General features: G+C 42.2%; 1 protein-coding gene across 7 annotated transcripts; it reads right to left on the minus strand.

Annotated features, from left to right (window-relative positions):
• Positions 1-11348: 11348 nt before the first annotated feature.
• On the minus strand, positions 11349-48208 carry myt1b (myelin transcription factor 1b). 7 transcript variants are annotated; one of them, XM_076740050.1, is made up of 23 exons: positions 48154-48202; positions 42176-42282; positions 36761-36815; positions 34684-34714; positions 33512-33574; positions 31366-31766; positions 29331-30530; positions 27584-27718; positions 26360-26450; positions 26018-26134; positions 22791-23005; positions 22339-22526; positions 19834-20091; positions 19038-19192; positions 18625-18687; positions 18171-18239; positions 17617-17679; positions 17234-17314; positions 16395-16616; positions 16001-16092; positions 14884-14987; positions 13731-13874; positions 11349-13531 (listed from the first exon to the last, which is right to left on the minus strand). In XM_076740050.1, the coding sequence occupies exons 2-23, from the start codon at positions 42176-42178 to the stop codon at positions 13388-13390; spliced, it is 3894 nt and encodes a 1297-aa protein (XP_076596165.1). In that variant the 5' UTR covers positions 42179-42282; positions 48154-48202; the 3' UTR covers positions 11349-13387. The 7 variants fall into 7 exon arrangements, with proteins under 7 accessions (XP_076596165.1, XP_076596166.1, XP_076596164.1 ...); XM_076740051.1 differs by having other exon boundaries at positions 11349-13528; positions 47846-48174; XM_076740049.1 differs by having other exon boundaries at positions 47846-48174.
• Between the last annotated feature and the right edge of the window lie 23881 nt (positions 48209-72089).

Here is a 72089-nt window from a genome sequence, read left to right on the forward strand (position 1 = left end):
CATTTGAAAACAAAAAGTCCCAAAATCTAAAGAATTGATCTGCTATGTTAAATATAGACACAGGGTAATTGTCTAAAACTCATCATTAAACTAAATATTGGTCACAGAAATGCAGTCAGTATCGAGCTGTGATGATCAGTTTTCCTTTAGTTTCTATTTTGCTGTCTTTCTTTACTTGATTTGTAAAAGCACTTTGAGTATACCCACTTCTTTAGGCGCCACTGCCTGCGTGTTAGTGAAATGCCTCAGCTCTCAGAATATGAGTGAAGATCTCGTGTGTCTAAAGACTTTTTCAGTGACATTCCAGTCAAAACTTTTGTGTCTGCTGTAATCACCCATTTCAACAGTTACATTCCAGCGATTATCACCTCTTTCATTACAGCCTTTGTCTGTGAGAGTGATTCTTGTTTGTGATGGACCACATTTTAATCTGCTAAATATTCATCAGATGTTCTTTCAGCCATCTCTGTCCAAAATATTAGAGAAAGTCAAAATAGTGCTTGATAAATAAAAGTACCCATAAATAATATCTTTAATGGATCTGAGTGTTCTGTTGTTGATTAAAAAGAACAATATTAGACTGTGTAAGTGGCCGATATTTGATAAAGAGAGACTAGGACCTTGCCAGTACCTTCGGTCATCTTAACTTGACAAATTGTACAATAAATGATTTCAGTTGAAATTTCTATGTTGAAATTTCAACTGAAATTTCTATGTAAACCCTGTCACTTCCCAAGGAAAGTGTGGGTTTGTTTGCAGCTTCATTGTGCCCAGCTGATTCCACTTGTTACAGTTTACACCTGAAGTTTACAGTTCAGGGAGATAATAACGAAAGACATGAGAGAAGAAAGCAAAATCAGAAGGGTGAACTAAATATGCAAAAGTAATTTTACATGTCAGTGTTAATAACACTGGGCGTTTATCCTTTGCTGGACGGGTCGCTTCCCCGTCTACAGCAGAGCCAGCACTGCTCCTTATTTCAGCAGCCCCCACAGCGGTTACATCGCTTACTCTGTACCCATATTTACCCATAATGCTTTCCGTTTCTGGCAGTAATGTGTGTTGCACCTGACATACCAGCTTTCTGGAGCACTTTATTTTTTCAGAATTAAAACTTTAAATAAGGCAACGGATCAACAAACTACACAAATATAGAAAAATATACAAGGTTTGGTGAACATCTGAAGCTATAATTTGATTAGAATTTAAACAAAGCCAATACATTTTTCAAAAGAGTCATCAGATTTAGAATAAATCATTCACTTTAAATGTTAACGTCAAAAGAAAACTGAAGGTTTTTTTGGCTGAAATGCATCCATCTCAGAGCAGTACTCACGTCGAAGCTGTTCACAGCAGACAGCCTTCAGCTCATTCTCAGCTATCTGCAGGTGTGTGGTGTTCCTGCTTCAGTCTGTGGGACTGTGGACATTTTAGTTTGAAGCATAAGTTTTCCATCGTACAGCCTGTACAACATTATTTCTTTGCTTGTTAAAAGACACAAAATAAACAAGCTGTTTTCAGCCTCTCAAAGGCTGGTCTGCTAATACACACTGACACTCCAACGAGCAATCAATCACATTCCAGCCGTCACTCCTTCAATGTCAGACTTATTGCCTTTTGTCCCACATAATAACAAAGGTCATTTACATCAGTGATCCTCATCAGATGCATCAACACACTACCTGGACTGAGTGCTCTGGGCAAAAACAAGTTTAGAACCTTCCACGTCGACCAAGCCAGCTGTTTTCATTTGTCTTTGATTGAAGCTGTGCTAGTCAGCTGCTCTGGTGTCTGTTGCAAGATGTGGGTTCAGTAAGGTGTCCAGATAACATGGCTGACCCTGGGATGTGTGAATTCCGATTTGAGGGGGTTTCAGGGTTTAAGATAACTACAGACACAGTCACTCTGGTCTGGTGCATCAATGAAGGTTCTGATGAATCTGTCATTTATAATTGACTGCACCTAAAACGATCTCTCCAAAAATGGCCCCAGTGTTCATCTGTTATATTAACTTTTGCCCTCAGAAATGAATAACCCCGGTCTTGTTTATGATTTATACAACTCTTAAAAACATGTTCCCTGTGTGCAGTGGTGTAGTGCAGGATATACGCAGGTATACGTCGTATACCCACTTACAAATCCCCTCTGATGCGCACCACTTAGTAGCGTGCTGCAATTATTTTTTTCCTAGGATAGAGAAAGGCATGACGCACCTTACTCTGCCTCTGATTGGCCATCCTAGAAACTAAATGTTGCCTGTGGTCTACCTGCTTGCCCTGTTGCATAATAAAGGCAATAATCAAATGAATGACGGAAAGAAGGACGTGATATGCACATAACAAACTCAACTTATTTCAAATAGACAGGAACCAGCTAACGTTAGCTAATCCTCTCAATAAATCGATATAGATAAAAGATTGTGATGATAAAATAAATTATCTACAATTTTGTAACTTACCAGGAAGATGAAATTCAAATTGTTGAGGGCATACTTAACGCGCCTCTCCCTCCTTCTCAGACGCCTCATCCTCTCATGGCTGCTTTTATAATAACCGTTAAACGGTTCATTTAAAAACGGTCCTGTTGGTGCCGACAGGATTTTACACGCACTCTTCTCATTGCCGTAACTCATCGACCTTGAAAAAAAGAAAAAAAAAAAGTATATTCAATTCTGGCAATCCCATCTGAAATCTTCTCCATTTTTTTGGATGTAGAAGTGCTCAAGCTCCTGTGATAATAGGTTGTCTTTTCATTTCTGTTAGGACTGTGTGTGTGTGTGTGTGTGTGTGTGTGTGTGTGTGTGTGTGTGTGTGTGTGTGTGGCATAAGGTGCAGCAGAGCAGTGATTTCTTGGGTCAGCCTTTTGCTCCTTCATCAGCAGTGATCATGCAAATTAATTCCATTTCCAAATTATTATTTTTTTAATTTATAGATTGTTTGATTGATTTGGTTTCCATCCATCCATTATCTGCACAGTGTGGCTGTAACAGTAATTCATATTCTGTAAATATAATTCAGTTGCCTATATAATTAATTACTACATATAGTAATTATAGTTGTGTTTTTATTTATTCACAACTGAGCAACTTTGTCTGATTTTTTGTCAAGCTGCTGTGTCCAAGGTCAAGAAAGGACATTTAAGATCCGACAGAATATTTTTGAGACTGAATTAAATGGCTGATGATGATTGATGATGATTCTGATTCCCTTTTGTTTTTTCTTATTCCTTATCTTTTTCATCCTCAGCTGAACCTGCGTATAAAATTTCATATTTGACTGACCCTGTTGAAAAAGCTGTTATTTTTTATGTTTGAATAGGACAAGCTTTTAGTATATTAACAATAACAGCAACCTCAGTCCACAAACTCAGATGATTTGGAGCCTAGTTTGTGTGTCTAAAGTGCCAGCCTGCCACTGGAAGTGCTGGCTAATGCTAACTTCCACTGCCACTCTATGACCCTCAAGAGCAGTTTCCATGAGAACCATGAAAGTATGCATTGGAAACAGGAAATGACATTGAACTATCACTGGGTTCTGTCCAATCACAAACAGCTGTGGTTCGTCCTTTTCCCTGTTGTTATGTTTGGACCCTCAGGGCCACTGTAACTGTGAGCCTACCACACTCACATTCACACTTACACATCTAACCTTCGTATCTTTGTACATGGTGGAGGAAACCAGAGCACCTGGAGAAAACCCACCCTGACACGGGGAGACCATACGGACTCCACACAGAAAGCTACGCCTCCTGTGAGGTGTCAGTGCTGAGCACTGTACACCGTGCTGCCCGATCGCTTAGAAATACAAATGAGAAATTTATGATAATCGTTATTAGCGATAAATTTAGAATTCAGATTCATCGTCGTTTTTTGAAACATTAGCTGAGTTTTGACTCTAGAATCCGTGTTAAGGATTTAAACTAGAGTTGAAAATCGCCCAGCTTGCCCTGGTTAGATGGCGTGAGGTACTGTGTGTGTTCAAAGGTGCGGTAGGCCTCAATCAGGTGGTCGGTACAGTCTGACAGGGTTTTAGTCCTGTTGGCTTTTACGTTGTGGATGGAAAAGGGATCTCACTGTCCTTACAATGCACCTACCAAATTTCAGTAGATGGTCAAGCCAGCAACGCAACAAACTTCTGGACCTGACTTCAGCAGCAGGAGTCTCTGACTGCTGGGGTTCTGCAGCGGGAGTCTCCACCCTCTGCTCCTCGCTCTCCGGGAGGAACTAGGCTTCAGCTAAATCCTGTTTCAGCTGGCCTCTTTCATCATGGATGAATTCTGTCATGGTGGTTGTGATGGTGGAAAACTCATCCATCATTTTCTGCTTGATAACCAGTTGTTGCATTTGCCTTTTCATCAACTCTTCTTGATAGCAGTTGAGCTGCTCAGCCTCCTTCAGTTTGTGCTGAAGATTTTCTACTCTTGTCTTCAAGAGTTTGTTCTCTTCACCTTTTTCCTGTGTCAGAAGCTTGAGTTCAGCCAACTCACTCATATGCTTCCTCTCCTGAAAATTGCAGAGTTTTAGCTTCAGCCTTGCTGACTCTAATTCCTTCCTCAGCAGTTCAACCTTGTCTGACAGCTCCTCGACATCTTCTGATAGATATTGATTCATGGCACATTTTGTGTCTAGATTAGATCGAAGCTTGGCCACTGTCACAATAGGCTTGCCGAGTGTCCTCAAGTTGATTATTAAGATCATACATGTTTGTCTGTAGGTTCTCAACAACTTTGGCTTTCACATTCCACTCTGATTCAAGCAGAGCCACCATAGCAGTGAGATCTTCATTCTCCTTTTTCAGAATCTTCTGCTGCTCCAGAAGATTCTGAAAGGCTGCCCCCTTGTGGCTTCTTGCCACTTACGGTGTTTTATTGAACATGGGTCGGGAGCGTGCCAAACGCACGTTTGGTTATGTCGTGGCCTGGCACGGCCCGGAAAGAAGACACACCCGAACACTGTGGGTGGATGTGTTAGAGCAGAGGGCATTTCACGGCCCGCGGGCCACACCTGGCCTTTAGGGCATCCCTGTCCGGCCTGCATGAGGTCAATCATAAATTAGAACATAAATGAAAGTATTTATGCTGTGCATGCAACACAACTGTGCTGCTTTAATTTTGAAAAGTGTGCCGTTTTTTAAAAAAATTACGTAAGGACGCACATGCGTGGGTGAACAGCTACAAGTGATGCTGGCCAACTAGCCCTCAAAGTGTCAGCTCACGCCAAAAAAATTTTTCAGTGCTCTCAAGTCTCACACATTGAGCGTGAGACACATGCATTTCAACCCGTTCACACGCTCACACACCACACCTTGTATTTCTCACGCAGAGAAATTACCAGGATACCGTCCACCAAGTTGCACCGCTATTTTTTACAACAGTGGAACAGGTAGAGGAAATAGTGATGTGTTGGTCGTGAACAGAACAGCTCTTAGAGCCGGCTCTTTGAAGTGAACGAGGCCACACTGTCCAGATCACTTGAAAAACAAAACCACTTGAAATAAATTAGGTGTTGATTAAGCTGCATGGCCTTTTCGAGGCTGTTTGTGATGCTGAATTGGATTACATATTGTAATGTTTGCCCCTCCACATGCTGTGTCAATGAAGTGCACATTAACTGCTGTATAGCTATTAAAATGTAGACTACATGGTTTTCTGGTCTCTTTAAATGTAGCACAAGCATTCCTGTCCTCAAGTTAGTGTAGAGAAATGGTATATCTCTATAAAACATTGTGAGCTCCAGAACTAAAGCCAGGTCCAGATTAACCTGAGGTCCTGGGCCCCTACTGACCCCCCGCTGCTCGCACTTGTACTGTTTTTTTCACTTCACAACAATGAAATTGTAATAATGAAGGTCTTCAAATAGCATGTTGATACAGGGCCCTTTTCAAAGCAGGCCCTCAAGATGCAGTAGTAAGGTAGGCCCACCTGAAAGCTGCCATTTCATGTGCTTTGCTTTTGTGGTGGAAACTCCCAAATAAATTTCAAGCAAATTCTAACAAATGGTTGACAAGCAGTGAACCTGGAGCAGCTGCCTGCTTTGTCTTGTTGGTTGATTTTAACTGCAGTGTTTACCAGCTAGCAGCACTGGTGAAGTTAATAATGGCCACCCCTGGGGCATCCCAGTCGCCTCCTGGTGCAGATGCATGTCATATAGTGTGCACTTCCCTGGCTAAATTCCAGACAGGGAAGCCACATGGTAAGGTACTGGAAACCCCAAAACATTGGCCATTGGCCCCAAAGGCCAAACTGTTGTCACATGATAGTAGATGGGTTCCAAGATGGAGGGATAAGATGCATGGGATTTGTTGACAATAAAAAAATAGAAAATATCACCAGACTTATTCTTTTACCAAAATGTTCAAGAATCTCTCATGCGTGCCATAAAGAATCAAAGTAATGAAGTACAGCAACTGTTAGATATAAATGATACAAATGAACATGCTTCTCTGTTAACACAGTAATTATTACATGACTGAGGTCAGTCCCTTGGTCAATCTGTCACTTTGGTCCAGACTGAAATATCTGAATAATTATTGAATGGATTAATTGAGGGACCTTCAAAGTTCCCAGAGGATGTACCCAAATAACTTTGGTCATCGTCTGACTTTTCATCTAGTGTCCTCATTCCGTCAAAATTTCAGTCTGTTCAGTTCTTTGGTTTATGACTAAACATCTGCAAAACTAATGACAGTTCCACCACCCTCAACTGTGTTCAGTCCTGTTACCTAAGTTAACAGTTAACACAGAAAACATACCTGCTTTACATCCTGTTAGCTTTACATCCTGTTAGCATGCTGATGTTAGCATCTAGCTCCACTGTGCATGAGCACAGCCTCATGGAGGTGCTGCTTTTTTTTCTTTTTTTTTTTCCTTGCCTTTTCTGGTGGTGTCAACAAAGCTAACAATCCACAGAGATGGATTTTGTTCATTTTTAGTAATAATTGCATTTGCATTTGCATTTCTAAAACTAAAAATGTGAATTTGTCATTATTAAAATAAAGGTGAAGTTGTGGGTATTTTGAGGTTCACAGGAATAAGGTTTGTGCCACCATTAGTTCAATTTTATGGGAAATGAATTACTTAACATTGTGATATAAACTGTGATGTATACATTGTGAACTGACACTGTATGGGCAGCTGTGTGGAAATGAAGTGTGGGTTTCTGGCTCCATTCCAGTTTTTCCTCAACATTTGCTGAAACGTGTTGTGTTCTCAGAGCAGCGTGGAGGTTCCGTTCTCCCTCTGTCTCTGTATCCACCCAACCACATCACATGTAGTATACTTTGACAGGTTGTGTTTGTTCATGAGCTGCTGGCTGTCTCTAATCTCTGCCTGGTCCATATTCAGGACCTGTGAAATGTTGACACACCCCTGTGTGTGTGTGTGTGTGTGTGTGTGTGTGTGTGTGTGTGTGTGAGGAATGAGAGCAGAGGAGCTGCACCTGGAAACTCAATTAGACAACATGAAATCAGCTGCACTAAAACTTGAGGATGAAGACGTTACAGATTAAATAACCATGTTATGACATCTGACTTTAATGTTTTGCAGATTTATAAATGACAAATGAAAATCAATGGAATTCATTTTGACAGAATGAGACTGTGAATGCATCACTGGCCCAGTGGCAGATATCTGAAAGTAACCATTTGGATTGTCTTTGAAAGCAACAAGACATGCACCCACTGTTTTCACACACTGATCTGAAAGCAACTGAGAGAAACTCAGACAAAATTTCTGGGATAAATGCTCATTATTAGTGGGTTACACAACATGTTGGTTCACTATATGATCCAGCAGATGTCAGTACTGTTCAACATAAAACGACATGTAACTGCATGTTAACGTCACAGTGAAGTCCCCCATTTTGTTTGTTTACCTATGAGGAAGGCAGAGTTTACATGAGCACCTGGCCATGCGTACTGCGTCATTGCAAATGATCCACACTGATTAATAATTTCTCCCTTTTACATCTCATACACACACACACACACACACACACACACACACACACACACACAGCTGACCCTTAACCTAATCCTGACTTCAATTAGTCTAACCTCTAATTCTAACCTCAACCAAGTCTTAACGCTAAAACCCTTTACTAAAGTGAGGACAAGCAGAATGTCCTCACTCCTGAGCTCTAAAACTCCAGCTGGTCCTCACAAAGAGACATACATGAGCACACACACTGATTCGACGGAGTCATACTTGTCTACTATGATTCTTTATTTGTGTTTTTCATAGAGAACATTTAAAATGGTTCATACCCTCACAATAACTGACATCACTTCTTCTGGTTTATAACACTGACACAGGAACAGGGGAACATGTACACAAGTACACAAACACACAGTCACAAATTCGGCGCATCTACAGTGTTTTACTTCCCAAACAAACCAAAAAAAAATCAAAAAACAAAAACAAAAAAAGAAAACATGAGACCCCGAGGACACACAGCCAAGGCCTGTCCCACTTTACAAAATGGTGCAGTAGCAAAGTAATGACCACATCTACAAAAGTAACAAAAATGACCATACAATCTATCGTTGTGGAAGTGCTTGTAATTTTGGAAGTTTTGTACTTTTTTAAAAGGATATCAATATCAATGCCTAGAAAATCACCAGTAAAAATAGCTCATCTCTGTAAAAATGTGCTAGCAGGACAACCCTTGGCTGTGGAGTTTTTTTTCTTTGTCACAAACAAACTTTTTTTTTTTTAATTTTTTTTTTTTTTTTTTTTACCATTTTCAACTTGTCTTCAATACAACAACAATAACACTGTTTCTTCTTAATACAAATATGTACAGAGACTTCCATGTGTTTCAAAATAATGCCCTGCACACTGACGCATTATCTAGGGATGATGATGATGTTGTTCTTCAGATTCCTTCATAGAAACTGTCCATGCAGTTCGGTACCTGAATCAACAGAATGAGATCACAGTTTCTTTAGCCGAAGAAAAGCTCGTTGTTTTGTATCTCTGTCACAAAATGACCTCTACCTGCATGTAAAAGACACATTTATTTTATTTCCCTATACATAGCAACCCTCCCCCCGAGTACCCCAAAAGTATTGGTTAAGAGATCTAGATCCAGACCAAATGTTTTCAACAGTATTTGAACCAGGTTTGCCAAGTGTAAACATACAGTACCATATCTTGAAATGAGTGGAGTGAGAAAGGCACACATGATAAGACCACACAGCTTGAAACTACAGTGGGGGGTGGGGGGTGGGGGGGTGGTGGGCTTTTGGTTTTGCTCAGCTTGATGAAAAGTGCCACTCAACTCGACATTTCTTTCTTCGTCAGTTTCTACATGGTGTGTGTGCATCAAAGTGTGACCGTTCTGCTCTTGACAAGCACCCGTCCGTAGCTAACATGGAACCAGGATGCTCAGGTGTGCCTCCCCCCTCACAAACACACAGCTGCATTTTGGTCTGGGCTGGCTTCCCTGAAAGTTTTAGCATGATAAATTCATCTTCATTCCAGGTGCTTTAGGGAAACTGGGCCCTGACCAGTTTGCTTTTTAATTTCCTATGCTATTTAGAATAATAAAACTCCTCACTCCATCACTCAGTACTTTTACTTAAATAAGAAAACATACAGTGCGTGGGCACAGAACCAACCGTAGGCTGCATTTGCTTTCTCAGCTGACATTTTTTGAAAATGCTATGCTTTCATGGCCTCAGTGTTATTCATTTACATACTTCAGTAGACAATTTCATCAAGCAGTTTAAAAGGGGTCATGCCATATCAAATAAGTTAGGAGAATATTCGCAGTCTTAACACTCTTGGGTAGTATTCTCGTGCATTTCAAGAGAGAAGGATATGCTACTTTGTTAACCAAATGCATCAAAACCATCTTTCCTGAGGAAAGGTTACACAAGACATGAAGACGGGGGGTGGGGTGGGGGGGGGTTTAAAAGTCATAAAAAGCTTTGACATTCTTTTGAGTGATGGACACATATTTATGCAACAAACGCCTCTTCCTAAAACAAGGGGGAGATTGTGTAGCCTGGCAAATCAATTTCCCACTCCCACACACTCATCTCATTTCACACGAGGCCTTGATCCAGCCGCTGCTATCGCCTCTAGCCTCAGCTGACTGGCTGACCTATGGCATTGCTCTGTTCTGCTTTAGCAGCTCTCCTTGGTCACCTGAGAACCAAACTCTGCTTCCTGTCAATCTCTTTTGGTTTTTGTTTGGAAAAGAAAGTACCGCTTCCTTTTTTTTTTAAATACATTTTGGAGCTTTCGCAGCATGGGCTGAACCCCCTGAATCAAAGGGATGTCTTTATCGGACATCGTGATACAGGTTATTGTCAATGTGAACAGCAACAAACAGGTGACAATGCTTCGTACTGTAATGCGCCCTCCAGTGGGGGTGAAAACTTGCTATTGCTCATGATCTATTGGGGTTCTTACAAGTCGAGACTCAATGCTGGCATTTTCAACGATTATTCAGAAAGTGCACAAAGGAGTTTCATTCTACATTGGCTAAAAGCACATTTACAACATGCCTTTGACATCAGAGTTACACAAGGGTATCATACTGTACACCACAGTAGCTGCAACAGATCACTCAGAGGCAGGTTACACTAAAGTCTCCTACTTGCTTGTTTCAACATTAAAGAGAATGGGCTCATAGTGAGCAGGCCTTACCAGTAACAATACAATAACTGCACAATGTTGCCAAACACTATGTGCAGAACACATTATTCAGAGGAATCATCATTTTTTACTATACATTAACTCACATGACACTTAGGAACAAAGAGCCAACCACCTAGTTTCAAAGTGACAGTCATTTCTCAGGTTCAGTAGTACAACATACAGTAGTTTTTGACAATTCTGGATCAAGGACAGACAGATAAAGGAAAGGAAAAAAAGGAAACCGATGAAAACACTTCCAAAATATTGTACTGTATCATCAATGCCTACTTTGCCTTCAGCTTGACTGAATGGTATGTTTAAAGCCACAGTTCAGCAGGTCTTAGTGATATTAAATAAGGTGTAACTGCCTCCAATTGATACCGCCCCTCACATCTCTTCTAGACAGCTAGTCATCCTTTGACAAGGTAATACAAGAGAAGAAGAAGAGCAAGTCAACAATTACACTGGAAAAATATATGTATGTTTATATTCATATATATAGCATCTTTAAAATCTATTTATACAGAATGTATATATAGTGTACTAATGGCCATCTTGGCAGAGAAATAAAGGCATCTGAAACAATCACCACTCTCTTGATGCCATGGTCTTCCCAGGACCAGACATTGTTACATTGCAGAAATGCGAAGAATCAGGAAAGAAAGTGAGTTCTTTTTTTTTTTTCTTTCATTTTTTTTTTTTTTGGTGGCACTTTGTGCATCAAAAAATTAAAATCTAGAGTAAGGCTACAAGGGTGTGTATGTTTATCAGATAGAAATTTGTCAAATGAGGCCATTCTACAGAATCCTCAAGGTTTGGATATGTCACTGTGTGTGCGTGTGTGCGCATGTGTGTGTGTGTGTGTTTTTAGACCCATTTATCCAGCCTAAGCCACAGCTGGAATCGAGCTCTCTATATGTACCATTGTACTGATGAAAATAATAAAGAAGAAACAAAAATCAAAAGCATCATTTAAGCATCGATGGTACATTACAGAGGTTCTGGGTGAGCCAGTGCTGGCCGCTACAAAGCGCTTGGGAGAGGTAACTTTTTTTTTTTTTTTAAATACTTTTCTTGGTTTTCTTTTACCTGACAAAAGCAAACACACAGAGACCAGATAACAACAGGACAGTGATTGCTTTTGTTGGGTTATTTTTTGTCTTTACAATCAGCTGCTGGTATGTCTAGGTTTAAGCCTAAGTAATCAAACAGTATTTGTGTTGATTTGTTTCTTTATTTAAATATTAGCAGGGGATCTTTAAGACTACTCAGACTCAACCGTCACATCACGCACATAAATAACAAAATAAATATACAGCCATATCAGTCAATTTCTTTCATATTAAATAAATAATAAATACATACTTTCTTTTTTTCTCAGCAGTGGGTTTCTGAATGAAGCGGTAACAGAAAGAACATAAACAAAACAGAGAAAAACAAGGACAACCCAAAAAATAACTTTTTTTGTAAAATTATCAAAAAATTTTTTTTTTGCCCGTTATAAAACATCTACACTTAAAAAGGTTTTTTAAAAAGTACTCAAAACAAAAGATGTCTTGCCAGCTATCTATATAGATTCTTAAAATATTGACGCAAGACATCGCTTTGACCATGATAATCAGTAAAGATGCATTTTTGTGTGTTACAAAAGAAAGTTAATAAATAGATTGCTTCAAATAAATAAACCTCGATAACATAAATGGCAATAAGTTACAATTTAAGAGTTCACAAGTTTAAATAATTCATATATAACAATAATTATTGTACCACAAAACTATTCATGGAAATGAAGTGCAATTCCTATGTCGATAAATACTATTGATATGACTAACTGAATTTGAAATGTGTGCACACTATTACTATTATCATTTCAGTTTTAAAAAAGGAAAAAGAATTTATCTGCTGCTTTTTAAATCATGATATCAGCTGTCCCTTGAAAAATAAACAACACCTGCACTGTTCCTGGATCTGCTTCATGACCTTGCTTGAAGACCCCCCCCCCCTTTCCCGGCTAAACTGAGTCAACACTGCACTGTTGACATCTTTGCTGCAGTAATACCACAAAGCAAACACAAATTCAGTTTAGTGCATGCTTCATATTGCCGGTGTGTGCGTGGTCAGGAATCCGGGAGCTTCTGTAGCCGGTGAACGCACATGCTGGCCACAGTGTATGCTACCAGGCAGCACTGACAGTCTTCACGTTAAATCTTCGTGCGGCCGCGCTTACGTAAGCTCTCCCATGTTCACATTCGTCCACATTTCAGCTGATGTGAAGTGCGAAAAACTGATCAATCGAGCAACAGCCAAACCCCTCTCCAAAAACAGTTAAGGACACAAAAGAGACAACAGGTAAACATACAGCATATCAACCAGTTTCCAGTGACATTATTCTTCTTTTCCATCCATTCTGGCTGAATGATCAGTTTCCTCCTCCTAATCCCAGCAGCAGCATGGTGTGGATTTTGGTCCGCGTCACTTTTCTTCTAACAGAGTGCTCCCTGGGTTTTTTTTTAAGTTGCCGTTTATTTAAATAACCTGAATTCCCTTTTTGTTTTTGAATCATATTTCAATATATTGTAGAGTATTTCAACATGTCTCCTTCATCTCCCCGTCCCTCCATCTCCACCTCCGTCACGCTCCTGCGCTTCAGGACAGTTTGGGTTGTGTGTGTGTGTGTGTGCATGTGTGTGTGTGTGTGTGTGTGTGTGTGTGTGTATGTGTGTGTACATGTGTGTGATGAGCCTCAGACTTTGATGCCCTTCACAGCTTTGTTGATGCTCTCCAGCAGAGCTTTGTTCTCAGGGCTCTGGAAGCAGTCCTTGTTGGTATACATGTCGGTCAGGGTGCTTACGTAGCTGTCGAAGTTCTGCTCGGTGATTGGCTCCTGCTGTGGTACAAACAACAACCAATCTCAACTGAGAAGAGCAGGAAAACAAACGGCTATGCGCTGGTCAACACACGAGATTCACCTCAAAACAAATTCATTAAATCAATAAAAAAAGGTGTGTAAGCGGGTTCAGCCCTGTGTGTGTGTGTGTGTGTGTGTGTGTGTGTGTGTGTGTGTGTGTATGTGGCCAACAACTCACCATGTGTGGCAGGCGTATGTTAGCCAGGCTGCGGATCAGAGCGCGACTGAGACCAGACAGCTCCATGAACAGAGCCTCATTCTGCTCCTCAATCATCTTGTTCTCATGCTCAATGCTCTTCAGGTTCTTTTCCATGGAGGAGATCTGCAGTAAAGAGCAAGAGGATGTCTGTCATGGAACCACGTTAAGCATAACAATCTAACTTGTCTGTTCTCTGCAACTACAAATGAATATTTGAAGGATTTAAAGGCCAAGTCTGGTGATATTCCATATTCCTATTGTCAACAACATGCACAAAAACACTCAGACCAACAGTGAGTTGATCACTGTGTATCAAAGTCTGATAGATCATCCTCTGCGCCATACAGCCTCACTGTTGTTCAAAATCTATTAAAAACACATCAATAAGCCATGATGTTGCACTGGATGACAAGTTCCTTCATTATGATAAACAAACTCACTGCAGATTGTTTTGACTCAGTCCCACATACGCCGTCCTGCTGACCCAAAGGCTCACTAGAAATGTGGATTCATCTTTGCTTAAAATATAGCTTTTTTTTCTTTAAATGAATCAATATATTTGTGAGCTATTTTTAAAGATTTACATCTTCAGGGAAAAGTCTTGAGAATGCACTTGTGGTTCTATTTTTATGAGATTTGTTGACAACGAGCAAAATAAATATCAGCTGCTTTGTCCTTAAGGGGAGTCTATGTAACTTTAGCCAGTAGTCACGGTGGCCACAAGCGGTGATTACAGGATAATGGTACATGCTGAAATGTAGTCAAACAATAGGACAAATAATGAAGAGTTATCAGTGAACTGACTGAATACTGTCAGTTACAAAGCAATATTTACCTTACGTTTGCTAACATTAGCCACCAAAAGCTACTGGACATACCAGATCAAGTAAGGTTGCAGCAGCAAAAACCTTGAGTTTATGAAAATGAGCAAAGATGTGCTCTATTGCTCATGAATGTAAGTTTCCATTTGGGATAGAACAGTTGTGTTAGTCCTTCATTCAAAGGCTTCATAACTGAGCTGACTGAATTTTCCACCTGTGATTTTTCAGGAGCCAAACAGATTGTAACATGAGAACCCATCTCAGGTTCCATGGTTTATAGGTTACAATAAAACAAAAACAGAAACACACACCTGAGTCTGAAGGTTGACCATGTCAGCCTCCATTTCATTGTTGGATTCGTTGAGGTCGTTAATCTCTTTGTTGAGCTGCTTGATGTCCTCATCGTTGTCCAAAACTAAAGGAGAGGTCAGATACGTTAGAACAGAAAACAATGGTGTTTGGTCTCCACGTGTTTCATCTGCCCTCTTAATTTTCCATTTTCTATCTATCTTTGCCATTTTTGCTTGAATTGTGTTGTTGTTGTTGTTGTTGTTGTTGTTGTTGTTGTTGTTGTTGAGACTGTATTCTGAATCTTAACCCTCCATAGACCTGGACTTGGTTCCATACCTCAGTGGTTCCCAAACTTTTTCCTGAATGAACCCCTTTTTCTGACTTATATTCTCTGCATAACAATAACAGTAAAGAACAGCTGATAAACTGTACAATGAACCCAAACACGGAATGCAGTAACAGCAGGAAGTTTGTGTGAAATGAGTGATTTGGGGGAATTTGGAGCAGAATATTTGCTGTGAATATTACATCACATGTGTTTTCCTGATATTTCAGGAACTTGTTATACAATTTTCTGTCTGTATTATACGTTTTATCTTTAACAAACAGAGATACTTAATAGGCTTCTTTGCTGACAAATTCTGTTTTGTTTTTTTGTTTTGTTTTTTTTGTCCCTGATGCTTAGCTATTGTTCTATTAGCTCGTATTTTAACAGCATATTTTTCCAATAGACTGTTTAGAAGAGTGTGAATATAGCTTGTGCTCAGGTCTCCATTTTGTCCTTATCCTGGGAGACTTTTTTGTTGATATCTTAAAAATAACCTCAACTTCAAGAATAACAATTTCAGTCCCCAGTTTGGGGACAAGTGCCATATCTGCCTCAACATTCTCTGCTGAAACAAAAGTTGACTGATCACATGTCAGTTCAGATTTTTAAGGTTTACTTTTGACACCATATTTCTTTCTTTGTCTAAACACTTTAAAATGCACCCATCATTAATTAAGTGCTGTAGAAAACAATAGGTATGGTGTTTGCACAAAAAATGTACACATTCACACACACACACACACACACACACACACACACATATATACATAGGCTCAAATACAAATTGATATCTAGGTTTTTTTTTTTACCATCACTGGCTCTGAACTTGGTGCTCAGGTAGTCTTCTGTGGGAAACTTGGCCTTCTTCTTGGCATACAAGGCTCTGGGGCATCCTGAGAGGCTGGAGGCACACAGAGCGGCGTCACTGTGCTATTCTTAATGTCTCACACAGTCTTGTGAGCTATCACGTTTCATATTATATCTAAACACATATTAGATCGATATCACTCTCATGTTTGTGCATTAACTAGAGAGCCAGCAGGAGGTTAGCTTAGCTCAGCATAATGACTGGAAATAGCTAGCCTGTTTGTTCCAAAGTTTAAACATATAATTTCCATCATATCTAAAGCTCAGCCCACAACCAATTCTGATAGTCACTTAAAAAACAAAAAACAAAAAAACAACTGTCTACATGCAGTTTACCTGCGGTGTGTAAGGAAGCTTCCATTAGCGTGTCCGGAGCCGTCACAACCTGGGGTGGGACAAGTAGGCCCCTCTGTCTTGAAGGCCTTCCAGTTGAAGGGTGTGCCATTAAGAAGACCCTCCTTCTGTCTGCGGGCTGCCAGCGGACATCCGTAGGCACTACGGTGTGTGGCGTACTTCCCACTGATGTGACCCAGGCTGTCGCAGCCCGGCACCGGGCATCTGCAGGGAGCAGAGGAAAGGAGGGAAACAAGAAAAAGACGAGAGGAGAGATGTGCAGCAGGAGAGGGAGAAGGAGAAGAAGTGTTGGAAGCCAGGTAGCAGGGAAGGAAACAAAAAATGAGAAGGCACAACGGTTAGACAAGGAGAAAGCATAAATCTAAAGTGTAGAGAAAGTTGAGATTATTAGAAGAAAGATTTACGTTATATACTTTCTCTACTGGGCCAAATTCATTTTCTTACATCTGTGATTGACACATTTATGCAATCAGTAACATTACTAATGCAGTAGCTTTTCAGGTTTAGCACGTCATTAACAACATTTTGTTAAATTAACTGTTTTGTGTGCAGATGCAATATGAAGCCCATGTATTTCTTATGTATTGACAAGCTACTCTACGATACTCTACAATGAGCTACATTCAGAATCAGTATCTGCAGTAAGTGTATTTTCCCATCAGTAAGGGCCTGATTGATTCAATTACGGGGGGAGGTCACTACCTCTGCATATGATTCATGGTGACTTTCCTCTCTCTCTCTCTGTTTCTTTTTTATTGCATTTTACTTTTACCGTCAGTCTCGCTAAAAGCAGACATTATGGCTTTCTGAGCGGTACGAACTTTAAAAGCTCGGAGTCCTCCTGGTTGTCCTTGGTAGGAGTTTTAATTCCACTTTTCTTGGCACGCGGGCACCCAGAGAGACTGAAAACAGAAAGTATGGAGTTGATAACATAGGGTTGGAAAAAGGACTGGTGAAGTGATTGATAAAGGGAGAGAACAATATAAGGAAGAATAATTTTACAGAGGTTGCTCAACCAAATTACAAACCAAATCAACTTAAAACGCCTAATATGGCCAAAAATAGGACAATGGAAAGGTGTGGAAATGTATGAGTATGTGATCCCTGTCTCTTTCTATCATGAACTGTCACTACGCCTCTCTGACTGACTGTGTGTATGTGTGTGTATGCGTTTTGGTGAGTGCATTTGTTTTTTGTTTGTTACCTTCGGTGGGAGGCGTAGTTTCCTGTGATGTGACCTGAGCCGTCACATCCTGGAGTGGGGCATCTAGGAGAGGGGAGAGCAATGTTTAACATTTAATATGGAGGTTAGCAGAAAACATAGCACTGTGGATGTGTCACTGTGGAAATGTCTCCAAGAAAATGGCATAATGCAGATGAGAGAAATGGTCTGCTTAACACTGCTCATTGTCATGTTCATTCTGGTGAGTAATATTTGTTTTAAATTCATTCAGGCTGTTTGCCATTTAAACACTCACTGTATCTGTCTATAGCAGGTCATGAAAAGCTTCTTTTCTTGTACAGAGCCATATCTACCACAGAATTATGGTTTCATTTCAAATTTACATGAAATGATGGAACTGAAAGCAAGCAGAGTCCAAGTCGAATGCAGAAAAAACACCATGACAGATGTAGCAGCAGCCAGCAACGAAAGCTAAGTTAACTTCAGCAAAATAAAGCATTGTCACACAGGACAGTGTCAGTAGCAGTGCAGTGAAGAAGCAGTGAAAAGGCAGTGAAGGTGTAGAGCAAACATACTTGAGTTCAGGGGTGTGGGCCGCCATGAGGGACCGAAGGCTCTTATCAGCGAGAGGACACCCAGACAGACTGAGAGAAAGGAGAAAGAGCAGAGGACAGGCAGAAGAGAAGAATGAATAAGGGGGCGAGGAAAGCGAGTGTAAGGGGATTGAAAGGAGAAACCAGAAAAGACATGAGTGAAGGGAAATCAAGATGCAAGGCATACCAAGGTCATTTCAGAAGAAGAGGACAGACGGCAAGAGGTAAATTACTGTTACATATCAAAGCCAATGACCATTTTTGCTTCCTGGGCCCTGACTACATTATTGCCTCTGGCATGTCAGGATCAAATAAAATATTTGAATTAGTTGCAGTGTCCGTTCTGGACTGTGTAAGTAAAACTAACATTTCATATGAGAGTTTCTATATAGAACACTAGCATATCGCTAGTGTATCGCTCTGCAATGGTGCATACCTGCGGTGGGACGCATAATTTCCAGTGATGTGACCGCTGCCATCACAACCAGGTGTAGGGCACCTGGAGGAGGAAAGAGAGACAGATCAGAACAGAAGTTCCCCTCAGGATCAATCGCAATAGCACTGCTGAGCCCTTAACCTTTCCTCTAGCACCATCATCAGGTCAAAATATTTATTCAGCTCTCTGGTTTTCAACCATCAGCCTCAGCTGGAAGCTACTTTGCGTTTGGTGCTAATTAGTTAGTATGCTAACAAAACTGACTAAATAAAGTAAGATGGTGACCATGATAAACACTGTATCAACTAAACATCAACACGTTAGCATGGTCACTGCATGCATGTTAACAGGCTGCCGTTAGCATTCGGCTCACAGAGCTGCTAGTGTGACTGTAGACTTGTGTTGTTACTTACGAGAGCAGCTCTTTCTTGCTATCCTTGGGCTGGAACTTGACCTTGAAGCTTGGGGTTGTAACCTCTCCTGGGTACTTCCTCTCCTCCAGACAGTCCTGCATCATGTCACAGTCCTCCGGGTCAGATGAGACGAATGACTGGCCTGTGTGCTCCATCTGAAAAATCAATACAAAAAAATCTGATGAGCACAAATGTCCCGGTAATTCCTCTGTGATTCTTTTCTTATTTAAATTGTACTAATGTGTTGTTGTGTGAATTGTATTGACTTTTTTGAGACAGTTTTTGATTGATGGCTTTCTCACAATAGTTTGCCTATTTGTATACAAGCAAAGAAACTTTGCCAACCACCATGTGCACACAAGTCTCTACTCTGATCCCATTTTTATTCTTTTGTAGACAAGTGATGCGGAGTGTCCTCATAAAAAATTTACACTCAAAGCCCTTTATATTTCTTTTGAAAAAGTTCAAAGGAGTAAAATTAGCATATGCCAAAGTCAGGATGGTGCAATGCACCTGACACACCACCTCTGTTACACAGTGCAATGTTTTAACTGTACAGTAACTCTCGCATTTCAGTGAAATAAATGAATAATAGAAAGAGGACAAGGGGACAGGAAATAAGGCAAGGGGATTAGAGAAAGACAAAGTGATGTAAACAAGAAAGAGTTTTTAATTCAAAAAGCTTAGGGGCATTTTGTCTGTTGTTATTTATGTTGCAATACTTCCTCTGTGACTAATATCGCAGGAAATACTGTGTGTTTGGAGCTTGTACTCTTGCTTGTCTAATTGTACTGACCTCCTCCATTTCCTCCTCCCTTTGGCGGTTGGGTTTGGTGTAATCCAGAGGTCCCTCCCACTCCTCCTGCTTATAGGTGTGTAGGTTTGGTGATGTCATCCCGCTGCTTCCACCATGATGGAGTGAGGAAGAGGAGGAGGAGGAAGGGTCTGGGGACCGAACCCCGGGGCTGGTGCCGGACAGACTGCCCTCTCGTTTAATGGGCTTCTTCATACTCAGGTCCAGGGTGCCGTTCTCGTCCACCTCGATGTCCATTTCCTGGAGAGAACACATACGATGGTCAGGACTGAGGCCATATCACAACACCATCAGTTTTTCAGACAAGCAGTGATCTTGGACTGAAAAGTTGCTTTAAATGCCTCTTTGTTTAAAGTTCACAGGTATGGAGTCTCAAAGTGTTCAGTTAAAATTAAATAAATAAAAAACACTATGAAATAAATAATTATATGAGCACAGAAAGTGAAATAAACTCATTTTGTGTCCTGGCTTTCATTTGATAGCCACACAGCACACCTCCCAACCACCAACAGTTGCCGTGGCTAACAGGAGCTAGCTGGCTGAGCATGTTAGCCGTTGTTGAGCCTGCTAAGAGAAGCAGGGGCCATGTAACGGTTGGCGGAAGGGTGAGGTGACGGAGAATGTGGCAACTCATGAGATAATATGAGTCATTCTTATGAAAATAAAAATAATAAAATAACATTTCACAAGACTCAACTGTGTTTTCACAATTATTATATACATTCATTTATATATTTCACTCTATTTATTAAAATGATTATTTATTTCTAAATATTTATTTATCAAATACTCTATGAAACTTTACAAAGCTCCACACATGGTTGGTAACAGTGAGAAAATGAATAGAGAGACGTCTCTAACTAATGCATCTAATTAAGTATTCTAATATATAAATGACTGATGGAGTCTCCCCTAGTGTACTTCAGTGTATATGAGAGGTATGTATCATTATGTGCAATGATGACTGTGATTAATTTAACTGCCCTCTTGAGCAGATCCAGCTCCAGTGCGACACACACATTAACATACTGTATCTACATTTTCCTGAATCCCAACTTCATGTCGCATTCAGGGAGGAAATTAGATTCAGATTACACGAAACTTTCATTTTTGAAGGTTTTTCCTATTTCAACCTTTACCTGCTTGTAAAGTTGCCCTCAAGCTTGTGCCAAACAAAAATGTATGCAGTCATGCAGCAGTGTGACTCACTTTTTCAGTGCGCTGCATGTTTGAGTTCAGAACACCACCTTTGTCACATAAACATGCTAGCAATGATATCTAATCTATTCTGCAAACACTTTGCCAAGAGCACCAACAGCACAGTTCATCTCTCGTGCTCTATTATAGTGCTGGCAAGCAAACAGAAACAGAGGGGTGAGATGAGCCATGTTTTCAGTATTCATCTAAAATGGCGCTCATATGGGCTGGTCAAGGGCCAGAAAAATCAAAGGGTTAGCAGAAGAGGAGAGAAACGGGAACAGTTCCCAGAACTGTCCCTGGTTGATGAGCTCAGTGTTCCACTGTTTCAATATTGGATTTCAACTGGCTCCAACTCTGTTTCCAGATCAGTCCCTGGTGATCTGCATTGTAATATTGCGCAGCTAAGGCCTGTTCTTGGATCGGTGCCTTGCTGAGCAACACCTTGCTCTGCTGTGCTGCCAGAGACATTAATCTTGACTTTTTATCTTCCGAAAACCATGTCAGGAAATCGAAAAATGATGAAGCAGTCACTTTCTCTCCTCTGTGAGGCAAAAGGGCTTTTAAAAATCACAATATGGGGGAAAGTGGTGCTCCAATTACACCTCCTGTGCACAGAGAGGGGAAAGAGGAAGTGAGTAAGAGACAGAGAGGGAATCAGTGAGACTTGCATGGGGAGGAAGAGAGGGAGATAAAAAAGAGTAAACGGAGATGTGAAAAGAAAATGAAAGAAAGAGTGGTGTGGGTGGAGAAAGAGAGTGGGAGATCCGTCCGGCAGATAATGAAAAAAGGCTACCTGGTGGAAAAGTAATCCAGGGAACTGGCAGTCAGCCAAATTCAATAACAACATGAAAAGTGTGTGGGATGGAGGGATGAAAGGGTGAAAGGATGAAAGAGGATGGGAAAGGTGATGCAACTGCATCTCAACACCATCCTGTTGCTGTAAGCCAATGTCTCCTGATGATATATTCATGCAGAGTTGATGGGGAAGGAAAAAATGAGGAGAGAGGAGAGGCACACCCACTGCCATCCCCTCTCATCTCACCAGCCGTGGCCTGCAATGTTTCAATCTGCACTACAGTCAGCTAATAATCTCTTTCTCCAAGTGCTATGGAGACAAGAACAGGGTAACACTCCACAATAATGACATCACCCACATTTCATACTTCAGAGTTATTTTTTTGATCAACTAAGAGCTGTGCGCTGAGGGATTGATCTGCCATACTGTTAGCCTTGAATCGCGCTACTGAAGATGACAAACATATAAATGGATCACTGTGGTCTGTTTACTTTGTTTTGAGCTTTGGTGCTGAGGTTTTCAGGTTTCTCCCAGCAGCGTGTAGACAGGTTCAGGATGGCGGTGGCAGCCATGTGAGCGGCCTCGGCATCATGGGAATAGTCGTAGGCCAAGGAGGAGCTCTTCCCGTAACCGTGGAGACTGAGGCTGGGAGATGATGACTTGGGGAATGAGGGCTTAGCTGTAGGAGGGCAAAAAGTCAACTTTAGATCAGATGATTCTAAAAGTAGGATACAACAGAGTGAAGAACACACTGTAGACAAGGAAGGTCTAACTTTAAGCAAGAAACTGAATGTAACTATTCCTAATGCAACAGTTGAACATACTGAGTGAAAAATGGAAACATGGGAAAAAATCTGCACAGCATGGTACTGACTGGCCAGCCTTAGCTGACACATCACATCCCAGCCAGAAGCAGACGAAAGAAAGCACTGGCCCCTCTTACTTTTGAAGGCTTTGGGTGAGGTTTCACTGGTGGGCATCTTTGGAGCAAGCATGCGCTTCCCGAACACTTGAGCGTCGAAGCTTGCATAATCGAAGGACACCTTGGAGTACTTCTCCAGCTCCTTGGCCAGGTTGGCACGAGGCGTGGTGGGTGCCATGTTGGGCCTGTAGCTGCCATACTGGGGCACCTCCAGCTGCTTCACAAAGCACATGGGCCTGTGAGGAGAGTGAGAGGACGTCAGGATGAGGCCGTATGGGGGGGGGGGGGGATTAAGAAGAAAAAAAAGCAGAAGGTAGAATGGAATAGGACTGAATAGAACAGAATATGAGGGGAGGGGTGGGATATAAAAAAGGATTGAGGCAGGAAAGAGTCACACAATAAACATAAAAAAATAAATAGAGAGAAGAAGAAAAGAGAATAAGAAAACAAGAGAATGAGAGGGGGAGGCAGAGTGACATAGAGAGAGTAAAGATAGGGGCAACGGTGTACTTAGCAGGAGTGCAGCAGGATTAAAAGCTCTCTTATCAGCAGAGGGCACATTTGCATGTTGTACAGCATGGAATTTATGAGCTTTAAGCCCTCTCGTTTTCCTGGAGAGCCTGGGCTTTTGTCAGACCTGTTGGCGTAAATCCACTGATAGACCAGGGAGAGGCAGAAGGGCGGGGGGAGAGAGAAAGAAAAGAGGAGGAGGAGGAGAGAAGAGTGGGACAGAAAGAAAGGGGAGTGGTGATAGAGGGAGGCAGGGTGGGGGTGGGGTACTGAGGCAGGGGGAGTGGAGGTACCTTCCTCATCTTTTTCACTGAAGCCCATATCACAGTCTCTGTTCTTTAAGCACACGCTCATTAATAAGCTACATGACCTGGCCTGTAGTGCTGTCAGGGCGGCCTTCACACAGCGCCATGCCGAAATTACCAGCTAACATTTTGAGGAGGATTTTCATGACAGTAACAAACTTTGCAGCACTGATCACAGGGGATTTTTTTTTTTCCATTTTATTTATTCAACATGGATTCCATTAGAACATGGGCTGCATGAGGAATTCTTCAGCCTCATACATAACAGACAACCAAGCTCATTTTAATAACAATCGGAGCAGGAAAAACAAAGCAAGCCTTATTGTGTTTTAATTCTTGATGCTTTGTCTGACCATTGATGAGGTTTTCCTCAAGGAAAGCAATTATTTTTCCTATCCCCCTGCAATGCCCCTACAACTTGCATAATTAGCTTATCAGCTGCATTATTAATTAAAATACCAATGAGGAAGAGCGCAGACTTAGCATAATGCCAGTGTCTGGTTTGTGTTAATTATCATTCTTCTGGCCATGATCACGGTGTCTGACCAGTTGGGGAGATAAATGAAGATAAAGAGATCTCAGTGTTTGAGGTGACAGTAATGACTGGACCACCACACTGAATGCTTCAAGACTTAGGGGCTATATCGAGCCATTCACAGGCCGGCTTTACTTCTCGTGACGAGTGCAATAACCAAGGTCAAGACTCTTTCTGTGGTTTTTATGCGGCTAAGTTGTAAATTAGCTAACCTTGAGAAGGCCTCAGCTGCGTGAGGCCTTGATTGGAGGAGACAGCGTTTATGTAGGTGAAAGGTTCTTATTATACCGAGTCTGCCTCATTATTCACATTGTATCTATGGAGCCCCAAAAGCAACAAAAGGCATTAAAGGGTTATCACGAGTCAAAAATATATCAAGTATTAATACTATTAGTTCAATAATTAAAATGAAGTGTTAACGGAAGCTTATCAGCTTTATGTGTATCAAATTTAAAAAAAGAAAAGACATTGATCATTAAGATTAATATTTGATTGTGAAAAAAGCAGCACGACTGAGGCGGCTGTTGAATGGCTGACTGAATGACAGACAGACAGGAATCACACAAGCAGAGTTTCTGTTATCTGGTAATTACTGTTTTTTTTCCTGTTTTTTTTTTTTTTTTTTTTTTTTAACCAGCAAAATCTGTTGTGTTTGAAATCTCTCCTGTCTTAATGTCTGGTGAAAATAACTCCAGTTACATGTGAAAATGTTGCGTCTCAACATGTTTTTTTCCCCGCCGCTTCTCTAATGTCTGCCCTCTCTCTCTCTCTCTCTCTCTCTCTCTCTCTCTCTCTCTCTCTCTCTCTCTCTCTCTCTCTCTCTCTCTCTCTCTCTCTCTCTCTCTCTTTTTCTCTCTCTCTCTCTCTCTCTTCTCTTATGATTCCGTGAATTAAGAGTTTATTTCAACCAGTTCAGTTAGTAGTGATTGTTGGAACAGTGAAAGATGAACCAAGAAGGTTTTGGTGAGTTTTATTTTGTTTCTGTCCAGGTTGAATGACGTGTTTTATGATGATAGGACGTATTTCATTTGATTATGCCGTAATGTGTGTGTATGTACATCTTGTAAAAGACATGTTTTTGTTGAAATAAATATACCTATACAAGTAGTATGTTTCTCATTGTGTTTACCCTCTTGTGGACATAATGCCTAAAAATAGATATTCATTTCATTCATTCATTGTTGTTTTTTCAGAGGGAATAATCAACTTCATTTTTAGCCAATCTTGACGGCCCTAACGACGACTGTGTGGTCAGTTAGCTAACCTGAATATACTACCAAGCTGAAGCTAACTTTAGCACATATGTACACCAGTATGGACAGTGTTAATCATCCATTTGCTGCACACTCCTGTATGTCTCTGTACAAACTCTTGAAACAGTGGCTAAAGCTTTTCAGTTGGAAAAATAGCACTAACAATGTTAGCTAGCTTCCACTAATTTAGACATTCTATTGTATCACGACTACCAAACAGAGTTTCTTCATAACTGTTAATACAGCATTGAAATGAGTGAAGTTCGGTGATTTCGTCTTGGTTGTTGTTGATTGAAACTGACACAGAGGCCATTACCATACACTGCAGATATTAGTTGCTGGAATACCTGGAAATGGCTAATTACTATAGAAAGAGGTTCATTTGAGGTAAGTCTGTCATCTTTTCATCTATTTCTCTTCACCGTGAGGTCAAAGGGCAAGTGTGAAGCTTTATATTTCCCTTTACAGTACATTTTAATGATGTAATCGACAATATTATGAATCAATGTATTCAGTTATACTTTTGACTTGTCTGATAACCAATCGCTGCCTTTTGTAGCCACTGGGGCACCGTATTTATGGAATATAATGAATTAAAAATGTCTAAGGTCTGCTGTATGACTGCATAGTTTTTGGATCACCCACCTCAACACTCGGTCGTTGGGACATCCTTTGAGGTTCTCACTGCCGGGCTGGGAGAGATGCGGCTTGTCGTGGCCCTTGGAGAGCTTCTCTGCAGCAGCAATGGGGCATCCAGAAAGACTGGACGGATGAAAGAAGAGAGGCAGTGAATATGGAAAGGAGAACATGTTGCTGACCATGTAAATCTGCATCACACTGCTGTGGACTGGCACATTTGCTGTTCTGCATACATGAATATATGAGCTTGCAAATGCGTAAGTGGAAATACACAATCTCTGCATAACAGACAGTCAAACGCAAGCACAGATCCACACAGATGCTATACTGCAATGTATGTATGAATACCTGCGGTGTGTGTTCCGGTTGCTGTTAACATGGCCCTGACCGGTGCAGCCAGGAGTTGGACACTTCAGTACATTCTCATGCATGGCTAGAACTGAGGAGAAGACAAAGTACACACACACACACACACACACACACACACACACACACACACACACACAGCATTACAAATATTTCCTTTTGACCCTCTCGTCCGCTCGACTATGGCAAACATGACAAAATGGCAAATATTCCAGCTGCTGTCTATTTTCAGTCCAGCCCCAGATTCCAAATGATAAAAAAAATCCAACTAAATTAGATCAGATGATGTTATAGCCTGATATATGGACATGTCAGGTTTTCCATCAAGACTAAACCATTCAAACAGGTTACTAATTCACCATTGCATTGTCCACAGCTTACTAATCCAAGTGCAGAGAGACAGCTCAGAGTGGTACGCACTCCCGTGTCTCCAGTTAGCTCAATTTTTCTTTTGCAATAAATTTACAATATAATAGAAATCAGGAATGATAAAAAAAATAAAAAATAAAAATAAAGACCTTTCCCAGCTCTCCAGTCTACAGCAAAGAGAAAACATACAAAACCCTCTCCCGTGTCTGACCTCCCCCAAGCCTGTCAAATAATTGTTGTATAGTAAGTATAAATGCCAGCAATAATCTGAAGTGCACCATAATCACAGAACAGCAGGGAACTGGACTACATTTAATGGAGCTGTGGTCATGACTAGAGTCAGATGGCCTCTGATATATACTGTGCATAGGAAGCATCTTTACAATCAAATGGATGGAGGGGCTGAGCAGATAAAACACACTACTGTTTCAGATTCCACATATGTAGATATTTCCAGATCTACATATTTTTAGAGAACCAAATTCAAATTGAAATTCAATTCACTTACGTTAGCCTGCCTTTTTTTTTTTACCGGTCAGCTTGTGCATGTTTGGCTGTAACCTCTCTCAGCAGAGTGTAAAATGAAGCGTGAATAGCCTGGTAATGCTAACTGCCTCAAACTGAGATAACTAGTCGCTACTGAGTTGCTACTGAGAACATGAACTCTGAATACTCTCATGAAATCAAGATAAAAGTGGCACTTGTGTGAATATAGTGTGATGTGTACATCCACAGTAGGAGACGCAGTGGGCTTCCTTCACCGTCACACTGCCCTTGTTGTCACTTTTCTTCTCTCTGTGCTTATTTTCATCTTGTGCACAACTGAAGAAAACTCACTCTCCGGGGGGATCCTGTCCTTGTGCGGACAGCCTGACAGGCTGCGGTGGTGGGGGTACAGACCGGTCACGTGACCCGTCCCATCACACCCTGGGGTGGGACACTTTATCTCCCTCTTCTCTTGCCTACTGCTCTCTGGATAGAGGAGGACAGGAGGGTAGAAGGAGGGTAGAAGGAGATAGCAAGAGAAAGGGATGAGAGGGGAAACAGAGCGATGAGAGAGATGGAGAGAAGGAAGGAGAGGGAGAGGTGGGATGAATAAGGAGGACAAAAGCAAGTGGTTAATGCCATCAGACAGTCTGCTTGGCTGAGCGTGAAATCTAGACATATTTCAGACAACTGTACAAAAGCAACACCATCTGTATCTGCTCCTCACGTCTTATGTACCTCTGTAAATGCACAATGTGTTTTAGGCATTAGTCTAATTGTACTTTGTGTGTTTCTATAAATGCTTTCAAGGATGGAATACTATCAAATATATGAAATCTTACAGCTTTTTCAAAGTTAACCTGAACAAAGTCGACCTACTTATCCCGTATGCTTTGATGATTTCCCGCTCCCTCACTACACTTATCTGACATTTTCAAGGATCTTGTTTGGATCTTGGACAAAACAACACCTGAAAATACATCAGGAGGAAATCATGGCAGTATAATTTACACATAAATAAAGACGCCTGCTCCTCCCTACTGCTACTGGAGGTAGGCCAGCCTGTATCACGGCACTGGAGAGAGGAAAAAGAGGAAGAGGATGTTGTGATGCTCTATTGGCCTTCAAATTGAATGTTAACAAGACATGCATCTCCTAATTAGCGTTAAGCAGAACAAGAACGTCACCACAGGAGGGAGTTGAGGCCAAGGAGAGGGCAGCACTACCAGGCATGTAATCACACTAGTGCTATACTGTGAGGAGCATGACAAGCGGGCAGCGTGCCAACTGTGAAACACAAGGCCCGAACACATGCAGCATGTAAACAAACACTCCACCACTGACTGTGGAACAACCTGCGCTCTTCGTGTTTCTCTCCTCTTTCTCTCTAACATGTTGTCCCCTCTCTTGTGTTCCCTCCCTCGCTGTTGTCACTTCTCACTCTCTCTCTTCAAGCACTTCCTCTCAGCTCTTCATGGAAGTCTATTCAGCTGGAACCACTTCATCCCCACAACAATGGATAAGGGAGGATCTGAACAGAGCTCTGTGACTCATCACTGTTTAATTGGTCTACTCCCAATATTACATTCAGCCCGTGACACCTTGCACTGCATTAGAACATCATTTTCTGTGTACTAACATATGTGTGACCAAATGTGTGGCCCAGTCATTTCAGGAGCATGCAGGTGGTTCTGCATGTTTAGGCCACTGATTACAAATGAAGTTTACAAATCACGATGTTCCAAAGCTGAAAATACACTTTTGGAGTCATTGCTTTTCATCCATGTCATTACGATACAAAAATTAACTTTCAGAAACATCAAAATTGATTCTTGTCAGTGCTCGTAGTTTCTAACTAAACCATTAAGAGGTGAATATCAAATCTCACATGTTGGAGCGTCCTTGAATTCACCACCAAGGTGATGGTTGTACTTGTAGCAGCACAACCCTGTGGTGCTAATGTAGCTTTACCCAAATAAATGAATAAAGTGGACTAAATGTTTCTGACGTATTGCCTACCTTAGAGTAACTCTCATATCTCAGTATACGTTGTATCCCTCCCCTCCCCTCCCCTCTTAGTTTCTTCTCTGTGCCCTACCTTTGCTGAAGTAGCTCTTGCGGATGATGTCCAGGTGCTTGGGCCTGTCATCCATTGTGAAATATCGCTGGTGGTGGATATCTGGGGCGCAAAGCAGCTCTCTTGGTCCGGCTGGCTTCACCTGCTCTGCTTTCAAGGCGATGGCTTGCTCCAGCAGGCCCAAGTTCCCTCTGGTTATATCAAACATCTCCGACTCATCGGTCACCGTGGAACGCTGCGAGAGGCTGTCTTCGTCATCGCGCTCGTCGTCCCCATCCATGTCATCAAAGTCTTTCTCTTCTGACTTATCTGATTGCACCTCGATGATGTCGGGAGAGGCTGAGGACGAGGCTTTGTGGATTTTATAGTTCTCACCTCTGATGTTGGGAAAGTAGTCCTCAAGTGGACTGGCCCTGTGGGAGCTGTAGCTTAGAGGAGGGCTGGCCTTGTAGTTTTGAAGCGGGCTACATTTCTGAGAGTCATATTTGTCAAATGGACTGGCTCTGTTGGTGTTGTAGTTTCCCAGGGGACTCGCCCTGTGTGATTTGGAGTCCTTCAGAGGACTGGCTCTGTGGTCTTGAGCCTCAATGCGTGTTCCCTGAGCTGCTGCGGTGCTGGTGATGGTGCGGATGGCAGTTGGCACATCAGAAATGGGCAGAATGTGGTTTATCTCCCTGTGGTCTTCCTCATCTTTCTCCTCATTCTCCTCTTCCTCTGCTGGAGTGCCCGGCTGTGCTGGTGCTGCCCTCTCTTCCTCTTCTTCCTTCTCCTCTACATCTTCGAGCTGTTGATGGTGGGGATCTGACCGATCTTCGGTCAGACAGTGATGTTTCTCCTGGCTCACATCGTTGCTCCTGTCTGGGCACTCTCCTTGCTCATCCTCCAACTCCTCTTCCTCCACTTCAGCTGCCTCCTTCTGCAGATCAGATGGCTCGTCCAAAACTTGAACTCTGTGTGCCACCTCCTCCTGTCCCTCTTCCCCCTCCTTCATGTCCCCCTCATGCTCGTCCTGTACACCCTGTTTGGCCACCACAGTGACATCCTCCTCAGTCTCCATAGCAACAGGCTGCTGAGTGGCCACAGTTGGAGCACTGTTGTTGGAGACTCGGCCGAGATGGAGGAGAGAGTTGGCCACCTCTTCTGCGTTCTGAGAGGGAGACTGGCACTTGGCTGCAGGTGGCACTGCTCCGAGCTCAGGCTCGATGATCACACACTCCTCTTCTGTGGAAACAGTGATGAAGAGGTCAGAGCTCTGACTCAGAGTCATGCAGTGAGCTAAAGCTGTTGTCAGCAATATCTTTGTCATCACTGGCACAATCTTCCTGCCTGCAAAGTCATTCGCTGTGAACTCACAATGACATAAAAACACCTGCTGTCACAGAGTCTGTAGATGTAAAGCAGCTTCTGTACGCAGAAGGAAACTCATTCACAAAGTGCTAGTGCCCCTAGTGGTCGTTAGGAGGCATGGCAACTCATGCCCTGTACTATTAGAGACCTGTGTCGAGGCTTCCTGTAACCTGTCAGGTGGACTAATATAGACAGCTGCATTTCCCCATGATCTCATGTCTTTCTTTGCCTCCACATCTAGTGACTACTTGGCTATGTTATTGCTATTGAGTTGCATTATGGGAAATGTAGGATCCAGCATTTTTTTTAGCTTTAACCATACAAGAGACAATCAGGACATATCAGACCTCATGGTTTGCCTTTTTTTTTTCTAAGAAAATAGTGGAAGTTCCTTAACTTTCTGGAAGTACAATTCTAAATCACTGGAGAACCCCTTTAATAAATGAATCATTTAATCTATATAATGTCAGAAAATACCCCTCGTTTTTACCAGTAGTCCAAGATGAGTGTCTTCTTTTGTTCAATTCACAGTCCAAAAGCAAATACTCACATGTAAGAAGCTGGATCAGAGAGTATGTTTGCCATTTTCACTTATCAAAACTCAGAGAATTGGTTGCAAAGCCCTTGAGTTGAGTTCTAATAAACGTTTCCTCACCAATGGTGACTGTGTTCAATATTACCCGGTTTGTCTCAAGTAGAAAAAGCCTACCTTCATCAGCTGCAGATGTGTTCTCCTCCATCTGATATGTTTCTTCTTCCCTCTGCTCTTCCTCTTCCTTCTGTGTCTCATCCTCCTCTCTATTTGTCTGTCCATCCTGCGCCAAAACTTCTGCATTCACCTCTCTCTCCTCCTCTACAGCTGCCTCCCTCTCCTCCTCCTCCTCCTCCTCCTCCAACTTCTTGGTCTCTCCTGCTCCCTCCTCATCCTTCTCTCCATCGCCCTCAGCCTCGCTGCTGGCATCACTTTCTGCGCTGAAGCCCTCATCCAGTGCCAGTTTCAAAGGGTGGGCCTTTCTCTTGGAAGCAGGTCGCTCTGTACCCTGCTCTTGCTCCTGCTCAGCCTCTGCTTCCTCTAGGCGGCGCTTTCTGGCTATGGGGCAACCTAGAATGCTGATGGAGGGAAAGAAAGACAGAGAAGGAGAAAGTGAAGTGAGGATAGAGAGAAAAGGTTCATGAATACCAAACAGTATTGTAATCGGAAGTCACAAATACACTCTAACACGTCCAATAAAACCTCATGCACCTCATCATGTCCATGAGTGACTTTAAGCAGCATAATAGAGGGTGTGTGTGTGTGTGTGTGTGTGTGTGTGTGTGTTTTGACATGAAGAAGGATGGAGAGGTTCTTTCTGTAGATAGTATGAGTCAACACATGTGGCTTGGGGGCGGGGGGGGCACCATGCTGGCTCACTGAGACATCGCAACCAATCTCAGCCAATTGACTGGAACGTTTAATGAGCAACTTGTATGGAGAGGCGGGCAGGCGAGGCAGCGGAGGGTGAAATCCAATAAACTCCCTCTTACTCTCACCTGGGAGACGCCGAGGGAGATTGAGGGACGATCTATAAACAAAGTGCATCTGAAATTGCCTGCTGAACGAATACACATGTAAACAGATAGCTAATATCTGCCCCTCAATAAAGAGGAGTCACAATCCAGTGAGCTGCCCCAAGTCTCGCAAGGTCTCTGAGGGCGAGACACAAACGAGGAGGGAGGGAGAGTAAAGCTAGAATAAATCCTGAAGAAACCACATGTCACTGCTGCTCTCTGAAAACTTTTAGCACTCAGGTTTAGTTTGAGGGCTCTGGGAGTTTTGTGTAATCTCAAAAACGGCTTTTCACACTAGCATGTGATTATTTAAAATGACATAATTAATGTGCTCCATTTTTTGAGTCTGATTTTGGCCCCTAGGGTCATTCAGTGTCCTTGAAATCAAATCCATGCAGCACGTCTCATCACAAATTCTAAAGACTGGGATTTTAACCTTCCTTCTTTGTATTTATTTTTTGGTCAAGACACTAAAGAATTTCTGATAAAGGATTGTAATCCTCCTCTAGCTCAGTCGTCCCCAGTCAAGACTACAGGAGTTGCAAGATGATTAACAGAAGAGTAAAGCAGAAATTTTCCATATATTTCTGCTACACAGTTATGCTTATTTTTTGGAATTCCCAAATCATCCTTCTCTTATCAATAATCTGAATGTACAGTGAAGAGTGCGGTGGATGCCGCTGATGTATTTTGCAATTAAAAAAGATATTTAAACCGTTTTTATGATCAGGACTCAGCTTTAAATTTCGGCCTTGAATTGAATTCAATAAACCTACCAGCACATCTGAAGCTCACTGATTAACACGTTGTGTTAGTTTAATCAGTAAAAGAGTGTGAAAAAGGGGTGATGTGACTGACTATTTCTTAGCCAGGAGTAATGACTTCCTGGGGTTCCTGGAACCTGGCACCTGGCCGAGAAAACTCCTCTTCAAATCACACTGTTACACTTTAGACACTACCCAAATGAGAAATTTAATGTGTGAGGTTTATAGGTGCTGATAGATCGGTTTTGGTGCCTTTGAGACAGAGCCAGAAACTGATTCCAGTCTTTATGATAACCTCTTTGCTGGCTGGAGCTTCAGAGTTAACGTACTGTCATGAGAGGGGTGTTGATCTTCTCACCTAACTTATGACAGCGAAAGTGTTGCAAGTGACTGTATTTGCCACAATCTCTAACTGTTCCTTTATTCCTTTAAAAAAATGAAATGTGGTTTTCTCCACAAAGCAGATGCTGTGGGGCAGAGAGGACGAGGAGGACAGACAGACAGAGAAGGACAGACAGAGGGTGGGTTTTTAATCTGCCCTACCTTCTGTGTCGTGAGTATCTCCCACTGATATGGCCAGAGCCATTGCATCCAGGGGTGGGGCAGCTGAATGGGATGGATGGAGGTTAGAGATATGTTTAAGACATGGTGCATTTTAGTCCTTATGCAGAGGCAATGATAACCACAGGCAATAAACAAAGTAAATTAAGATAAAGAAAACAAAGCAAAGCAAAGACATGCAAACTGTGCACACATATCATACAAATGCACGTGCACAAAGATATGTATCCCCCCCCCCATCCTTCCAACAGACACACATAATGCATGAATGCAGGTGGCATCAAGCCAGGGAGATCATAATATTGTATGTCGTACATCAACCCTGGCCTATATCCTGTTAGTATGAGCGATAAGGATCAACGGAGACCTGCTGTAATTTCCCCTGCTCTGCTCTCCTCACCAGTCATCATCAGCAGGCTCTCTCTCTACTCTGATTCAGGTTGCTATGACCCCTCAGGACGGCTCATTTCAATTCTCATTAACTTCCCCCAGCAATTGCCCTTTATTACTCCAATTATCCTTATTATTAATTTCACTTATTAAAAAATACTGCATTTGCATTTTAAATAGGGTGCTCTCTGGCCTCCCTACCGTTTTTTTTTTTTTTTTTTTTTTTCTTCCTTAATCCAGAAAACGAAAGGTTATTTTGGAGTGCTGAGCACACCGATGCTTGGAGGTGAAGTGTGACAAAATGAGAGGATGAAAAACTAATTTAGAAGGAGGGAGAGAAAGGAGGACAATGGGGTTCATGACCAGTGAGGCCATGAAAGCTGCCACCTGGGTGGGAAAAGGGAAGAGGAGAACTAGGAAGGTAGGGCAGGAGAAAAACAAAACCATCAGCCTTCACCATCCTCTCTCCTCATGCTGTATCCTCCGATTGGATTGCAAAAAGATCATACGTCCCTTTCATTGCATCTACTATATGTGTTCATAGCAGGAAATACCAAAAGACTGTGAGAAAATCAATAGCAGTCTGTTGGAGGCACTGACCACGAGCTGAGTAGTGCTGATAATAAGAAATAAAAAAATAATAATATAAAACATCATCTAAAGAAGAAGTGATAGTGGGTCTACAAGTGCCGGGGGGTGCTCTGCAGTGCACATAAAAGAACTTTATGAAAGGGATTTGCACAAAGATGAAGGTGTTTCCTTACCTCAGCTCTTGTCCTACGAGCTCAATAGGAACTGAGAGAAAGGGGGAGAGAGAGAGAGAGAGAGGGGAGGAGAAGAAAGATACAGGGAGGGAGAACAAAGGTGAATGACTGCTCAGAAAGCTGCTCAGCTAAAAGAAACTCAGATCAATAAATCACAAATGCATACGAATCCCACGAGGCTCCCTCATAGAGGCTTACACACTGCTGACTGCATGATCAGGAGAAAAAACACACCTACACAATCCTGAGCTCACAGACAAACACACACACACACGCATCTACATGCAAACACACTCACATACAAACACATGTTTACAAAGGCCAGCGCAAAACAAACAGGAGTGCAAGCACCAGCCTGCACAGACACACTGTGTGAAGAACACAAACACACAAAGGCAAACACCACAGCGCACACACAGGGGTAAACCTAAATCAGCCATACTGCATCATGCTGTTCAGGAAAAAAAAATGACAATTCTATGCAGACTTCAGCAATAAAATATGATTAATTGTTGCACTTTAGTTATCATAATTGGGAAAATGAAATTAAAAAGAAAACTGCCTTCATCAGTAGAAAACAGCCATTCTTTCTGGGACAACTTATAGTAATTGCCTTCAAAACATAAATCAAGCTCTGCTCACAAACAGCACACACGCACAAACACACACACACACACACACATCACACTCGGCTGGCTATAGGCATCGATTGGGAGTTGAGCGATAGAATGAGTTTGGAAAAATATCCTATTTTCATTTGGAGCAAACAAGAAAACAATACGATCCTGGAGAATTCAGTTTGGGCTCCCATATCACATGCATTAATCACATGTCAGAAAGACCCTGGGTATCAAGATACACTAAGAGCACAGAAAATACACACACAAACACACTCTAACGCACACACTTATGTGTGTGTGTGTGTGTGTGTGTGTGTGTGTACAGCATCTCGGTTTCTCAGTCTTTCATCATGCAGTTGGAATGACTGGACGCCTTCCTGCGCTCTGAACGCCCTGTGAACTGTTGCTCCACTGTCTCTCTTCTAAACATCAAACACACACACACACACACACACACACACACACACACACACACACACGTATATATACACAAACACATACTACCAACTTCACTCTAAAATGTGTTGTTTCACTAACACACACTGCGAGGCACTTTCTTGTCCCTATGCACACAATGTAAGCATGGAACAAACATGCATACTGCTCATCTATAGATCTGTATCTGTTTCTGTATGAAAAATAACAGTTTGGATTAAACCAACCAGAAGTGGGTGGAGTCTGAAACAGTTGGAAAACATTCAGACTGCTTCTTTTCTGTGTCAAACTGTTGTCTGCAGCCACTTCTTCTTCTTATATGCAGATGTATAAGATGAGCTGCTCACACAATAACAATGTCTGAACCATGTATCAAAATTTATCACATAGTAAAGCATGATTTGTACTGAAACCCCACCATCAAAAACAGAAAAAAGTCAAAAGTTAGTCTAAATAAATGCTGTAATAGAACAGGAGGTCAGTGCAGCTAGCTAGTCCATATTGCATGATTTTCCTTTTTAAAACTGGAGGTTGTGTATATAATGCTGCCAAGATAAAAAACAAAATAAAATTGCTCTAAAGTGTCTGTGATGGAAAAATAATACCTAAGTCTGCCATATTGCATAATTTTGGCTACTCTTGGCAACTTGGCATGTACTTTTACAATGGCCCCTAACCTGGCAGGCGAGCATGAGGTAAAAATAACACATGAGACAACAGGCACCTGGATCACTTTCAAACTGAGGAGAGTCTGAATCTGATGATTACAAACTAAGATCTGGAGGATCTGGAGTCCACTTTCACATGTGGACATAAACATTTACAGCATATACACACAAATCCATGTACACATAAACATAAGCATGCATAGTTGCTCATATACACATACATCAGAAGAACTGATGTTTGCATGTGAAGGAGTGTATACTGAACTTTATGTTTGTGTGTGTATGTGAACAGTTGCAATGCAGCACTTGAACAGACAGGGCCTGACATGATGGAGAGGCATGACAAACACTCACCTCTGATTCCCTTGGACCGAGTGCGAGTTCGCTTGTCATCACCCTCCACACTCATCTGGGATGGAGACGAGGAAAAAGAGAAAGCGAGAGAAGAGGAAGAGAGAGTGAAGTGAGTAAAGGAGAAAAGAGAACAGACAGCGTGGAGGAGAAAAGAGTGGAGAGAGAACAGAGATCATCAGTGTTAATTTCTCAATGCTCTCACTATATTCCACCACACATCCACAGTTAATTGCCCTTCCTCTGCTTCAAAAGAACTGCTATAATAACCCTCAGTCAGAATGTTCCCATTTAAACCTACCAAAGGTAACACTGACACAAAGAGACGATCACATCTGTAATTCTCATAAAACAGCGCTCCCTCATCCCTCCTCACCCATCTCTCACCACCGAAAAAAAAAAAAAAAAAGCCATACTGAAGCTGCTGTCCTGCTCACGTCATCAAAAGAGAGACAGAAAAAAAAAGGCTACATGCTATGAAACAGAAAACAAACCCTTTGTTTAAGCTACTTTTCAAATCCCCTCCCCAGCCTCACCCCACACAGACCTCCATCACTCTCCCTGTAATTTCCTGCACCTGAACAGTGCACGATTGTACGCTGTGCAGAGGCAACAGGCAGCGCACACAGGCTGTGGCCCCTGGAAGCAGAGGGACTGACAACCATAACTATGCTGAATACGATAATAAAGCAAAAACACACAGGCTGCTAAAAAGCCACGGTAATAACCCTTTTAAGAAGAGGAGTATGTGCGCACGCGCGTGTGGGTGTGTGTGTGTGTGCGTGGGCGCGCATGTGTCGCACCCACTGCTTACTCCTGGCTCGGCTTTTAAGCCACAAAGGAGCAGGTGTTAACCCTGCTGCCTGGAACACACACATACACACATATTGACCCTCGGCCACACCTCCTCAGCACCACCTCTCCGTGCTCAGCGCTGCTCTCAGTGCACTCTAAAGCTATCAGATGCTTTTTTAGACACAATGGAGCCATTAGCTTTGATTACTGGACACTGTTTCTTTTTATATTGCAGATCCCCCCGCCTTTCAGTTTTTTTGCCTCACACTTCCTCCCTCCTGTACGCTCCCCATCTCCCCCCATACTCCCCCTTTATCCCCCCAGTTGCCTACACACCCCCTCTCCTTGCCCAGGCACTTAGCTGCTTTGTTGCTTCTCTATAGCCAAGTTGGCACCACCACAGTGGGATTCAAACACGGGGGCCCTGTTTCTCCTCTTCTTTTTTTCTTCTCTTCACTCTATTTGGCAATACCCCTTTCCTGCTAATAGACTACTTATGAAAAGAAGGAGGGTAAAAGGGATGAGAGGAAGATGAAGCACGCTGTTGTTGTTGTTGTTAAGGCCTTTTTTTTTTCTCTCTGTGGAGGGTGCGCTTCATTCATTAGGGTCTAGTGTTTGGCCGGAGGTACAGGTGCAGGCACACGCCCCTCCCTTCCTGTGCGAGTCTCCATCGCCTTGGCCTGCTCCTCTCTCTCGCGCCACTCGCCTCAACTCTTCTGATCAAGCACTGTTAATGTAGAAGTCAAGCAACAAGCAGCAGTGTTGTGCCCTGCCTGAAGGGAGCAGTTGACTCCTGTGCTCCACTCACAGTGCTGTGTGGGAAGAGGAGCAGACGAGTGTGCAGTGAAGAGTTTTCTGTCAATGTGCGTGTGCTCCCCTTTGTATGCCTGCCTTTGTATAGTTCAAAGTCCAATTCCTTACACTCAACTGTCTACACTTCTTTGTATGCATGTGTGAAAGGAGCAGTGGTGGAATATAAGTACTGTAATTAAGTAAAAATTTGAGGGGCTCATACTTTACTTGAGTGTTTCCATTTTATGCTACTTTATATTTCCACTTCACTACATTTCAAATGGAAATATTGTACTTTTTACTGCACTTACGAATGATTATTTTACGCAAGTTGTGATCAAACTGCCATACAACATATGAGGCAGTTCAAATTAGCTTCACCTCCATTAAAATGCTGCCCATATTACAGTACATGTAATAATAATAATCAAATGATAATAATAACAATGTGATATACAGCAACAGTACACAACACTTGTGTTTCACTCAAAATGATGAAAATATTTTTCCGCTTAACAGCTTCTTAAGTACCCTGGGGTGTACCTCTGCTATATGGAAAGATTGCGGAGTAGCTCTCCTAATCTGAAAACAGAAAGTAGAAATTACAATTTGAATAGAAAAATCCACATATTGAGTGAGGTGTAACATCATCTCGCGCTGAGAATGTGTGAACACTGGTCAGTCAGTTAGCAGTGAAGTTGAAACAGTTAGCTAAAGGTAGTGGAGACATGGCTGAAATAAATGTCTGTGTTGATGAAGATGTAGTGACAGAAAAGGCTGAGACCCACTGACTTAAAAACATTGCTGATAATGCTACTTTACTTTATATAAACAACATTTTGAATGAGAGAGTTTAATTCTAAGGGTGTATTTTTACATTGCAGCTAACAGTTCTTTTTATTACTAATTAATGTGCTGGTTATTTTCTGGATTCATTGTTTTGTCTATGATGTGTCATAAAATGACATCTTTTAAGTAATTCCATGTTTTCATCTGCATCCCTCCTGTAAAAGCATAAACCACAGCTGTGGCAAACTGGAGCCGCAACGCTGAATGCTTTTCAATTGAAAACTGACTGAAACCTGTAATTGTGATTAAGAGAGGGAGCGAAGCTAAAAGTTGAAACAAATGCTAACATAGGTGGAATTGTAAATACACAAACTACGTTGGTAAAGCACTTTGGATGAAACAAGGAAGGGAAGGAGAGCAAGGGAGAGAGCATGTTTATGAATCTGTGTGTGTGTGTGTGTGTGTGTGTGTGTGTGTGTGTGTGTGTGTGTGAAAGCACAGATTCCGCCTTGATGAAAACATTATATACTGCTCTGTTACTCCTGTACTTTTTCATCCCCCTTCCTTTGCTTCCTCCTTACATTGACAGTCATCAGATGAATCAAAACCTGGACTGAAAAGGGACCCTATTGCTTTCATGTTTGCGTAACCATAGTTACGCACATTTAAATAGGTAAGCACATCTGAGTTCCCCTCTTTTTCCTGTCCTTTTTCTCAATTCCAGCTCATTAAATTTGTATGAACACAAAGTCACAGCGAGTGAATCCAGATGCAGCCAGGCAGGCATTCACCTGATTTTCATAATCTATTTCAAAGGGCCCTTTTTAATGTATGTTCAGAACTTGTCCTTTACCTTGTTGTCTTTTGATTACACTCCTTGAACAGAGTATGTGGGTGGGCCTACACAATACCAGCAAGATCTTATGTTGAACTGAGAAAGGGATAGAAAGGAAAAGAGGGAGAGAGAGACAAGAAAATGAGAGGAGGTCGTGTGTCCGAGTGTGTGTGTGCCTATGCAAGAGCCGCTCTGTGTGCACAGCAGCATGTGTGCATCTCGGGGTTTAACTAGTGTGAAATGTGGTGTGGAGCAGCGGCAAAGGAAGAAGAAAAAGAAGGAGGAGGAGGAAGAGGAGGAGGAAGATGCGGCTCATCCCTACAGGCTGTGTTGTACATTATCAATTATGTCCTTCTTTGTGTGCTACGGTCAGAGCAGGAGGGCCCCGGCTCTGCTCTGCATTCTGACAGCTCTATGTAAATGGCTGGCTGGGGGCAATGACTTCAGAGAGAAGGTCACCCTTCGTCCCCTGGTGCACATAAATGACTCTTATATTCATTTTCAGGTTTACAAGAGTAGATGAGGAAAGGAGGAGGTTAAGGTGGGGTGGAGACACAGAGAGAGGAGTAGGACAGGAGTGTTCACAACTGCCGACGAAGACTGACATCTCCAAAAATTACCTGCGGACAGCAGCTGCCAATTAGAGCGCGCTGCATAGTTCCCTCGACAGGCAGACCACGCTGCGCAGCCTCCATGTTGGATCACCGCACGGCGAGCCCTTCCACAGTTTCACTTTAATAATTCACACAAGGCAGGGTGGAGTAGTGAGGAGGGAGGAGGGGAGGCGGCGTGTTTCTCACTTTATATGCGAAAAGACTGAGCAAGTGTGACCGCATAATGGGTCAGATGTGAGTATGTGTGCTGTCAGAGGTTTGTCATTTACAGTGTGAGTCATCCTGGTGTGATTTCAGTGTTCATAACTAAACATCTTTTCGGCTAATCCCCCGTCCGCTTCATTCATCTCGGTCTGCCACAGAAACATAATAGGAAGGTGGTGTGACAGGTATCATATGTGCCGCGTCAAATAGACGGGGGCCGCTTCATGATGTAGCGTTGAAGCCAAATCCTCCCTCTCCTCGGCTCCCGCAGCAGCAGAATTCAAACCAAATCAATAAAAGTCATCTCTTCAGATGAACCCAAGCCATCAGGGGGAAGCAAAACTACTTTTACTGGGCCCAGGGGACCCCCCGCCCCCATCGCACCACCTCCACTCCTCTCTCTTTCAATCTCCCCTCAATCCCTCCATCTCTTTGTTGAGTGTCACAATCTCAGTTGTGATGCAGAGGGAAAAGGACCAGATGTTTTCAGAATGGAAAAATAAACTTGAAACGGTGGCAATTTGGGTCAGAAGTTTTAGACTGAGGTACAAGAAAGGGTAAAACGGGTTTAGGATGGCAGAGAGGGTTAAAAGAGAGGAAGAGAGGTGTGAGGAGAGTATTTTTCTACTCTGCTGATAAGGAGGAATATCATGGACAAAATGTATGAGCAGCTCAAGGACATCCTTTTGAGTTTCTTTTTTTCATTGTGTTTCAATACAAAAAAATCCTGTGAAGTGAACTCAGCAGCGGGAAAATGCTGAGCTGTGCCATGCTGAGCTTAACTAAACTGAACTAGGCAGTGTGGCTGAGGCAAAGGATGGGCAGGGCCAAGCGGGAGATTTGATGTGCTGTTTGGTTCATGTTTTTCTGTCCAGCATGGCCATCAAAGCCCTTTTCCCCCGGTGCACGCATGCACACACACACACTCACACACACACACTAACGCACACAAACATGGTTCTGTCACTTTTGGGGACATTATACTGACATACATTCATTCTTACTCTTACCTAACCCTAACCTTAACCCCAGTCTTCACCCTGAAATGTAATGATTTACATCATGGAGACTTGTGTTTTGTCCGCATATGGAAGGCAAGTCCCCACAGTCTGACTGTGAAACTGAAACAGTTTTATGTCCCCACAACATGAGTAATACATGTACACCTACACACACACACACACACACACACACACACACACACACAGCCTGCCTCTTTTCTCCACCCTCCCCTACCTCCTCTGCCTCCACCCTTTTTTACTTTCCCCGCTGAGTTAGGGATTGGGGAAATGCCCAGGAAGCAGAATCAGGTTAGAAGGGGTGTGGGGGCGTGGTGGGTGGTGAAGAGGAATGGTGGAGGGGGAGGGGGTGCAGGGCCTTGTCACTCACCATGATTGGTCGACGGCTCTGCAGTCTCTGGGAGGCCTGACAGCGGCTGCTGGTCCTCTCGCCTCGTGTCCACCGCTGGTTCACCAGCTCACCCCGAAACTCATTTTCTAGAAATGAAAAAGAGAGAAGAAACAAGGAAGTGAGGCAAAAGGGAGGGAGTGTAAAATTTTAGGGGAAAAAGAGGGGTGATATGAAATCAACAGCATCAGCACATGGATGGGGTAGCAGTTTGGTTAGGAAGAAAAGGGAGGGTGGGGGTGCTACTTTGAGGTTGGGGCATTTGAGCATGCTGCAGACACTCCTTTATTAACTAAAGGAACACTGAGTATGCTCCACACACAATCACACACACACAAACACACACACAGGCATGGTTAAGTGGCCCAGCTGGGCTCCCTGTCAGTCTGCTATTAAAATCAATCAAATTTGCGCATTTTTATCAAGCTTTTCAGGGTGCATATATAAGCAAATAGGGGGATGGGCAATGCGAGGGGAGAGGGGGTGAAGAATGGTCAGTAAATAATGAATCATACATAAATCAGGCCTTTTTTTTTCTCCCCCTCTCCCCCTTTTTTCCATCAAGGTAATAGCTCTTCACTTCATCTTCCTGATCAGCCAGGAGAAACACACTAAATCTATTACAAATCTCTTCTCCATTCCTCCTGCTTCAGAGAAGCTGCTGGTGGTGGAGGTGTTAACTCCAAAACACAGAGTAGCCCAAACAGTCGAGGTGGTCGTATTTTTTCTTCTCAATTTCAAGTTCAGGGAGAGTGCAGAGTATTTTTCTGTAAATGCCCAAGGCTGAACTTTTCAACTGTAGCTTTAAAACACTTCAGCTGTGGGACTCCAAAAGAGGCGGATGTGGCTCCCTCGCTCACTCTCCGCTCTCTTTTTATGCACCGCTGAGCTGGTACAGTGAAATCTGATTCTTTTCCGTATATGTACACATCTATACCCTTCAGCTTTCACCTTTATATAGATTGTGTGTCTTTGCGCGAGGCAGCAGAACATTGTGAAAGAAGAAATGCCCTTGAGTTTACTTGACTCCTCTTCTGTATGGGCTACCTAACCGTCTGTCCTCAAGAACATCTCAGAGAAAACACTCAATCAGACCAAGGTTTTGGTCAGCACAGTCTCAAGCCACTTGACTGAAAATGTAAATTGAAGCAGCAATATTGCGGAGGAGTAATCGTTCACAAATCAGGACTTATACAGGGGAAATTAAAGGCAAAGTATTTGAATTCCGTCTTAAAAAACTGAACGAATGTCCTAAATTTAAAATGACTGCAATACTACAGCTCTTTCAAATCACCTGCAACGGCCTTGAGAGGCAACAAAACATGAACCTCTTTACAGTTGAACCTGAATATAAATCCCTGGCATCTCATTTCCTCCTATCTATTGTCTCGACATTTTCATCTCTTGTTGCTTTCAAGGCTGAGTGTTATTTTCTCTGGACTTACTGTCCTGCACATGAACCCACAGTTCATGCAAAGTGCACACAAAAAGCAACGTCAATCTGAAAGCAAACAGTCAGTGAGACAACAAAAGGCTGTATGTCCGTATCTGAGGGGTCCCAAAGCAGACCAGCCCTGCCCTCCATCCCCCCTCCTTCTCTTCCTCCATCAAACTCCCCACTCCCCCCTCCAGGCCTGCCCATCCCTCCTTTGCCCACTACACACAAACCTCGCCAAAGCCCAGCCAGCACTCTGCAAAATGCTTGTTTATCAACTTTCACTCCCCTCTCAGCGAAAAAGTGATTACAACAGCAATACTGTTCGTCTGCATCTCTATCGCTGTCTCTCCGTCTCAGCTATCTCTGCGCACAAGCACGCAAAGTCTTTCTTTTCTCTCTTTTTCTCTACTTTTTTTTTTTTTTTTTTTTGTCCTTCTACTAAAGTGAAGTGAGCATCCATCCTGTATTGTTAGTTTGGGGGCCAAGAAGCTGAGAGCCCTTCCTAAATGTCAAATATATAACAGCGCTCTATTGGGACACGTTGCCTCGGGCCATGTGTCAGTGTCCCTGCTCACTTTGTTTGTCCTGAGCCACTGCTCCTGCTACAGACAGACAAAATATATCTTTAGAACATGCAGGAGATATCTGATCACTGAGGTTTCTAAAACCAGGTAATTAATCACAGAAAAGGTGACTAAATTGACCTTTCTGTACTGTCCTCTGTTGTTTCATGTGAAAACCTGAACATCTGGATCCTTCACAGATGAAAAAACATAAAACTAATAATTGAGCCTTGTCTGCTCAGGATGTGTACTCTCTTACTCTTTGATCAGATGCTGCTCATTCCCATCTAAAAGACTTGCAGCTCGTTATTTTACAGTGAAAATTGGAGAAGTACGAGACAATTAGGCATTCACCGGGGAGGTTTGGTTAATCAGAAGCGAGGGGGGCCGGGGGGAGAAAGATGAATATAAAATGAACGGATTAAAAAATTGGGTTTTACTGCCAGGATTCTGTGATTTTACCCAAGCATGCATTCCTGAGAGGCAAAGTTTAGAAAATCTTTCCTGTTTTCTGCAAAAATTTCATCTATAAAGTTGATACAAAACACTTTTACCAGGAAACAAAGTATGGGCTTGACTAATACCATTATAGGCAGGCGGCTTACTGTATTGGGACAATGGAGAAAAGAGGCCTAAATCCATAGTTAGATTAAATACCAGGGTGAACTGTCTGTAACAGTATTAGTGTACATACAGGGCCAGGGCCAGCTGTACACCCCTGGTCCTGCTAAGCAGGATTTAGAGACAACTTGGTATGATTAGAGTGAGCTGGGCAGAAGAGACAGAGAAATCAAAAGTTGTGGAGTGGGATTGTCTCATCTTACTCACTGATTTCTTTGCGTCACAGGACAAAAAAAGCTGAGTGAATACGTTATCTGGCAGATGTGAAAATCGGATTTGGGACGTATAGATAACCAGAAAAACACCGTTCAAAAAAGCTGTCAAAATCATTTTGGAGTTTTCACGTCCGAGGCTGAAGGCCAAATAATCCAGAGCACCGTGAACTACAAAAGGCCAGTCTTTTGTCACTAACAAGACAGTGCCTGTGAGGGGCTTGTGTGGTTGGATCACTTATGGGATGGGAGTTTAGGGGCGGGGTTGTGGAAAAGAGGGCGCCATGGTAACCAGCATTTGGAGGAGCTCCCCTGAGGGCCACCCTGACCTCAGCATCTGAGAAACAACACAAACGTGTCACTGCTGCTTATAAAACATAACACTAACTGTAGGGATCTGTGCACCTCTCTGCCTAAGGCAGCAGTTTGTGATGTTCCAAACAGTTCTGCATGTCATGGCTTTTCTCTCTGGCCATCTGAGAATTTATGCATACTTGGCTTACTTTTAAATTAATTTTCATTTTTTTATTTATTTCCCTTTTAACACAGTGCATGAAATTCATTATTTCCAGGCTTACATTTTAAATGCCTCCTCTCCATTGAAGGCCTGGCCGACCCTGACCTTTGCTTGTATTGCTTAGATTTCTGATAGGCTTTGAATGACTAGGGTGCAATTTGGCCCCAGCTGCTCCTCCAACATGTTTATTACGCTCCCTTCTCCGGCACCTGCTGTCCTCACCATGGGCTATTCAACCCTTCATAAATAGGTCTCCTCCTATCACAGAAACTAAAAAACAGAAGCAACTTCATATCAGCCTGTGCTACATGCAGCTCCATACTGTTATATCCTCCACTGCCAGCATAAGGCACCAATAACCTAATTCTGTAATCCCCTGAAACTAGGCTACATTTCACAGGAAAAGTAAACAGAAGGAAAACAATAGGTGTTTTATCATATCTGCGTATGATACATTAAGTCTTCAGCTCCTTGTTCATTCTACATTAAGCCTGACAATAGACTCGTAGCTTTACTCTGAGTAAAGACTCCTTCTGTGAATTTCCATGGGCTTCATTAACTAAATAACCTTAAACACAAGCACAGCTGCTTACTTAAAAACCTCTATTTAGAAGCTATACAGCCACAGACGTCTGTTTTATAATTTTTAAAAACAGTGAAACATCATTGCACATTCTACCGTCAACAAAAGCAAAATATCATTGCAGGAAAGCATTTATTTAAGAATTACAAGACTTTTCCCTTAAAAAGCCAAACTTGCATTATTACCGCTCCTAAAGGTGGATGCTTTTCAAACGGAAATACAGGGAAGTAAGTTTAGATGGTTTTACCTTAACCTCCTCCCTGCTTCAACCCTAAAAGATTGTCTAACATCTACTGCAGAACGTTAAAGTTTGTCATAAGAGCAGCGTTAGTCAGTGATCAAGCGACAGTGAGCAGTCTTACAGGCCACTACAGCGCGTATGGAGAGCAACTTAAAGAGCGGGTGACACAACGCTCTGTGTATCATCATCCTTCATCTCTTTCCTCCATCTTAGGACGCAGGTGCTTTGACAGACCGTGAGGCGCACACACAGCACATTACGTGGCCATCTAAGCAAAGCAGGCGGGGGGGTGGAGGGGGGGTGGGGGGAGGATAGTAAAGAAAACACAACGCACTGGCTCACATTCTGCACCGCAGCACAGTCTCGGGGTGAATCCGACAAGATGAGCTCTTCAAAATACGGAGAAATGTGCTGCTCGAGTCTGCCTCTCCGACGCCCGGTGTTTATTTCTAGCGCGCTTCTGAGGACTTTTTATCTGCGCACCACTAAAGGCGGCTGACATTTGAAGAGAGCATCTCTGTTTTTTGCTGCAGAGGATCAAATGGCCAACCCCTCCCTCCCTCTCTCAAACACACACACACACACACACACACACACACACACACACACACACACACACACACTCCATCATTCCATCCATCCATCTGTCCGTGCATCCACACACACACACACACACACACACACACACACACACACACACACACACACGGGAGTCCTGCTCAACGCCCACTGTAAGATCGTAATAACACAATCTGGTGCTGAACTCTAGATAGATATCGCACTTTACTGGAACAAAACAGAGACACGGCTGCTACAATGTGCGCGGCAGTGTAGTATAGTCAGTGCTGTGACGAGTACAGTAAGGGCTAATTTATTCCTGGAGATACAGAAGGTGAAACTAGAGGACAGAGTGGAGAATACACTTCAGGTATGACTCAGTTCGCTAAGAGAGCATTCAGAGGAATATAATATGGGCCTCGTCCATTTTTAGACCGAGTGTGTCCAACACACTGATGAACTATGAGGCAGAGTGACAGAGAAGTGGGTAAACACGCATCACTGAGGTTCTGAGAAAGCGCCATAGTTGCTTTATTCCCACTTATTATAAGGCATCAGTGGAAATATGAACAGCGTTTGTGGGCAAAAACAGCATCTTTTCGATTTCTGACACGTTACAGGGTGCTTTGAACATGTAAATAAATCGAGCAAACAAATCTGCACTTTTAAGAAAAAAATCAGGTCAAACTGTTCAGAGATCGCAGCTGTGGCTAAGTTTTAATTCATGTTCCTAAAAAATGAAAACGTGAAAACACACTAATCGCCGCAAAATCACACTGTCCGTGATGCTTTCAAAGACTACAATGATGCGGAGAAAGATCAAAGTTACGCGGAAAAAGAGCTCAGATTTCGAGTTTTCTAAGTCTAAATCTGTATGTAGCTTATCATAAAAACATAAACATACTTAATTTCTCATTACCTGCATTCAACAATATTTCCGTTGGGGTTTGGCGCTGTGTCCTTGCTGTGTTTTGAGAGTTGCAGGTCGCTGTCAAGTTTGCTAAAAAGATATCCCGAGAAAAGGTTTAAAAAAACGATCATCTATCCCGTTACAAATGTCCAGATGTGATAAATAATAAGAGCAAGCGAATGTTTTCCAGGCGGCCTCTGCTCCACAGCGCACCGGCGCACGGCTCCGGATCGAGGCGTTAAGATGTTACTTGTTTGTAAGCAAAAACATGGCTTCATTTGCCTTTGTCAGCGAGAAAAAACGTAATATTGACTTACCTTTCCCTCATGAGCCATTGTACCCCCCTCCATCCCCTCTCCGCACACCCCCCCATCTCCTCCCTCCGCCCTTTGCCATGACATCACGGAAGCTGTAGTAAAACCTCCAGCATCAGATGGGCAGGGCTTGAGGTCCCCCCTTACTACACACTAACTCAATGGACATATGTATACGCACACACTCCCTCTCTCTGACTCTCTCCCTCCCTCTCTCTCTCTCTCTCTCTCTCAAACACATACATCAACTGAACCAATAAAACTGACAACTTCATTCTCGAAACTAGATTTTAGCTTCGTCTCCGCACGCAGCGCACACGATTCTCCAAATGTGAAAATAAGTTCCTCATGCCGCTTGACTCTTCAAACATTTCTAACATCATAAACAGTCTGTACACAGTCAGCATGAACGCATCTCTGCGCCTCTGGGCTCTACAGGACGCAGCCAACACAATATTACACACCACAATGAGCTCATGTTTTATACATCTCGCTGACAAGTTCTTCATGTCCCGAAAATGCATTACGGATGTTATAGCTACTGTAATCCTCCACCCCCACACATCCTGCAAAGTGGTACCGTCCAATAATTCATTCAGGGGACATTTTTTTCTAGGACTGGGAATTGATGTAGTAGTTGTATGCAGAGTTAGTATATGCGCGGTGCACTGGCAGCATCTGATAATTCCTCCGTATGGAAAGAAGGGTTTTAACGATATATAGGCAGAGAGGCAAGTCTCCAAGGGAGCTTTACTAAAAATGATCTATGCTCTGGGGAGGTGAGGGGATGCAAGAGGAATATCAGTCTGTATGATCTGAAAAATAACATGCTACAAAGAAATCGTTCAGAAAAAAACATCAGGTTGAATTCATGTGAGGTTTGTTTTGATGCCTGGAGGAGTTTTAAGAAGAGTGATCACTGTCAGTTACAGATTGTTGATAGTTTTATAGGCTCATTGAGAGAATAATGCCAACTGTCAGCGCAGCTCTAAACAACAAACAGCTAGTCTTAATAGTGCAACTTGGAGTCACTCCCAAATGTTGCTCACACCGTGGTTTTGCTTTGCTGTTTTGAAACCATTAGTGGAAATGACAACCATTCATTACAAGCCATTTGAGAATAGTCCCCACAAATGCCATCCTTTATCTGCTGTCTCCACGCCGCGTACGCAGGGAATATTCAAAAAGCCCAACCTTCAGCTTTCAGAAATTCTATTAAATTCTTATCTCTTTGCAGCAGGCTCTTTTTGTGCAATCCCATTGTTATGCATTGGAGCTGAAATCAATCACCGGCCGTGCACGCCGCATCAGTATGATTTCAGACTGTGGGTGCGCAGAGAGAGGATTCACACAACAGCAGCATCGACAGTCGAATAAACAAAAGGGAGAAAATATGAAAAATCTCGGGCCCTAATCCAGCAGAGGGGACCATGAGCAAAGTTGGGCCTGCAGGTCAGGTGCGGGTGTGAGCTGAGAGGCCTGACTGAAACCCATGTCTGAAGATTAGAGAGAAGATAGAAAGTCACTGAACACAAGACTGGAACTGACACTCAAACTGTTCGTGTTTTCCTGTGGTGAGATTTCAGCACAACGGACAGCTCCAAAGTGCGGAGCGCGTGCGCGCGGGCGTGCGCGTGTGTTCAGAACTCTGGAGAGCTCCGTCCCGCTGAGGCTCTCAGGCCTGCTGCACAATACCTTACATTAGCGCATTGTAGAGGGAACAAAGGCTTTTGTCTAGCAAGTGTAGCATCAGACTAACTTTAATGGCATTACACAAAACTGCTTTTAAAAGCAATCTTATTTTATGTATTTCTATATTCACTTCTTTTATTACTTTATTTCAACTCGTTGCACTTCTGTACATTTTATTTTGAAGGGTAAGACTTCGAATGTAATGTAAACTCACCGTGTCCCCATGATGAGCGTGGATAACTGCTGGTTATTAAATTAACAAAAGTCACTTTTCTAACCAAAGCTCAAAGCTAAACTAAAAAAAAAAAAAAAAAAAAAAAAAAAAAAAAAAAAAACTAAACTGAGTTAGACTGACCAATTTGAATACTTTATTATTTCAAGACGTTTCGCCTTTTTTGTATCTTTTATTTTGAAGGATGAGACTAAAACTCTGGAGTTAAGCAACAGCTAGAAAATCAATTCTCACAAAGTGTGTATTGTGTGTCACTAAAGTAAAACCAACTCAATTTAAGTCTGCTCCCTCCAACGATTATTCTGAGTTGAAATTAGTGAATAACTGTCGAAACTAAACACAATTACAACGAACTAAACTAATTGAAAAGCAAACTAAAATAATCTCATCAAAAACTTAATATAATCTTGAATAAATTTTGTTACTAAACTGAATGAAGTAAAACACAATTCAAATCCAAAGTCGCTTTAGATAAACGCGTCAGATAAGTAAATGTAATGTAATGTATGAATGTAATGCGATGTAATGTCAAAAAAAAAAAAAAAGTCACTACCAAACTAAATAAAACTAAATGAAGTAAAGTCAGCTATCTGAAGTCTTCCTTACATTCTATTTTGAAAGATAAGCCTGAGAGTCAGCGGTGACCCCACAGCCGGTCCATCAGCTGGGAAAACTTTTCCTCTGTTGTTTGAAATTGTGTGTGCAGATGCAGATGGCAGAGGCCTGCAGCATTTTAATGGTCTCGTCACTCCTGACTATAGCAGTTGTATGGTGGCTATATTGTGCGGAGCCGGGCCGTGGCAGCCAGTATAAATATTACATGGGGCAGCAGCTGACTGAGCGCTGAGGTTGGGACCGGGGGAGGCCCCTATAGTCCCTCGACAGATGGAACAAGCCGACAGACTAACACAACAAAAAAGTTTTTAATAAGCCCGCAGCTTGGCATTGTCCCCACGGTACCGGGGCCACACGGTCCCCTAGGGGACCAACTGTCCTTTGTCTGGCCAGTTTTTACCACGGGGGTCGAAGTTTAGCTGCAGTCATAGGCTGGAGAGAAGTTCACAAGTTTATTTAGCAATGCTTGTGTCTGATGACTGAGGCCTGCAGCTTGTGGCAGGGAGTCCACTGCACAGACGTTTTTAAAGTTTCAGCTGGTGTGATCAGACACATATAAGCCTATTTAATCCTGCACAGCGACGGCTGCAACGTCTTCAAAAAGGCGTTTATTCTGAATAGAAACAGAAACGGCTGCGAGCAGCACCTTTTACACTAGTTCTGTGTAACATCTATTTCTAGCATATCTAATTACACTAGAGAGCAAAAGCAGAGGCGACATACGTCGAGCGTGCTCTTAGTCATTCTGTATGATGACTGTGTTGGTCTGAACAGACACGCAGATGCCGAAACAGAAAGTTCCTTCTTTAAGTTGCTGCTGTAAAGTCAAATCAAGTGAGTGATACGAACCCAGGAAAGTGCGGCACAGCTTCATGTTTGCGGTCCTCCTCGCTGTCTCTCTTCAGTCCCGCAGCGACCGCCGAGCCCTGTTGGCAAGTTTACTAGTGGCAGACAAAGTTGCTCAAACTTTAGATCAACTTCCCCGGCCGTTGAGGGGAGGGCTGGTGGGCAGGCCGAGCAGTTGACCGACACTCCGAGAGAGCCAATAGGAAGGGGCTGTGTCCTCCTGCTGCCGGGAGCTGGACCCAATCCCAGTGTCCCAGTCTCAGCTTTCAACAACAATAGACTGAACAGCAACAAAGAGCATCTGCTGCGCCCGGCAACTTCTCACACTAAGCTCTCCCAGCCATCTGACGGAAACTACATACACACCCATCTCTGTCTACCAGCTCACACAACGAGAAAGTGCCAGTTTTGGTGCATTTGTGCACTATTTTTTTTTTTTTTTACATCTGGACTAATTTCTCTCAAACCTGAACATGATATTCAGAATCTTTTTTTTTTATTTAACCCAAAATATTAGCCGGACTAACTCCAAAAGAGACACAAATGTCACAGAGAAACTACAGTTCGCAGAAAGAAACCACAATGAGACTAAATAAATGAACGCATTTCTAAGTTTATAATAAAGTCACAGATGTAAGACAACATGGGATTATTATGACACAGATCAGAACAGCAAGACTTTATTAGTTTTTTATTCTTTCCCTCTAAAATAATCAACCCATAACCCAACATACAAGTGACCAAATCTCAGCTCCTGTGAACAACATTTTCTCAGATGATTGGTGTCTGCACTGTACTTTTCAAGCCCCCTCCTCCAGCACATGAGAGCAAATCTACCAGATGTACAGCTAATTTAGGTAAGTTAGAGGAACATTTTCACTCGAACTCCAGGCCTATTCAGAGTTCCTGTGTCTGGGACAGACAGACAGTTCCTCCCTCCCAATAGCAGATGGTCTGCCAGATAATGAGCTCTCCCATTGCTTGCTCCTATTACCCCCATCCCCATCTCTCCAAGAAGTAATGGAGGGGGGGGGGGGGGGTCACCACATTCACACTGCTTTTCTTCTTCATTTCATTTTATTTCATACACATCTTTCTATTGTCTGTTTATTTGAGTTGCATTTTAGCAAATAATTGTCCCTCTTGCGAGAAAGCTGCTTGTCCATTTACTCTAAGTAAATGTAAGATCCTGTAAGTTATAACTGACTGCATGTTATTACACTAAACAAAAAAAAAACTATTACAAAAACAAACAAAACTCAGCTTGACTCAAATCTCTTGACCCTCACCATCAGCTTGGGAAAATGTTTGCTATTGAACTAAGCTGAGAGAAACAAAACAAAACTCACTTTACCCATTTTTATACTGGAGGACTTTTTTTTTTTTTCAATCTCAGCTGACCAGCTGACCTATTATAAGATCAACATGTAATATATTCAGATGAGCAAAACTATAAGCAATTAAACTCAACTCCACTGATCCTCCACAAACCTAAATACACAATAATAACTAAAAGCAAAAATAGATTCATAGATTCATCCAGTTTTATTTGCTCCTTTGTTCTTTCACTATAAACTTCAATTGCTGAATAACTGAGTGCTGCTGAAGTAAACTGCTCTAAACATGAGTAAAATAATCTAATCTAATCTGAACTAACCTAACAAAACTGAATTAAACTGTGTAATGAGCCTAAATTGTTGTTACCAAACTAAGCTAAACTCAACTTCCTTGACCGTCTCTATGAGTGAATAAATGATGAATGAAAGATAAATGACTCCCCCCCCCCAAAAAAAATACAACCCGAAGCGAAACAAAAGACACAGACCAAAATGAAACAAAGAAAATTTCAATGGAAATATTTTTTCTATGACTGAATTGCCTGAACTACTTAACATAAGTATATTAATCTTAGGTGACCCATGAGTCTAAGCCAAAATTGTGTCTACTAACTCAACCAACCCTCGATCCTTTGTTGTAAGGCTGAAAAAAGTGTTTAATAAACTAAACCACCTGAACTCACCCATTCCACATGTTAAACTTGCATCATTGTTTTAATAAACTCCAGACAGACAAAAATGAAAGAAACAGAACGAAACAAAACAGAATTCACTTAAACCCACTTTTGCAAGGCAGAACTGTCACCACTTAACGACAAAAAACTAAACTGAAATCGATTAAACTCAGTCGACCCAAAAATATGACTCCAGTTGTTTTTACTGAAATGAATTGAAGTAAAGTCACACAGACAAATCAATGTTCGCTTGGTCCACTGATTCAAGCTGGAATTGTCAGAACTAAACTCACTGAATTCCTCTCAGCTCCACTTGACTCATTTCAACATCCTTGATCCTTTGTTATCGCCCCAAAAATCAATTAAACTAAACTAAACTAAAAGAAACAAAACAAAATTGAGGCTGAACTGTCGCAACTAAACAGCGATCTGAATTCAGCAACGCCACTCCAGGAAAAACTCAGCTGAGCCATTATTATGACATCAAAGTATCTCTAAACTAAACTACACTGCACCAGCTGACACCAGCTGTGCTATCAAACCCCGTCAATGTAAATCTGGCTGACACATCTTATCATTTGAAACATGGTTTACCAATCATTTAAACCTGATGTTTTTACACATTTATTCTGATTCTAGCAAACCACAGTCCTTACCTAAACATGAAGCTCTCCATTCAGTCCATATCTCCATTCTTGTTCCTGCTTCCATGACACCAAACAGTGAAAGAGAAACGCACACATAATGAATTCACTGCTTATTGAAATGACTTTGGGTGTGTGTGGACAAAGAAGGTGTTGCTGGAAAGGAGGACTGCTGGGCCTCCACTAATGCCACAGCAAGTATTTTATCTAAGGATGCCAGACAGCCTCTTGTACTCTTCCTGAGCACAGTGCTCTCATTAGCCTATTAACTTCACTATTCACCCCCACCCTTCTGTTCCACTACCCAGATATGACCAGACACACACACACACACACACACACACACACACACACACTACATGTTCACAGGCGTATGCAAAGGCACAGAAATGAATGCAAACACACTAATACACACACAACCCCCCTCCCCTTTTTTCTCTGCTCTGTATAACAAGCAGCTGAACTCTGACATGGCCTCCAGCTGTCCTGGAGTTGGTGGTGACAATAAAGTTTAAACAAACACACATACACACGCACACACACACTGAAGAGAAGGAAACGGGACCTTGTTGAGAAAATGACCCACACGCGCTAATTACTGGAAATTTCACTTTGTCTTCATCTCGGTTATTCAAAAGTCCTCTTAAATGTTCACTCGAACACTTTCATTATCGTTATTCAGCATCTCGAATAGTAACAACTTTGGACTGAGCTAATAGAGAGACAAAAGGGTCACTGCTCTGCTGGAGGGAAAAAGATTCTCCCTTTAATAAATGTGCAGATTTGTGTTTGAAGTAACAAAGTGAAAGTTGTGTATAATCGGGGAGACACTCTTGATCTGAGAGTATGTATGAAGAAATATAAGACAGGAAGTTCTTTTTTTGGAAGTTAGCTTGGATTTGGGCACACAGTCATTTACACACACATCCTGGGCTCATGCACAGATGGACATTTGACATTGGAGTCCTGCTCCCGGTCTCATGATGATAATCAAGTTTATTACATGATGGCTTTATTGCTCTCCCTCAGTCTCTCTCTCACTTCACACCCCCAACCTCGCTCTCTCTTTCTCTTTAACATCCATACAGCATGATCATACCCATATCTGTCAACTCCCATTAGACACAGCTAAGCTCTTCAGCCACCAGTATATATGGAGGGATATAGTTTATCTAAACATATATGGAACAACACACCATATTTGTTAAAGGGAGATTGACATTTTCTTCAAGTCTATCTTAAAAATGACTCTTTCTCATGGCGTGTTCACTGAAACTGTTTTATCTTGCTGTAATCATACTGGCCATTAAAACGTCTCTCTCTAACTTCCACAGTCCTTGTTGTGTGCAAAAAATACTTTCCAAAGTTGATCTGAAGTTAAGATTTTTCATTATTAATTAGTCTGCTGATTACTTTTTTACGTTGTTTAGTCTACTAGTCTAGTTTGTCTGAAAACAGTGAAAAATGCCTGTTTTGTTTGAGGCAAAGTTCAACAGCAAAAGCTATTTAGCTTATAGTGATGTATGACGAAGAAAAGAGACAAATCCTCTCAATTTAGAGGCTGGAAATAGGAAATATTTGGCTTTTTCCCACAATTTTTGTCTCGAAAATTGCTGAAATGATTGATTGATAAATTGCTAGATGGACAATTATTTTTCTGTCATTCAGCTAAGTGATTAATTGATAAATCATTTCAGCTCTACCTCCAAATTTCGTGTTTTTACTACAAAATCCACTATTTGTTTTCCCAGACAAGGCTTCTTGTCATCTCCCTTGCTGAGCTGCAGTGGTGGATGAGGAAGAAATCTCTTAATGTCCAGCAGAAGAGGAGGAGGAGGATTACACAAGCAAAAGCTCCAAGTACATCTGCCTACCATTTTAAGAAAGACTTGAAAATATGCAAATCTGGCCTTTAACATAATCAACTTTGGAGCTGTATATAAAATATAGCAGCATTTTCTTTAACATGATAAACACACAAACTGCCTCTGGCTCATTACTCACTTCTTATACGTCTCCTTCCTGTCACTTTAGTGGGAGTTATGAATTTTTAACAGGCGCGTGCACAAACAGTCAAAGTGAAAGGAAAAGGCCAAGAGACAGACAAAGTTTGGTCTGGGTGCCACTTTGGATGACCGTCATCTCTAGAGCACACTCTCCCCCCCTCCCCTCCCCTGCCTACCCAACCCAGTCCACAGCTTGGGCCTCCCCACGGGGGGGGCGGGCGTGGGGAGCGCGGGGTGACACGTGGAATGGGGTCAACTCTGCCAAAAGGCATCACATCGCTCCACTCCTCTGCATCGTCTGCTCCTCTGTCTGTCCACTGTACCTCTCTGTGCTTTGCCTGTCAGTTGGACTAATCCAGACTTACTGAGGGAAATGTTCTTCCTCTCTTACTCTAACTTATTGTCACACAGGAGTCTCTTAATGTGCATGGCAATGCCTCGAGCCACACATCTCAGGGAGTTGTAAATACTGTACCCTCTGCCATCTCACCCCTCCTTTTCCACCCTGCGGTCCAGACGAGCATCACTGTGCCCACACACTCCTCCCATGTCCCACCCTCCGTCCCCTTGCTGAGTCGACCGCCCGACCCCCCGTCACCTCCCAAAGTCACTGAGTCAAATTCTTTGAGGCCTTCCCTCTGCTGATTTCTTCACTTTCCTCTCTCTCTACACCTTCTCTCCACACTTGACTCTCCCATCCTTTCATCCTCTCTGTGTTCATGCCAGCAGCTATTCCTATCTCCTCTCCAACTCTGTCTTTTCCCATGTTCTACCCCTCTCCACTTTCCCTGTATGTCTCTCTGCCCTCTCTCCCTCCAGCGCTCACCCAGTAGCAGCAGGCTGGGCAAATATGCACCCTGAGCAGCGGTAAATACAGGCAGCACTTCACATATAAGGCCTGATTACAATGACAAAGGCTGCCACACTTTAGGGAGGAGCTTGGAGCAATTTGGAGGCTGCGGGGGCCATTGAGCGAGTGGCATACTTAATGGGCTTTGTGTGCCAGAAGAAAAGGTTCTGAGCTTCTGGGCCCAGCTGTCACTATGGAAAATATCAGACTGACACAGCACCCGACGCTCTTTGGCTTGCTCTCTTTTCTTCTTTCAACCCCCCATCCCTCCCTCCCCCCTCTCTCTTCTCTCTCCACTCTTTTTTCTCTAGTTAGCGAGCACAAAAAAGTGAAAGCTGTTGGAAAGAAAGAAAAAACTAAATGAGAACTCCCTCTCTTGATCTCTCTCACACACAAGGAGGAAAAAAAGCAAGCATGCAGCCGTGGACACACACACACACACATACACACATACACACATACACACACACACTCACAAATATAATGCACAGTAGGCTGACTCTGCAGCAATTATTCAAACCCTAAACCCAGAGGGATAAATGACATTATTACATTTCACTACTTAATTACGTGTGTGGATAGTTACTAAGCGTTAGCCATCATGCATGCATAATGCAGTAAGATATAGTCACTTCGCTTCATAAAGCACCCTTTCATTACCAAATGTATGGCAGAAGAAAAACAAATTCACAGTTGTGCTCTGTGGAGAAAACTGTGTATAAAGTAAGTGAGAAAAATAAATAGAATAAATACACATTAAGTGCAAATATCTGATTGTCAGGCCTCACACAGCAAAAATAACTCCAACATTTAGTGGATTTTCAGCATCACCAAACAACAGTTTATTTTCTGGAGATGATTTTTCTCCAGTGATAATGGGCTTGGCTCGAAAACAAAGACTGAGAGATCCTCTGAAGCAGCTCTTTGGTTACGCTTTCTGAATCCTTGTACGCAAAGAAGCGCTCACACTCCAGATCCAACTGTATTACACCAGCTCTGTGACTTATGGCACTGTAACACCGAGCATAATACACACCCACGCACATACACAGCAAGCTTGTGCGCAGGCAAGCGCGCACTGGAGGCGAACAGGCACAAACACATGCACCCAGTTGCACAGTGCTGCATTATTGAAACACAGCACAAAGCCAGAGTTGGATGTTGTTTCACCTAATCTCTTTGATACCACTGTGGTGCTGCTAAGCTCCAGAAAATCAGCTTAGCAGATGTCCTAAAGTGTAGGTGGCTTGTTTCATGAGGCAAGAGAAGAAAACGCTACAAGAAAAAGAAGAAAAAGTGAGAGAGGGAGAGTGGGGGCAGGGCCACAGATTTGGAACCGGGCCCTGACGAGTTCAACTCAATCCCCTATTTACTTGTGTCTGCCAGGCACAGTTGTTCCAGCAAACTCGAAGGAGTCTTTTTTTCTCAGCTCTTCCGTCACTTCATTCTTTCTTCCTCCCCAACTTCTCACTTTTCAATGCTAACATTACTGTTTGTGTGTGTGCGTGCGTGTGTGTGTGAGAGTGTGTGCGTGTGTTGTTTTTCCTGGCCAAAGAAGTTGTCGTACTTGTGATAATGATGGTGATAATGATTTTAATGAGGATTGTTTCACAAGGTTGCACATCCTGCTTTGCCTTCAAGCCCTAACCTGTACTCAGATGTCAGCTGATTACAGACCCAGCCTATACACACACACACACACACACACACACACACACACACACACTCACACACACACACACACACACACACACACATCGCATGCATTATCAGCACAAGTGAGACATCTGTATGCAAATGTCATTATGTTGGTGGGGAGGAGGCTTGGAGAGGGCCGGGTGTGAGTGATGTTATGATAGTGAAGGAGGGACTGAAGAAGGTCAGGCTCTAAAGGAGTGTGTGTGTCAAGAGCTGGTGCATATATATGTATAGTATCCATAGTAACCAACTAATCCAACTCAAGACGGCTCACTGACATTGTCATGTGTTATCATTTTCTCAGCCTCATGCATTGCTCTTGTTTTACTTGCTCACGTAGCTCATATCTTGATATTGATAATACAGTGCTGAAACAGACACAACAGTGTAACAGAACATCAAATCCTTCATTGAGGTACTTCAGTTCCATGGTGAGATAAAAAAAAATGTTAATCATCTCAGGTGTTGTGCCATGCGCTGCATCTATTGCTTCTCAAGTATCTGAAAAATGCAGTTCATCCTACTGTAGTGAAGGACTGCATGTGTGGCTGTCTCCTCAGTTTTATCTAAATGGCTGTGTGGTATGTAGCACTTCAGTGTCAAACCATCTTCTGCTAATGGCAGTGCTGCGTATGTCCATGGTGATGGTAGGGAGGCGAGAGGGAAGGAGGCAAAATGGAATGAAAACTGATAGAGGGAAAGAAAAAAACCCACAAATGCACTGAAGCTCTCATGACTCTATAGACATAGTGTGGACAATACAGGAGGCACTTTTTCAGTGCTCACACATTGGCTTTGGTAAGCCAAAGCAATCCATGTAATTATGTATTTATGTTGTGAAAATGATAAAATACATAGAAAATACTTTTGATGAAATTTGCTCTATATCATTTCATTTTTAATCTTTCTGAAATATTGAGAAATAAAATGAAAATATGGGATTTTTTGTGTAAAGTATAATGTTTGGGTACTCCGATAGCTTCAAAATTAATTTCAAATTACTTTACATGCGCCACAAAATGACACTTTTCTCATAGTGAAAAAAAATTATCTGAGGATTAAGGATTGGAACAAAAAGCTGTTCACTAAATTATGGCACATTTCTTGTTTGACTGAGAAGCTCAGCACTGTTTTAATAAGAGTTTGAAGACTTGCCATGGAACATGTAAGACGGCATTAAGCTAACGACAACTTCTCATGCCACAGTTTTCCAGCCTCGTGTCTTGGATTTGTAAAGATAATACATACTAACTGGAGCAATAAGTGGAAGATGTAGCTTCTGCAAAGTGATGTGCAAATGACAAGTATGAGTAAATGTCAAAACTCAGACAGAAATTGGTATTACAGGCAAAGTTTGTTTGTCACTTTTTTAATGGTGAGAAAAGCATTATGCTGTACAGATTGTAAAGCCCCTTGAGGCAGATTATGATTTGTGATTTTTGGACCGTACAAATAAAATTGATTTCACCTGACTAGCTTCTAACTAAATCAACAGAAAGCTCCTGAAAACTGGGCTTATATAATATATTAAATATTCAATTAATCAAAGACTTTAAAAGGTAGTTTGCTTTATCAGGACTGCATGGTTTGATTAGATTGACAACGCCACACCGAAAGCTGCAACTATGATAATTTTCATTATCTATTAATCTGCAGGTTACTTTCCCAATCGGTTATTCGTTTTGTCTATAAAATCTTAGAAAATAGAGAAAAATGCCCATTACAATTTCCCAAAGGCCAAGGCTACATCATCAAATTTCTTGTTTGTCCAACCAATAGTCCAGACCCTAAAGATATTCAGTTTACTGTCATATATGACAAAGAAAAGCAGCATATTCGCACATTTGAGAAGTTGGAAACAACAAATTCTTGATTGAAAACGACTAAGCCCTGCATACTTCAAACTAGTTTGAAAAGCAAGACAAAACAAAAGTGTGACCTCACATAAACTTCGGAGCAAAGTATTGTGTTTATGTAGGATCCCATGACTTAAAGTAAAAAGCTGATTGAGAAAATTGGATTTCCAGGGTCTTTAAAGAGCTGTGGTAAAAAGTGAAATCAGATAAATCTTTAGTAGATCAATAGAAGACCACTATACCTACTGGGTAACAGTGTTACACCTCTTTTGACCTCAGCTTTACATCACAGTTAAAATGGTGCACAGAAATACAAGCCTAACACAACTTTCATTAATTTAAACCATAAATCATTAGCATCAGTTATTTGAAAGTCTAAGCAAAGGTGTGTTATTAACCTAATTGCCATTCACAAGTGTGTTTTACATTCTAACGGACTGAAACTGGAAGGAGCTCTTCCTTGATTATATGAATTAGGAATTTCTCCCATTATGTGATTACTGTCACTAGCACTCTTGCCATAAATCTAACAGTCCATGGTCCATGATCCATGATCTGTTGGTGGCGAAATTGGAAATTCGGGGCTTCCAAGTCTGCCAACTAACAAATAAATCTAGTTTAAATTCATACACCTTTTTGAGGTGCTTGAAGATCCAGTCATCACTCAAACGTAGCCTATGTCATGCAAGAGAGCCAATGAAAACAAATGAAGCAGTCAAAGCTGTCACATTGATATTTAATGTGTGTTGATTGATTCGCAATGGCAACTACACTAAGGAACATGCAAGAAAACATTCTGCCTTAAAAGTAGCTGATAGCTGCTTGTAGCCTTTGAGCAGCACAGTGAAGAAAATGATATTTTCTCCTTTCTATAGCTCCCTTATGTCAACTAGTGAAGACAAAAGGATGCACAGCCAGCCTGACCAACCTGACCAGCTTGTGTTGTATCCAGCTTGTTTGGCTACGTTTCACAGCGTAACCTATTCGATGAACTTAACCTCAGCCTGCACTGAGACATTTCCTCAGAATGGATGTTTTGAATGTGGTTTCATCTGCTCGGCACAAGTAAGTAAAACTGAATCATTCAAAACACAATCTACCTGTTGTGTTCATTCACCTGTATCACTGAATGCCATGTTAATTAGAAACTACTAGATCAATGGTACAGTCTAACACTACGTAATTAGATCAGTCTAACATTTGATAGCGTGGTCAGTTAGAGTTGACTAATGTATGTAAACTTGCCACTGTAGGAACAGTGGTTATGTAACCTATGAAACAAGCTACAATACGATGCTGTTACGATCCTGCAGACTTGTCTGTTCCTTGTGTTTTCCTCTTTCCCTTTCCCCAGTGTAGATTTTGTCTGTCTGTTTCCCTGTCTGTCTAGCTGGGTGTGTCTCTACACCTGACCAGCTCCACCTCCTCAGGAGCGCACCTGATGTGCATGACGCTGAATTAGGCATAGGTTAAAAGGGGAGAGCTCTCGCCTACCTGTTGCGGGATTGTTCCTGACTCCTGGTGTGATTGTGTGTTCCGTGATTGTGGGTAACAAATCCTCTGTCTCCTCTGCTCGTGAGTGTGCTAATGTTCCTCTTATGAACTACCACTCAAAGTGTGTTTATGTGTTTCAGTTGCCTGCATGCTGCATCAGCGTGTGCCTTGCCTCAGACCCATCGCAACAGAGCTCCCTTAGTTTTTTTCTCCACTCCTTTTGAGTGCGCTTTTTATTTTACATTATTTCTTGTAAATAAACTGTGTTCTTTTTCTAACTACCTCTCTGGTCTGCATCTTTGGGTCCAACCAAAAACATCTGGCTTAAAACATAACAACTTCAAACTAAACAGGCTCACCTGTCATACGTGCACTCTGGTTCTTAAACAAAAGCAGGCAGAGCTGGTACGTAAGTATCACAGCAGTTATCATCTGAGCCCATGTGAGTGTGACATGCCTGACTGTGTCAACTGTGTCAGCACACAGAGCACACATGTACCTGAACTGTGAAAAATCTTGTGGATACATCACTTTCACAGCATGTTTCCCAAAAAGCTGTAAGCAAATTGATTCAAGCAGTAATTTTGAATTTGTTTGACAAATTATGTTTTTTGTTTCATGTGTCACAGCTAGTCATAATCATTTGACAGATTTAGTACTTTAACACATCCTGAGGTTTTTCAGTGTAGAAGCAAGTCAAGTTAAACTGTCACAAGTCACTGTGTCACTGGGACGACAGTAGTCAGTGTTACTTTCGTTTCTCCACACAAATTAGTGTTTTTTGGGTTTTTTTTTTTTAACTTGCTGCTAATGCAGTTGCACTGTGTGTTATAGCATTTGTTAAAATGTGTGCATGTCATAATGCACCAACAGAATAGGCCAAGAGTCACATTCGTCAAACAGCCTCTCTATTCCAGAGATCTACAAGCCAAACTTGATTCAAAAATCATGATGGTGAATGACCACAAAGGTGGAGCAGTGGAGCTGGAAACCTCAGGTAAGTAGCCTGGGGGCTGGACAGGGTCAGTGCAGGAAACCTCAGGTAAGCAGCCTGGGGGCTGGACAGGGTCAGCGCAGGAAACCTCAGGTGGGCAGCCTGAGGGCTGGACAGATGGCTGGAGCCACTCAGAAGATCGACCAGATGCCAGGACATGAGTGCAACCGCCTGGGAGGTCTAGCAGGAGGACGGTGCATCCGACACCCATACCTTAACTGCAGTGGTCACTATTTACCGTGCTGCAGGAGAAACTGCAGCAATCCTGCCGTGCAATGCTCCGATCTTGTGCGGTGTTTCATCAGCCCCTTGTTTCCCTGGCCCCACTAGCTACCCTAACTCACTGCCACTGGCCTCCAGCCCTAGCACCCTGTTTCCAGCTTTCAGTCCAGCTGTCCTGTCAACGGTCTCCAGTCCTGTTGCCGTCTCAAAGGTCACCTGTCCTGCTGCCCCCTCAATGGCCTCCAGCTCAGATTTCCTGCCGCTGGTCTTTGGTCCTGATCTCCAGCCACGCCACCAGCCTCCTACCTGACCTCCAGAGGGATTCTGCCCTCATCGACCATCTCCTGGCTGACCTCATAGGGGTTCTGACATCACCGCCAGCCTCCTGCTTGACATCCAGAGGGGTCCAGGGGGTTCCACCAGGTTTCCAGGACTTTACCTTTTATTGTATTTTTTGGTTCTAGCATGCACCTGGTTGGTTTGTTTACTTGTTTGGACAGATTTCTTTGGGTTCAACCTTTGTCTGCCTCACCATTGCCTTTTTAGGTAATAAATAATTTGAACTGCACCAGTTTTGACCTTCTAGTCTGCATTTGATTCCTAGCCCTTGTATTACTTGTTTTCCCATATGCACGAGCATGACAATCCTCACAAAAAATGACTGCTCATAACATAAGCAGGAGCAAAGGAGGTCAGTCAGGTGACGTAGTATAAAAAGCAAGAAAGTCTGCATAAGGGTGGGTGGATGGGTGGTTGCACCTACCTCAATCAATCACTGATTTACTGTAATGCAAGCATGCTAAGTGACGCAAATCAAACACACCCAAGATGTTGCATGATGAACAGGTGCATGCTGGGTATAGCTAAAAACTAAATGTAATAGTACTCATGGTGGATCCTCCAGCAGTGACCTCGACATTTGCTACACTGCTGAGGAACTTCTTCCTTCACTGACGTGTGTGAGGACTTTCTGCTGCTTCTGACAATCTCTGTCACAGTTGTGACTGTGAGTGAGTGGGACGGAGCTGCTGAGAGGACTGGTTGCTCCACTAGTGCTGTTGGATTGACACTGACTGCAATTGTACACTAAAGGTGTTCTACAATTGAACAGCAGCATCGTATATCACCAATATTTTCCAAAATGTAATGTAACATTTACTGAGAGTACATTTTAACTGACTGTTTTTACACAAGTACTTTCAGTTGAGTAAAATTTCTCTAAAGTAACAATACTGTTGCTTGAGTATAATATTATAGTACTCTTTTCATCTCAGTATAAAAGCAATCTGGCAAGGATAACAAGGACATCAAATCAAAATTGTCCCATTGCCTGAAGACCATAAAAACCAACATCACGGGAATGGAATGAGACGGGAGTCATTGTTCTGTGACTGGGACAGGACAGGAATTTTGTTTCACTGTCATGGGATTGCAATGGGACAGGAGTATTTCTGTGAGAGTGGAGTGATACAGGAGTGAAAGTCCACTCCTGTGTCACCCTCTAATGAGGACTTGTTGGTCTAAACACTGTTCTCTGCTGTCCCTCATTGTGATTTTGGTGGACAAATTGGTTATATTTCAATAGAAACACAACCATCTTTTGACTTGCAATATGCCACAAGATAAAACAGATGATAAAAATTTTCATTACTTATTTCTTACAAACATAATCTTCCTCTTTTTCTTCTTATGCCTCTGAACACTGAGGTGGTGTTAGGAAACAAACCAGAATGACTGAGAACTCATGCAGAGATCAATGCCGTGACTTGTTTTTGTATCATAAACTGGAAGTTTAAGTAACAGGTGAAAAATGTTCAGTATCCCTCGAGGGAAACCTCCCTGTTAGCTCAGACTGCGTAATTAGCTGTAGCATCTAATCATCTGATCGGAGCCTTGGATTTTAATGAAGAGGTAGATAGTTTTACACAAATAGTGCAGAGGAAGAACGCGTGTTTCAAGGTAAAACAAAGCTCACACTGTTAGTGCTTACGGCTGTTTAATGAAGAATATGGCTTTGCTGATCAGTTTGATGTGTTTCAGGGGGTGACATGGTGACAGCTGATAGAGATGCAGATTGATGACTTTAAATGGAAAAGTAATTATGTTGTTATGCTTGTAATATTTCAAAGAAAAAAAACAGGTGTGCAGTCTCTTTTCATGATCCCCTGCAGCAGACAAATAATACTTATTAAATCCTGTGTTGACATCATTTCTTATGAGTTAAGCTTCACCTGTATAGACTGTACATATCTAATATTAATGGTTTTTGCATAAGATATTTGGTATACCGTATCTCACGTATCTCATAACTTTGACAGCAAAGAGCAGCAATTCATAATTCCATTCCACATGTGCATTTTACTAATAATTAACTAATGAGGGAACTTTTGTGCTCTTAACTGAAGGCAGAGAGCAGGATTTTCACACATGCTAACATGGTAACTTAAAGGTTCCCTGTGGAGTTTTCTTGGAAACAAAAAAAGAGTAAGTCTACATTAAGTGTTATTCATCAAAACACGTTGTGTGTATCCTTGTGTTCCAAGAAACAAAACATTTGCAAAGCTGATTTTATAATTATTTTATGTCCAGCATTGTTCATATCCATGTCTAGCCGGCCTTTCCTGGCACATTGGTGTGTTTCTTGGCACAGTACTGCCTCCTATTGATCAGTGGAATAGCGTGAAACCATTGGCAGGAATGTGAATACCTACTCTTATTCTCTTAAAACTTATTACCCTCTGACAGTTTGGGTCACTCAGGTAATTTCTACTTACAGCTAGTAATTTCTCACTACCTGCAAGAGCTAGCTTTGTATGGTCAGGGCTAACATTGTGTCATGTTAGCTAGCTTGTCAACAGATGTCTATCAACATTAGGCCTCTAGTGAAATAGGTTTGAAGACTCCGTGAAGTGAAGTGCTACAAATTTACCTCCTGTACTAGTAATCAACCAGTTGCTGTATTTCTAAATTTTATAAGCTATTATGACATTTGGTGATGATCTCCCGCTGCATGTGCATGGGTTTGTGAACAGGAAGCCCGTCTATTCAAACAGTGTTGGGTGTTATGAATCTGTCTTCCCAGATTTGCTAATAAAGAAGTTGAACTTTTTGAAGGTGCACTCTGGATGTTCAGTCATGGGAGGCTATCACTACACCTGCAAACAAACCAGTTCTGTTCTGAGTTTAAGACAGAGTATAAATGCTTTAATGATTCAGCTGAATCTTTGCTATGTTGTATCAGTGTGATGGAAAATATGAAAAGAAGAGAATTGGAGAAAGCAGGTTTATGGAGGACAAGGTGATGTGTAGTTTTGGATTTAAATGCCTGTGAAATGAGAAGTGCACACTCAAAAAATGAGTGGAGATTTGGGTCAGTTTGTAAGAGACAAAAGAGACAAAAACCAGGAATCATCTGTCCTTGTCTACAGCTATACACACACTCTGTTTCTGTCTGTCTCTCTCTCTCTGTCTCTCTCTCTGTCAGGCTGATGGGTAATTGAGGCACTCACAACACAGATCGGGACACAGTGTCATGCTGTGCCCTGGGTCTGGCTCGCTGCCCTGGCCCTCTGGCAGCATTCTGCGACATGCTCTGGAGTGCACACACACACACACACACACACACACACACACACACACACACACACACACTAAGAAAAAAAAGGTGGCTTCACACGCACACACAGACTAATAAAAACACATGCTCGCTATGCATGTGCACATACAGGGACACGTGCACAGTTCACAGACATGCACTAGCATTTCACAAATGTTCATTAGTAACACACACCAAAGCTAACAAGCTGTCTTTACACAATTGTGTACAGTCACACAGATGGACAAAGACAGAAGATCAGGCATTTGAAATGGGGCGCGCACGCGCGCGCACACACACACACGCACACACACACACACACACACACACACACACACACACACACACACACAGGTCACTTGAAGTCACACTTCTATCGCACATCAACTAGCATGCCCCAGCAAGTCATTCCTCTTCTACTTCCTTTCCTTTTCTCTATCCATTCCTTCTTCTTCTCTCCTCTCCTCAACAGCTATATTATCTCTGATTCTCCTCTTCTATCACCTCCCATCCTCTCTTCTTTCTTTCTTCTCCTCTCCACCTCTCTCTCTTATTTCCCATTCTGCAACCTCCTCTTGTTCCCTTATTTCCTGTCATCCTCACCTTCTCTTATATATTATTTTTATTATTCTTAATACTATACTTACTATTTATCTATTTCCTCTCCTCTTTCCCATGCTCCTCTCTACTTTTCTCTCTTCATTTCTTTTCACCTCCTTTCCCTCTCACTGCTGTCCTTTGCTCTCCTCTCCTCTCTTTTCCTCTCTTCTCCACTCCACTCCTCTCCTCTTCTTCTCTCCTCTCCTCCTGTTTGTCAGACCTGAGGCAAACAGTCTTGGCCCTAGGCAACACTGAAACCTCTTCTGTTCCTCTTTACTCTGCTCCCTCCCTCGCTCCATCCCTCTTTCCTGGCGATCCTCCAGTTTAAACAGAAGGTTGTGCTGGGGGAGAGAGTGGGATACAAAGAGAGAGAGAGAGAGAGAGAGAGAGAGACTCACTTGTGTGAGTGCTGCATGATTCATGTTGCCCTGTAATGAAGCCAGTCCAGTCTTTTAAGTGTTTGGTGTATAATGGAGTTTCAGGGACAGGCCTATCATTTTCTCCTAATAGTGCTTTCTCCGCCGCACGACATGACCCCTCTCTCCAAGCCCCCGCCCCACGCACCCCTACTGTGGTAACTGCACATTACCGTGGCGCACGCACACACATACACACACACAGCGATTACCGACAGCTGCGGGAGTTTCTGAACGGCAAAAGTGGCCAATTTTCTCTCCCTTCCATTTAAACAACAAACAGGGCGTCGTGTTAAAATGGGCAAGGGAAGAGAGAAGGGAAATTGGGCTGATAAGGGTTATTGTGAATCAGGAAGAGAGTGGGTTAGCTGCTGGGAAGTAGCAGTGCGTAGCGAGCAGTGATTTTAATATTCTTGAGGTACACTTTGAGAAAGACGGCACTCACAACGACAACAAGAAGAAATAATATTCAGTGGATTTCTGCTTTTCAGCGAGAGTCTGCACAGATGCACCAAATTTAAATTCTCAACGTGTGTGTATGTGTTATGTGTGTGTTACATCTCATCTAAAACACAGATTTGACTTTTAAAACTTAGGGCTGACATTTTGGAAAGTGAAGGTCAATTGGTCCTTCTTTTTTCTTTTTTTTTTTATATAAAATATTGAAATAATAATATGATAATCTAAATCAATTAATTTGGGGGTTTAAACTTCAATTCGGCATTAAGGTTGGAATCTGTCAGTGATGAATGTAGTCAGGCTGTGGTCCTCATAAAAATGTGTGTGTGTGTGTGTGTGTGTGTGTGTGTGAGTGTGTGTGTGTGTGTGTGTGTGTGGGTGGGTAGGGCCAATTTTACTGGAGCAGATTGTGGAGTGTGTGTACAGAGCAGACCTGAGATTACTGAGCAGATTGCACAGCTGGCAAGCAGCCCTCTCTCCACACACAAACAGACACCCGTAGACACACACACACACATACACACACGCAGAGACAGAAAAACAAATATTGACAAAGTATTGATCACGGGTGTATTGGTCCATATTGACAAGGCACTAATGCCAGGAATATCATTCTGCTCCATGAGTGGTCAGATTCCCTAATTAGCTGAGATGTATTAGTAACAAAACAAATTCTACATTTCAAGCGTGATCAGAGAAGCACTGGCCACTTAGATAAACCGATATTTTATCAGTATGTTATGGTTAAAAGATTTGCAACTTCAAGTAATGTTAATTGTACAAGTTTTCTGCTCAAAGTAAGGGGTGGGACACATTTATTATACTAAATATCAGGGGACTTGCTCCTATGTACACCAAAGTGTAGGAGTAATCTTTATGAAGTGATCACATGATTCATCACATCACGTGTGCTCAGAGCAGGAATAGTTGATCAGAGACATGGATTTATCCAACAAATCCTTACAGTTTATATGCTTTTCTGCAAATACATAGTGAATTCGAAATTTTAAGACACGCTACAGTATTTGTGTGAAATTCTTATCCCCAATAGCAATTAACATGACATTTCTTGTAATGTAACACAGAGGTACTAAGAATTTGAGGTGAACTTAAGTAAATGTGGTGGTTCGCCATGTAAAACATAAGTAAAACTGAATGTCATAACTTGCTTATACTTATAATTATAATTGAAAACATTACAAAGACTATATTTTACCTCATCAACTTCATCGATGTTTGGAACATTCCACAGGTAAACAGGTTCATTGGTAACAGGTGATAGTATCATGATTGGGTATGAAAGGGGCATCCTGGAAAAGCTCAGTTGGAGAGAGGTTCACTTCACTTTACTCACACAGGGTCGCAGCATCACAGTCTGCACACACACAATTTTCCACAGACTTTCTCAAACAAGTGAAGCTTAAATGAGAAACACACACACACACACACACACACACACACACAAGGGTTGAGAAGGAATTTAAATAATCATGGTAAATATGATGAAATTAACACAAAAAATAAACCAAATTGGAGCAGAATAGAAATTCTGCTGCTTCATACAAAATGTAAAAGCACTCCCAAACATCAAAAGGTCAGAAGGTGTGTGCTCACCTCTGTCTGCAGTCATCTATCTACTTTCAACCTGCCAAAGATATCTGTAGAGCTCCAGAATATTTTTAAGTTGTAAGTAAAGGAAAAAAAAAGTAATAAACAGTTTTTATCCCTAAGTTTGGAAAAGGGAGAAAAAGTAAGGTATGTTTACTTTAATCACTTACTGAACTCCAAAATTTCACTTTTAGCAGTTAATAATTCAAGTCCAGGTCAGAGATCATAACAGATTTGACCTCTCACCTTGGCAGGTGATACAAGTGACAGCTGTGTGTGTATGCATCTGCACATTCTTGCACATTTTTTTTTCTTTTTTCTTTTTTTTTTTTTTTGCCTTATCAGTGTGTGCTAGTTAATGGTTATACCTCTGCACTGACTATGTCTTCAGCAGAAGAAAAGAGGAGAAAAGTTCACTTCAAGCTTTCCCGTCCATGGAACACCTGCCATTCCAAGCCATGCCATCCCTGACATGTGTAGCTTGGCTTTGTTGCTGCCAGGATGCAGGGGCAGTCCTGTCTTTGTGCGCCTGCTCTTTGTTTTCCCCCAGGGCTAAGAGAAAGGGGATTTTTCTACGAGTTGAACAAATAAACAGCAGAGTGCATGAGCGACAAAGCAAGGGAGGGAGCACCTGCTGAGGGCTTTGTGCCTCTTAATAAGAGACACTACTGTCTGTGAGCTCACAACCCCCCATCTGAGTGCACACTGAGTGGAACTAGCAAAACAGACACGCAAACACACACACACACACACACACACACACACACACATATAGATAGATAGATAGATAGATAGATAGATAGATAGATAGATAGATATACACTTAAGTTTTAGATTACCGCCTGCATGTTACATTAAGGGTACCAATTAGTGGGTATTCTGGAAGGTACAAGGGAAGAGGAAGAGGTACTGAAAGGGAAACAAATTTGCATAAAGGAGGGACCTGGAATTCAATTAATCTGAAAGTATGAAATTAATTTTTAACTATAATAATAATTTCAAAGTACAAACGGGGTGCCGACAACAGAGAAAAATGATATCACTCCCATGTCTATAGGCTATATATGCAGCTAAAGCCAGCAGATGGTTAGCTTAGCTTAGCATAAAGACTGGAAAGTTTGTTCAAAGTCCACATTGTTTCCAGTCTGTATTAACATGGAGGTGGGCCGTTTCATCACCGTCACCAGTATCATGATCTGCCACGACATAGATTTTGCAATACTGTCATTACTATGATACATGTTTTAGTGTATTAAACATAATGTTCTTTAACCAAGCTGTGATAACATGCAGATAGAGGTCTACGCATGTACCCAGGCAACTGGAGCTACATCCAGCAACTACTATTTTCTTCACTATGATGTTGACTCCAGTAAGATGTGGAAGGTAACATTATGAGCAACACAGGCCAGTTTCTTTGTTGTTGGTTACAAGAACCAACACAAAGATCTTAAAAGTCCCACCATCTGAAGTGAGGACCCAGTGGACTCACCCACAACAACTGGAAAACCCTTCGGCTATATGTGTACACTCATTTTACCTCTGACTGTTTTGAGGGCGAATACAAAGCAGGATTTGCTTCAAAACTGTCCCTCAAACATAATCTGATCTGCAGTCCTGTCACCTTCAGAGCGTCTATCTGTTCCTCCTGCGTGATTGCCTGAGTGGAGATAGGTGTGTCAGAGCCTAATAGACCTCTCCAGCTGCATCCTATCCTGTAACTAAGACTCCTACAAAGACTCAGCTCTGCCACATGCACCCTGTCAGATCATGGTACCTGCTCAAGCCTGAATAACATCACAATGAAAAATAAGTATCCTTTGACACTCATGACTTCTGTTTTTGTTGCTATCTGTGGAGCCATAATCTTCACCAAACTGGGCCTCTGAATCACCTATTATCTCATCTGTATTACAGAGGAGGACAGGTGGAAAATGGCATTCATCACACCATTAGGCTACTTTGAGTGTCTGGTTATGCCATTTGGCCTCACTAAAGCCCCTGCTGTGATCCAGAGCTTGGTAAATGATGTGGATATGAACAGGCATTTAGTGTTTGTCTATGAAGATGACACTCTGATCTTCTCCAAGGACCCTGAGGT

The sequence above is a fragment of the Chaetodon auriga genome, chromosome 10, assembly GCF_051107435.1.
Source record: "Chaetodon auriga isolate fChaAug3 chromosome 10, fChaAug3.hap1, whole genome shotgun sequence".
NCBI classification, from domain to species: domain Eukaryota; kingdom Metazoa; phylum Chordata; class Actinopteri; order Chaetodontiformes; family Chaetodontidae; genus Chaetodon; species Chaetodon auriga.

Bases quoted from the DNA above. Each gene is read 5' to 3' on its own strand.
- myt1b (XM_076740050.1), bottom strand. The intron at 18,688-19,037 runs GTAAGTAACAAC...TTCCTCCTCCAG, and splicing joins AGCAAGAAAGAGCTGCTCTC to GTGCCCTACACCTGGTTGTG. The intron at 16,617-17,233 runs GTTCGTACCGCT...TGCTCCCTGCAG, and splicing joins GAGGACTCCGAGCTTTTAAA to ATGCCCGGTGCCGGGCTGCG.